Consider the following 60,948-nt stretch of genomic DNA (forward strand, 5'->3'; position numbering starts at 1 on the left):
AGATATGTCACTTGCACAGTTCACCTATTGAGATAAGGCACATTTAAAAATAAATAAATAAATAAAAAGAGGTCATTTTCTCTCCTGAATCTCCAAATTTGACAATCAAGTTTCGATTTCATATTTTTCTTGGATAGAATGATCTAAAAGTGTTAAGTTACATCCTATTTTTTTCTTTCCCTTTTTCCTGAGCCTTTTTTTTTAATCTCTGGATAAGCCCCTTTTGGACTTAAATTATTGTATTCGCACTAACATTCTTACTACATAGTGGATATATTTGTATGTTGGATATATATATGTATAATGAATGTATATGTACATCTGAATTGTGTTTTGTTTTTGTTTGCTTGGTGTCAAAGGCATTTACATTTTGATTTAGTATTTGGAAATGATATGTTTTGTTTGTAACTTTGTTTAACTATTTTAGAAGTCGAATTTGAATACAAGCATGCAAAAAACAAGAAAAAGGAAGCAAGTAAACTTTAAATGGGTATTTTGATTTGGTATTCAAATGATTTAGTATTCGGAATCGTAAACCGGCATGAACCGAATTGGAACTGGTGTGAACCAAATCGTACAGTTTTAGTAATATATTTAAGGGAAATTTTATTTGAACCCATATAACCTCTCTCTACCCGCCAACTTAAATTTTAAATGCGAATTGTCTTTTTCAACCTATTGCATAATTACCATCAAGTACAAAATGAAATTAACAATAAAAATAAAATTTATCAATAAACCCACCCAATAATCAAATTCTACCCTCATACAAGCTTTTCTGACCTAAAATCCTAAGACGCTCTTATAGAGAAAACCAAGCTTTTGTTGACCGATGGATGATGATTTTGAAGTTTTGAATCATCCAACTAAGCTATAAACCGATTTCTGTAAGTTTTGTTTTCGTAAATTTGGTACAATCAATAATTACTTGTAACATTCTAATTTTCTCCAAAACTTCAAATAGAAAATTACATCTGATGAAACAGTTTTCAACGAAACCAAATTTATCTTGTTAGAATGGTAATTATTTAAAAAGTATCTGCATATCAATCTAACAAGAACAGATGATCAATAATATGCTTCTAATAGTGTTGGGTGTGCCTCTATAGAAGCTGAAGATCATTAAGTGCCTCACTATAATGATTCACCTTTATTTTCTGTGAAACCCTCTCAAACAACTCAGCCGCATTACCTGGTTTTCCATCTACACATGCAAAGCAAGCCTGATGATCCCCTTAACAGCATATTCGAAATATATATTAGACATTCCTTTGGTAGGATGATCTCGTTAAACCAGCTCAGTCTCCCGACTAGATGCTATAAATGCATAATCTCAAAGCATGCATATATTTCTGGTGCCTGAAGGGAAAATCTTGTTTTATTTTGGTAAATTTTAACGAAAAGCTCATGGTACTGTTCATTTTAACAAAAAACCACATTTTTACACCAAAAAGTCAATCATGGTACTATTCACTTGTTGTCCTTATCGTTAAAACCCAAAAAATTCAAGTTATTTTCATTAGTTTTCTTTTTATTTTGTCTATTCTCTCCTGTTTTAGGGAAAACAAATTGTCAATGGATTAACGATAGAAAATAATGTGTTACCTTAAAGTCCTCGGCACTTCATTCACAAATCCTGATTGTACAATTGGCTAGATATCCTTCGCCTTTGCAAAAACAACATTCACTGACAGTCATTTCATCATGCACCTCTAGCTGGTATTCTACAAGTGAAGTTCCTACTTCCCTTGGATCCTTTATTATTGGAGACACAGTTTCAGAGGTTTCAACAGAACCAAACATTTTGTTATTAGACTATTACAGGTTGAACCATCATTTTCAAATAAAAAATTGTTGAACTTTACGGCATATATATGTTTTTAGGGATCTACTGCACTGAGACAAATAATCCAAAAGGCTATTTTGATTGATAATATCACTCGATGCATGAGAAATCCTTCCCAAGTACGTTACTGCATAAGAAAATATTTCAGCCCGGAAAGTTTAAAAGTTTAATGAATTTATGTGGTTTTTAATTTTTAAATGGGTATAAATATAAATTTATATATTAAATTGAGTTTGTGAGGATAGTTTAGGTAATAAATTTTGGTTTAAAAAGATATTTATAGTTTAGTAAAAAATAATATGGGTGTAGAGAGTAAGCTAGGTGTAGAAAGAGGTTATCTGGATTCAAATACAATTTCCCTAAATTTAAGCGGAATCGCACTAAACCGTTATATTTTTTAATTCCAGTTTCACTTTGAGAATGAAACCGCACCGTGCCCACTCCTAGATTTCACAGCGGTTGGTTTTTGTTTTTCTTTAATTATCAGTTTTGATTTTTTTAATTAATCTTTGGAAAGATTACCACTTAAGTTTGGCGTTAAGTTGAAGACAGATGTAAAAAAGTTGAAAATGATATACATACGAGACACTAATTTGGGGATTGTAGACCCGTGACCTCACTTGTGTAATTTTCCTTGGAAATCTCTTTTCCTTTGACTAAAAAATCCAACAAATGCAAGCATGTGTAGTGTTTCTTAAAACGGTAAGCTAATTAATCATATTTATGTCACTTAGTACTACAGTTTCGTGGTATTTTACTTTACTTGTAAGTAAGAAGTTTGAAATTCATTTTTCGTAAAAACGAATTTAAACCACAGTATTATGGCTAGTCAAGTGTGAGGTTTAGCACAGTTCTTTGTGAAAAAAAAAAAAAAAATCATATTTATCTATCCAAATTATAAAATTAACAAATTCATTTAGCCACCGGAGAATACAGTACCCCTTTCTAAGAAAACCAATGCATGCATATATACACACACACACACACACACACACACTCACAATTTAAGAAGGTCATATGCATCAAACCACAACAAATCAAAAGAAAATGGTTGGAGCATCTTGGCCTCATTACCCACCTTGTGTCAGCGAAGATTGTACAAATGCTGCATGTTGTGGTCAAGGTTTCTTCTTTCTCTTTTCCACTACTTTCATTTTTTTTATTTGTTTTACTATATATCAAATACGCACTTATAATTTTAAATGCCGTTAATTTTCACTATTTCCAGAATTCAAATATGTTTGGCCTGAACTAATTGGAAAGCCTGCGTCGGAGGCTGCAGAGATAATCAAGAAGAGCAACCCAGCGGTTACGGTTCTCATCTTAAAGCCTGGATTCATTAGATTGGAGAATTTTTGTTGCAATCGTGTATACGTTTTCAGTGATGGAAATGGCAGAGTCTCCGAGGTACCTACAGTCGGATAGAGACTAGAGAACGATCCCGTGATCTACCACTTAACCAATAATATGCCTATTATTTCTTCTTCTTTTTTTCTTTTAACAAAAAAAAAAAAAAAAAAAGGAGGTAACTGGTAGGAAGTTATTCACTCATTCCGGCCAGACCTATTATCTCATTGCATTGGATTCATAATAATTATAGAAAATTCTACTATATCCACTTACGTTTGCTCATTTTCAAGTAATAATGTATTTTTTCTGATATTCTTTCATTTTTTTAATAAAATCCTAAAACATATAAAATAGTGACTTTGAAATCTACAGTTTGAAGATTAGGTTATCTCTAACCGGGAGGCCATAGGGTTATAGGCCAAAGGATAACTTTTTCAAAACAAAACCAATCTCTAATATAGAGGTCTGGGTCAAAAAACCTTGGAACCCACCGGGCCAAAATCCAAATCCTTAGCCAGCCAGCCCGTTCAATTGGGCCCAGTTGGCTTATTATTATTTTTTTAGACGAAATTAAAAAAAAAAAAAAAAAAAAGGGTAAATCACAGTTTATTACCCTCATGTTTCGTAGTTTTCAACATTTAGCACATCAAGTTTTTTTTGTCCCAGAGTCATACCTAAAGTGTTAATTTTGGAACAGTCTCATACATCCGTTAGTCAAACCGTTAAGCCTGTCGTTAACTGATGACGTAGCATCTATGTGGATAATGACTGAGCACCACGTGTCATTAAGGCATCCACTTGGATTTTTTTTTCTTTTTTTTTGAGAAGGGGTTCAAAAAAAACAAAAAAAAAAAAAAAACTGTCTTCTACCTCCCCTAACCCCCCCCCCCCCCCCCCCCCCCCCCCCCCCCCGAGGCACCCTCTCTCCCTCATCCCCCCTGCACCCTTTCCCTCCTTTCTTTCTTCCGCACCTCTTCCATCCTTTCTATCTTCTACAACTTGCACCACCATCCCTTCTCTCATCCTTCCTCCCTTATCCCTCCATTCTCTCTTCTACAACCTACACCACCCTCCTTTCTCTCCTCCTTCCTCCCTTATCCCTCCATTCTCTCCTCTGCACCAACCCACCAAACCCTCATCTCCTTTCTGTGTTCGACTGTTCTCTGCTGTTGCTTTCTTCTCTACCTCTGTGCTGCCACAAGCATACGCCCTCTTTTTCCTCTTTCCCGCTTCGGTGCCCCTTTTCTTCATTTCGCCCCTCCCATCTTCCTCCGGCGAAATCAGACGGCGCTCCTCTCACCACGCCACCATCGTCTTTTTCATCCCCACGACGACCTCTCCTACACATTCATCTAGATTATAATTTTCATGTAAAATACCATTGAAATTATTAACGGCTTCGTCTTTTAGCTCTCTCTATATAGCCTTTTAAGGTTTCTCATCTTCCACCCAAACGCAATATCTCTCTTCTCTCTCTCTCTCTCTCTCTCTCTCTCTCTCCTCTCTTTCTCTCTCTATGAACCATTGAGTTCTCGCACCTCCGTGCTCTGCTGGTCAATTTCACCATTGAAGCTTGTCACAGGTATTCTTTCATTCGATTCTCAGTCTTTTTAATTTTTAAATTTATTGTTTTGTGATTTAGGGTAAAATTTGGTGTCAATTATGAATCTTGCTTCGAATTGTGCATTTTTTGTTTGTTTGGTAGTTGCAAATGTTGAGGATTTTTTTTTTTTTTTTTTTTTGGTTTTAAATTAGTGTTTTGATTCGGTGGAGAGAAGGGAGGGTGGTGTAGAGGAGATGAGGGTTTGGTGGGTTGGTACAGAGGAGAGAATGGAGGGATAAGGGAGGAAGGAGGAGAGACGGGAGGGTGGTGCAGGTTGTAGAAGAGAGAAGGGAGGGAAGGGGTGCGGGTTGTAGAAGAGAGAAGAAAGGGAGAGGGTGCAGGGGGTTAGGGGAGGTAGAAGACAAGGTTTATTTATTTATTTATTCACTTTTTTTTTTTTGAACCCCTTCTCCAAAAAAATAAATAAATAATTCCATGTGGATCCCTTAATGACACGTGGTGCCCAGTTATTGTCCACATAGGCGTCACATCATCAGTTAACAGCAAATTTAACAATTTGACTAACGGATGTATGAGACTATCTCAAAATTAACACTTTAGGTATGACGCTGGGACGAAAAAAAACTTGATGTACTAAATGTTGAAAATCACGAAATATGAGGGTAGTAAACTGATATTTACCCTAAAAAAAAATTAAAATTTCTAATTTTTTTCCTATAAATACCTAAGACATTTCTACACCATTTCTCACATTCTTTTCATCATTTCATACTATCTTACCTTATTTTATTTCAATTCTTTACATTATATTCATCTCAAACACTTTTTTCATACACACCCCTCTCTTATCTCTTCCAATAATTTTTCCTTTAATTTTTTCAATAATTTTCAAACGGCCACATCTTCAAGTGGCACTCAAAATGTCACATCCCGCCCCGGGGCAGACCACTTCCCGGATCCGCTCCACCACCGTAGCACGATATTGTCCGCTTTGGGCCCCGACCACGCCCTCACGGTTTTGTTTCTAGGAACTCACACGAGAACTTCCCAATGGGTCACCCATCCTAGGAGTGCTCTCGTGCGCTACTCACTTAACTTCGGAGTTCTCATGAAACCCGAAGTCAGTGAGCTCTCAAAAGGCCTCGTACTAGGTAGGGATGAGAATATACATATAAGGATCACTCACTTGGATGATGTGGGATGTCACACAAAATATGTCCGAAAATCTTATTTTAATATGGTAGTTTAATTCAATTAACCAATAAAATTAAAGAACAAACTTTAAATAATAAATTATTGAGGGGGCTATTTTTAGCCCCCCTCGATTAGAGATGGTATATAAATATAGCATGGCAATGTTTATTAAAAAATAATTTTTTGCATGAGTATAATCTGAATTGGGGCTAAGCATAGCCCCTTCGATTGAAGATGGCTTATGGACCTTTATTTATAGCCTTCCTAAGACCATCTCCAACAATGGGCTAAATGCCAAATTTCCCCTCCAAACCATCTCCAACCCATGCTAAAACATTGGGCTAAATGCCAAATGTTAAAGTTGGGCCAAATACCCCTCAGATTCCCCCCCCCCCCCGCGCGACTAGACTCGCTGGCCCAAAGGCCAGTCTCGGCCCGCTCACTCGCGAACGCGCCCCACGCGAAGCGCTTGCAGTCCGTGCCCGACAGGGTGGGCCCCGCTGTCAGCGGGTTGTCGGCCACCCAGATGAACTCCAACGACTATTTTTGCAATCCAACGGTTGCGTTTCAAGGACCGTTGGTTGATCCAACGATCTAGATTCAAATTTGATTTTTTAAAATATGTTATTTTAAAATACATTGAATCCAACGGCTGAGATCAAATATAATCAAATCTAACGGTAAAAAAAAAAAGATCTAACGGCTCAAATTTAAATCTAACGGTTAAAATAATTAAAAAAAAATTATTTAACTCAAAATTCACCCAAAAACTCTATAAATACCTATGTATCTGTTCAAACATCCACACAAAACTCAAATTTCTCTTACAATTCTTCCAATTTATCTTTCTACCATTTCTTTCCATTTCCAAATTGTTCAACATGGCAAGAGAGCATATTAGAGGTCGTAATTGGACTTGTGAGGAAGATGTTGCTCTATGCTTGGCATGAGTTTCTGTTAGCAAAGATGGTGCAGTTGGCACTAATCAAAATAAGAAGGTTTTGTGGGATAAAATCATTGCAAAGTTTCACGAAAACTGCAATGGTAGCAGGCGGGATGGTGGTGGTGTTTAAGATCGGTGGAAGACTATCAACAAAGCATGCACTTTATGGAAGGGAAGCTTGGAGAGAGCCGTGGTTGGCATGGCTAGTGGGAGGAGCGCCATAGAAATTGTGAGTTTTGTTTTTGATATTTTATTTGTCATGTACATAATATTATGTTGCAACTAATTATTTTTATGTATTTTTTGCATAGGGTGACAAAGCAATGGAAATTTACAAGACAAGAGTAACACCAAAAAATCAAGTTTTTAAGTTGCAACATGCTTGGGACATCCTCAAGGATTGTCCGAGGTGGGGAACCGATGCGGACCAACAATGGGGAAGATTATTTCAACGTGAAGCTGCACAGACAAATGCCGGAGATGAAGGTGTTGATGAAGGTGTCGATGAAATGACCCCATCTCCTTCTTTTGCAAGGCCCCCAGGAAGAGGTAAGCAAAAGGAAGCAAAGAGAAAAGGGAAGTCCCAAGATCTGATGAGTGGACACTTTGATACCGAAATGGCAAAATTGAACGAAACTCATAGCGCTCGCCAAGAAGAAGCGGCCCGAATGCGTTTGCAAATGAAGGAAATCTCGGATAGGGAGGAAAATAGGTTTGAAATTGAATTCATGATGAAGGACCTCAGCAAATACACTCCAGAGAGGAAGAAGTTCTTACGTGGTAAGCAAAAGGAAATTATGCGAAAGTCTGCCTCAAGGAGTATGTTTCAAGATGATGAATCTTCTCAACCCTATATCCCAACATTTCAACGAAGTCCATCACCAAGTGAAGATGGTGGATATGATTGTTAAGTTTATGTAGTGTATGAATTATGTGCTTTATTAATTATGTTTATTAATTATGTGCTTTATTAATTAAGTTGACGGCTTGCTTTGTGGGAAATTTAGTGATTTTTTAATATTTATCGGAATTTAAATTTTTTTAGATTCAAATGTTTATAAAATTAATTTACGACAATTTACATATTTATTTATTTTTTTTAAATTTAATTTAAGAAAAAAAAAAGCCTAAGTTCATTCTTTAATAATCCCGGGCTAAAATTTTAGGCCAGAACGGTTGGAGTAGAAAAGTTGTTTCTGGGCTAAAAGCTAAATTTTCCGGGTTAAAATATTTGGCTTTTAACCCAACCATTGGAGATGGTCTAACGGAGGCGGACCATAAACATTTGACGAGGCCATCCAAGTGAGAGCGTTTCTCTCATGTGGACCAACGGTGCGGACGAAGATCTAACGACTATGATCAGCTGAGTCTTTCAATGGAACCGGGTCCTATAGACCCGTATAATTCACAGGTCTTTTAGGACCTGGACCCACTAATGAGCTCAGTTTTGTTGTGAGCCGTTCACATCAAATCCAACGGCTAAACTTGGTTCACACCATTGGTCCACAAAAATTGGTCCGCACAAGAGAATCGGCTATCCAGGTGATCACATAAGGCTCCTCACCGGAAGGAACCAAATTGATAGTGATGACAGTGACGGGAAACAGCAATAGTTTCATATTTTGCCCAATATACCAATGGTACGGGTTGCGGTGTTTCACCAACTAATGAGACACAATTGGACAATAATCTCGACAAAATTATGAATTGCAATCTATATTCATCTCAAATTACTTTTAATTACAAGAATTAACACTAGTACAGATATAACCTCATAATTTCGATACGAAGCCGAACAGCCACTTACGAAGATAAGAATCAGGTTAGTGTCTTACACCAATGAATGAATTGGAAGGTCGCCCAGACCAGCTGGGACCAACACAATTTGTCTATGGAATTGAAGATTTCACCAGAGGGAACGCTAAAATGACAATGTGAGAATGTTTTCCCCTTATTCGAGTTTGAGGAAGTAGATGTGTCGCGAAAGAAATTTGATGTTGTAGCTTTACTTCTGGGATTGTTCCACCTTTGCTCGAATTTTTTGCTCCAATACGGATATTTCTGTCTCAAGGCTGAACATTCTGTTAAGAGCATGCATATTCTCAAGTGTCTCACTCAGAGTTCGACTATCACTCCCATCGCATCTTAAGTGCTGCATCGGACCATGAAGGAGCTTGTTCACAATACCTCGGCTAAGATCATCTACAGCTCTTCTTGTTTTCTTTGATATGTCATCACCCATTTTTGATAAACATTTGTCAAGCTCTGCAGCTCTGATTCTTTCAGCATAAGCTCTTAATTTCTTGATGGTAGGTACTGTCTCCAAAGAATCCCTCCAAGCTTCAAATTGTTTCGATTCTTCAGTAATAATTTCCTGAGCTTCCATTGCTTTCCGAAGGCGATCCTCTTTGTTAGCAGCCACAACCTCCTTAAGGTCATCAACATTGTAAAGTCGAGCACCATCAACATCAGCAACACATGAACCCACATTCCGAGGGACGGAAATATCAACAAAAAGCCTCAAACCACCAGTCTCTGGACCTACAGCAGGAAGGTCCTTCACATCATCTTTGAAAAATAATGGGGTTTCTGATGCGGTGCTGGTAAAAACCACATCTGCCTCTGCTGCACAGGTAAGCATTTCTGTAAGAGGCTTGTAAATGATCTCAATACCCTTCAGCTCCTCACGGATGGATGCCACTCTCTCCTCGGTTCTATTCACAACAACCATCTTTGTGCAACCTTTTGCTACCAAGTGTTTGATCACAAGCTTTCCCATTTTGCCCGCACCAATCACCAACATTCTTGCAGTAGCATGTGATGGTGCAGGAAGCTTCATCAAGGCAAGTTCAACAGAAGCAGAGCTTACAGAAACTGCCCCAGCAGCAATGTTTGTTTCAGTTCTAACCCGCTTTCCCACAGTGATTGCGTGCTTGAAGAGCCCACTGATGTTTCTACCAAAGCCAACAACTCCTTGGCCGACTTTAACAACTTGTTTCACCTGGGCAAGAATTTGACCTTCTCCGAGGACAAGAGAGTCAAGACCTGCTGATACTTCAAAGAGGTGCTGAGTGGCATCTTTATTATAGAGTAAAAACCGGTGTTGGCATAGCTCAGAAACAGGGACTCCACTTGTCTGCAAACAAAGCAAAGAGTGTCAGGTCATGTTTTGGAGCAAGAAATGATCATGATCAATTCAGGATACTCTTTTCATAAGCCGGAGAAAGGAAAAACCGTACAGGCTCAAACTGTAACCCACAAAGAAATTGAGTGTAATTTTTCGTTTCAAAGAAAGGAATCAAAAATAAAAAAAAAAAATATTTTCTCCAATGTCAAATAAGATGATTGACTTATCCATGTCACAATACACATGCAAAAGAGTCGGTTATTGTCATTTATACCACAAACAACACATAAAGTAACGGAAAGTACCTTTGACATCCACTCGGTAACTTCTTTGACACCACGATGCTGAGATAGAGCTACAACATATATCTCCATTCGGTTGCAAGTGCTAAGAACAGCTGCTTCTTCTATGTGATTTAAACCACACAGCTCCTCTATGGCTCGAGGCCATTCTGCTTCTGGAATGGCGAGTTTTTCACGCATTTCAACGGGTGTTGTGTGAATACTAAGTCCGATGACCACAATGCTGCTTCTTTCCTTTGTGTATCCTGAGAAGAAAAATAGTGGAACTTTAGTTAGACAACATTACAAATACAGAAAAAAAGTACGACAAACAGATTCTTATATAAAGTATGAAAACAACCTTGAATCATGAACACAACCAAACCAAATATTATCCTACGGTCATCAAAAGCATCTGAATCATAGAACCGCAGGTAAAAGAGGTGGGGGTAAAAGATAATACATTCAGAAGTACATATGAGATACGATACCAACCCCGGATTACAGACACATTGTATGGCTGTGATTTCTCTTGCATTCAAAATTCATACTGAAAAGATGCTTGGGAAAATGAGAAAAATCCCAAACTGGACTTTCTATGCAGCAATTCTAAACCCAGACAATCTCCAAAAATTTGAGCACATATATATTGGATAAAAAACCATCAACATTACACAAAACCCATCATGCATTAACATTATTCGGAACAAATACATTCACAAAACCCACAATTGCAAGAAGAAAAATCAATTCCAACACAAACCCATTAGAAGACACACAAAAAAATTAATAAATTCAATAGGAAACAAAACAAAGCAGAAGGATATTAATGGGAAAAGAGAAACGTACTGTCAGCGGCAGAGGTCTTGAGCTGCTCAAGAGCGGAGATATTGGAAGCGACGGACTGAACCGCGGCAGCAGAAGCATCAGAAGAAGCAGCCACCTCGCACCTCACTCCTCTCTGAATTTGGAGCCTTCGGCTCCTAATTGGCCTCACAGAACCCACCAAACAGGAACCGCTAGAGGCCGTGGACGACGTGGTTGCAGCCGACGATGAAGATCTCGACAGCAGAGCCTCCAACTTTGCTCCGGCGAAACTGGTCGACACCGCCATTGACCCAAACGAGAAGGCGCTTCCAAAAATCCTCAAAAATTTGAGAAGAGAAGAGATTGGAGGAGTGTGGTATTGGGATTGGAGCAGCCGAAGGAAGTAATGCTGGGCGATTGATTTGGATTTTTGGGTTCTAATTTGCGTTTTGAGAGAGAAGGGGGGAGGGTGTGGGTTTGGTGGGCGTACAAAAGAATTGACCCTCTCTCCCTCTCTGTGGGAGTCCCTTGCCAATTGGGAATTCCGGAGGGGGTTGGGGTGTTTGGGATTTCTGATTTCTCTGCGTTCTGATTGGCGGATGGAACACACGTTTTATCCACACTCCTCTTCACCGTTTGGGGACCCCCGCCTTGGGATTATGCAAATCATTTAACGGAATTGATAACTACACTTGTTTTTTTTCTTTCTTCTAACTCTTCTTTATTTTTGTTAAAAGAATAAAAATATTGAGAATTAGATGGGGAACTGCTCTTTAATAGGAACCGCTATTAGGACTTTAAAAATCATATTTTACATTTTTTATAAGTGATTTTTTTTCTAAGTATAAAAATGTAGAGTACAAAATGAGTTTTTTTAGAATGTCAATAGCAATTTTCTTCAAATTAGTCAACATTTTAATTACCTTTTGTGAGTTGAAGTTCGGTGAGAAGCGAGAGGAAAGAGAGGGAACAAAGAAGGATGAAAAGATAAAAAATAAAGTCTTAATAAATATATTATATATATTTTCCGTGAAATAACAGAAATTAAGTAAAGTCAAAATTAGAACTACACATACTTATGGATAATAAATTAGTTAATTTTGAAATTTAATTTAAATTGAATTTTCCAAATATTATGTCTTCCCTCTACTTACTTTTCTTTTGAAAATAAAATGGCAAGGTTAATAATTCTAATCATTCTAATTCCACAAAATTAGAGGTTAATAATCTAACCAATAGCTAGTATATCAACCTTGTTCGGATAAAAGATAAGATTTCCTATTAGCATTTGACCAAACTTATTTGGCTGTAAATAAGAAGATAAACATTTGACAAAAGATAAAGGATAAGCTATGGTCTTACACTAGATGAGTCTAATTCCTATATTCTTACATGCGTCTGCACTTGAAACTAACTATAGCGTTCGTTTGGAAGTGTTTTTATAATGATTAAATGCATATTTAATAAAATTAATTTTGGATTCCAAAAACATTTTAAATCAAACACCTTGAGTTTGATTTGTATAATGGTCTAACAATTGTCCAAATACTATCAATGGAGCCAAGTTCAGTACTGACAGATAACTTCTGCGAAAATCAAAAGTGGGTATCAATTATCAAACTGAAATTGTTATGATAATTCTTTCGAACTGACTCTGATGTTTTTTTCCGAAAACATTATGCGGAAATAATTTGAGGAGTAGGATTCTCTGCTTTTCTCTTTTCATCCCCTTACATTCTCTTTTCTCACATTTTCTAATTTGCCTTTCTCTTTTTATAAAAAATTAATATAAGATATTGACGTGTCTTAATCATGACCGTTCAAATAGGAGGAGAGGGAATGAGAGGGAAAAAAAGAGGAGAGATAATCCTACTCCATAATTTGAACATTGATATTGATCATGCTTGGGTCCATGTCATCCATTGAATTGCATGGTACACTCATCAGCACAGCGGAATCCAATGACCAGGAAGAAGCTAGGGCCAGAGGCTGCAGCGTGCATGTAAATAATATAACCCTAAAAAGGATATGAAACTGAGGGATAAGGTTGGAGGAGGTGGGGTGTGAAGATATGTGAAAGAGATTGCATTCTGAGATTTCAGGCCTCTGTTTGCCACAACTTTGGTTACAAAGTCGTACGTGGAGAATAAATATGCTCACACTTTTGGATATGCAAATTTGAACCTTGTGGTTTTCATAATTTAACCACTGTGTAGCAACGTGTGACTCTTCATTCCTACCATTGTGGCTATGCTGTTTATAACAAAAACATCATGCAACTATAATTAGGATATATGTTTAGGTGCAGCAGCATATAATTTTAGTTCTCTTTTTTGGACTGATATATGTTGATATTTTTTTTGACAAACAACGATAGTTTATAGGGATTTCATTAACAAGAATTAAACAGATACGAAATGTGCCAAAAGGGTACATTTTTCATGATCAATTTATTGATTTAAAGAGAAATTTGCACAAAGAATAAATGAGATAAAACCCCTATACGGCTACCACAAAAGAAATATGAGCAAACAGTATAAATTTGTCATGAAGAAGGCATCAGGCATCAAATGCACACACACAGTTAAAATAGTGAGGCCACATCACATAATCGCTGGAACCCCAAGGCCACATCACATCATCCTGTAAGTGATGAAGGACAATGGAATTAAAAAGCAATGGAATACTGTGGTCTTCTAATTTGTCACATTAACTAAGAAATTAGCATATGCATATTCATAGGGAAGAGATTAATGTGGATCAGTTTTTCAATCCATGGTGCACTAACATATGTAATATAAAAAATAGTTGCAAGATCCGTATAAGTTTGCACCTTATGTTTAATTGTATATATAGCAGATATGAAAGAAAAAAAAAATGCATCGATCATCCATTTTACGTGAACAATAATTCAAAATAAATACTTTAAATGCGTGCAAGTTATTTAACATAGTTGGTCTCGAACACATCTAATATCAGACAATCTTGCCGTAATGTTTTTGTCAGAATAATGAAGAGTTGATTAGTGTTCGATATAATACAAGCTAAAACAGATGTCCATAGGCTAATCTGACTCGTGCGCGATTTATAGTTAATTATCATGTTCTTGTCAGCATAGTGGACGCTAGGGTTTTCAAATGGGGTAATCTCTAGCTTGAATTCATCTTCTTTCTAATTTCGTACACGATATTGCGTGCATTCCAAGATAACAGCACAATATTATTATTATTATTATTATTTCTTTTGGTAAAGAGATAACCGCACAACTTGATACAACTCGGTGCCAGCAATCTAAACATGGTATAGGGTTTGTATCCATTTTTAAAGTACCAGTCCACAGGTTTCAAGAAATAAAGTGGTTTTAGTGCAAAAGGCTACATTTTTTCCCACCAATAAGGACATGGTGTTTTGTGTCTTAGAGTTATACTGTTATTATAATATGGAATTTTTTGCAATACGTAACTGAATATTATTTGTTGACTTATTCATCCTTAATACATGTCCTATATCTTAAATAGGATTCATTGACAATCTTGCATATTTTTATACTTGTTGACAATTATAACAGTTCGAATTGTACCCTAAAGGCAATTATGAGATGATATTTTATAGACATTTCACATATTAAACTAATCTATTTTAAGCAAAGACAAGGATTATTGTTTAAAGTTGTCTCATTAAATTGTTATACGCTTAAACAATAAGTCCAAGAAATATGTAATAAAGAGAATGCATGATCTAAAGATGTTAGATTCATGAGACATTTCTCTTTCATTCATATATGCTAAACATCCTGATCATAGGATTGTCAATTGGGCATTAACAATGCGGATAGATCAGTACATACTATATATGTCTTCTCCCTGGAGAGTGATTGGTCTCAAGTAATTGGTGTGATAGACACCAAGGCAAGTATATAGGTGCCCAAAAGACTGTGAGTCCACTGATCGTGATCAACCAAGAATTCTCACACTCATATCATATGATAACTCACTAGTTGGGATAATGCAAAGCAGTCTTTAGAACTGAGACACCATAGTTGCCTTATGGGCACGTCTTTGATCATTTGACAATGTAACATAGACCATGCCTCATCATGGGCCTATTCCTCGCATTATTGAGTCATTGATTTATTCATAGAGACATGTGAGTGTACAATAAGGGATCTCTAACCTTCAAACCGTTGAGGGATAATACTCTATGATGTGATTAAGAATCTCTTACTGGAGTGCATGAATAAGATTTTGGAAATATGTTCCAAATCACTTAATTTCAAAGTAATAATATAGACAAGAGAATGACATTGGATAGTAGACATGAATAAATTATCAACCAAACAATATGTTCAAGAGTATTGATGTAGAGAAGGATAGTCTTGCATTGTAATCCCAAACTTAATAAGTTCTCCACCTCTTCCACTTAGCTTAGGTAGCCGTGACATATTGTTAGATGTCACTCATAGTTTGTGGAAGTCCTAAAGATTAATATTAACTAATCTTCATTAAAGAGAGAATTGTAAAGTAATTCAATTTACAATCGATGAGTATGAGTTCTAGTCATCCACTACCTCGCTAATTAGAACCTAATAGATCGTATACCGATAAGCTTAAGTTTTGGGAAACTTGTAAAGATGTTGAGATCAATTAAATTAGTTGATTGACTAGGTTAAATTGTTTAAATTAGTTAATCAATTATACGCACTTACAATGTCATATTGGGCCTTAAAAGTGGGTTTTAGGACCCTAGGCCCATTGGGCCTTGAGGCATTGGGCTTATAACTCAAGTTTTGCATGAGAACTTAAGTGGGAAAGCCCAAAAGGTCCAAGGAACCTATATGGCCAGTTTTGGAGGGTTGAATGGCTTGGGTTTCACACTTGTCACTCCCCTATATAAGCTACTTTATAACTCCATCCAACATAGAGGTTTTGGAGAGCAAAGAGAATGATGGAGAGCCACCATTCTTCTTCTTCGCTCTAGAGAACTTGGCCATCATGGTGAGGGATTGCTAGCAAACCTCTCCCTTCATGGTTATCTCATCTTCTTCCAAATCAAGCTTGGTGAAGAGACTTGGAGGCCACCTACTTTGGTGACTCATGGAGATTCCTATTCCAACACATATCCAAGGAGCCAAAAAGCAAAGGAATGAAGGGCTCTTGGGTGATTAGCCTTTACGTATGCAAAGAGGAATATACATAGGTATAACAAATCTAACTATCTTTGTTGAATTTGAGTTGAGTCTTTGGTTCACCACACTACTAGGCCTTGAATTTCATGGGGTAGGTTTTATTTTTGAGCGCATATAAGCATATCTCCGCCATTTAATTGTTAAATGCATGTATATATTTTGCTCCATGAACTTAGTTTATCAATTTTTACTTCAATAACTATGTGGATACGTGTTTCTTTAAGATGAGACCAAGAAAAATTATATCTTATTACAATATAGAGTTTATTCTAATATATTACTCTTGGGACCGTGTTTTTTTTATGACTTTAAAGACGTTATTCTATTATAGAGTATTAATTTAGAGATGTTTTAGTATAATATGTAGGATGTCATGCTATGTATCTTAGAATGGCCCTAATTGACTGCACCTAATCAGATGACCGAAATAAATTGGGATTAGGATGAAGGAAAAAAGGGTATGTCCTTCAGTTGCAAGTGGGGAAGAATTAAAGTACATGTGGGCCCGGAATAAAGTAATGATACTTGTCCTTAGGATAACACGCAAGCACAGTCCACTTAAGTAATGAAGTCTAGTTGGAGTACACGTTGGCATATGCCACGTTTCATATTATTACATTTGTAATTTGAATTTAGGAAATATTTTTGCTCATCACCCTAATGATTACCGTTATATGAGTTTAAATTTCGAGATCTATATAGTGAATAGACACAAATCTCAAAATTCAGGCCTTTTAGCCAAATAGACTATGAGATTGGCATAACTCCTCAATTGGTCATTGAGATTTGAAATCGATAGAACTAGTCCCTAAATTTGTCCACCGTCAATTATTTTTGGTTCCATAAAAAATCTCTGTTAATTAAGTACCAAAATGATAAAAATTACCCTCAATTTAATAAACAATGAGCAAAAATGATACGACAAAATTTGAGGATTTTTTTGTTATTTTATTTAATAGAGATTTTTCACGAAATGACCAAAATGATTGACGGTGGACAAACTTAGGGACCAGTTCTATCGATTTCAAATCTCAGAGACCAAAGTAAGGAGTTATGCTAATCTCAAAGACTATTTTTGCTAAATGCGCAAAATTTAAACTCATCCAATAGTAGTAAATAGGGTAGTGAACACTACCACTACTTGAGGGTGGTGAGCAATGAGTATAGCTTCTATGAGACTCTGGTATCCAATAGGAATATTGGTGTATAAAGCCTTGTAAAGACCAGTTGTAAAGCCCAGCTATACGTGTTAATTGGTTAAAAAGCCCAAAATTTAAACTCATTCAATAGTAATAAAGAAGGTGGTGATGATTACCATCACTTAAGGGTGGTGAGCAAATAGTATAGCTTCTATAGAACTGTTGTATCCAATAGTAACATTGGTGTATAAAGCGTTGTAAAGCTCAGTTATACGTGTTAATGAGAATCACAAGCTTGACATGAAATTGGATTTCAAGGAAAGAATGAAATAAACTAAATGGTTGAAATGAATCCAATTGCATGTGTGTAGTGTAAATGTAGATTTACAACATTGTACAGAAGATGAATTTGCTGAGAGGAGAATCTTCAGGTAAAGAAACGTCCAATGCACCGCAGACAGAAGTTCGGTTGCTTACAAGGTCGAATGCATCAGGAAGAGATGGTTCGGCAGACAATGGAGACGTGCATTTCTTTAAGCCATACTTGTTTGAGGGCAAAACCTGTCATGCGTGGATGGAAGGGACCTAGTGGGAAGGAGTTAGTTTAAATCAATAGAAGGAGCTGATGATTTTTATTCTAAGTATGCAAAGGAACTTGGGTTCAGTGTTAGAAAGGAAGAACATCTAGAGATAAAACTGAGTGGGTGTCTGGGAGAAAATGGCTTTGTTTGAAGAAATGAGTACCTAAAGAAATGGAAAACAGGACATTGAGATCCTCTTGGGTTTCATGGATTATGATCTGGCAATTAGGGAGAAAGAGCCTGCAGCTCTTACCAAGGAAAGCACTGCTAAGCAAAAGGCCAAGTTTGAAAAATGGGAGAAGTCCAACATGATGGGTCTTTTAATCATGAAAAAGGCGATGACTGAGACTATAAGGGGAGGAATTCCAAAATGTGACAAGGCCAGGACTTTCTTGAATCCATTAGAGAAAAATTCAAAGAATCAGAGAAGGCTGAAACTGGAAACTTCATGACCTCACTCACCACCATGAAGTTTGATGACATTACTAGTGTTAGAGAGCATATTCTGAAGATGGTGGACACTTCTGGAAAACTCAAAGAGTTAGAGGCATTAATATCTGATCAATTTTTAGTTCATATGGCACTGAATTCTTTACCTGTCAAGTTTGGATAGCTTAAGGTCTCCTACAATACTCAAAAGGAGAAATGGGACATTAATGATTTGATATCTATTTGTGCTCAAGAGGAGGAAAGACAGAAAAATGAGAAGTCTGAAGAAGTGAATTTGGTCCATGCTACAAAGGGTAAAAAAGTTGCATCTTCCTTCTCTGGTAAGCCTATTAAAGGTTCTTCTTCTACCACTTCAAATGTGCCTTCTAAGAATGCTAACCCCCCTAGAGGAGGACATAATCATAATGTAAAGAAAACAGAACTGAAGCCATGTTTTTTTATGCAAAAAGACTGATCACTTAAGGAAATATTGTGAGGGTTTCAAAGAATAGCTTGTTAAGAAAGGTACAATAAATGTTGTTATTTGCTTAGAGTCAAATTTGATTTTAGTCCCTCAAAACTCTTGGTGGTTTGACACTAGTTGTTCTATACACATTACAAATTCTTTGCAAGGCTTCACAAAACAGGAGGGAAGAAATAAGGACTTTTACAATGTTTTCGTTGGGAATGAATCAAAACTAGCAGTCAAGTCTATTGGGATTGTCAAACTAAAGTTTTCTTTAGGTTTCGTTTTAGAACTCAATAATGTCCTTTATGAACCTTCCATGCGAAGGAATTTAGTTTTTGCTTCAAAATTAGTCAAGTCAGGTTTTACTTTTGTTGGAGACGATGAAAGTGTCAAATTTTATCATAAAAATAAATTTGAGTGTTTGCTTGGCATTGCTTTTCTTAGAGATGATTTATGGCAACCAGATTGCAGTTATATGGATGAATGCTTTAATGTTGAATGCAATGGTTCGAAGAGAATGCTCATTAACGAAAAATCTTATATGCTTTGGCATAAAAGATTAGGGCATATCTCAAAAGAAAGAATTATGCAATTGATAAAGCAGGACATGTTACCAAAAATAGAATTAAATGATTATTCTAATTGTGTGGACTGTTTTAAGGGAAAATTAACAAATGTTCGAAAAACTGGTTCTACAAGGAGTCAAAGTCTCTTAGAAATAATCCATACAGACATTTGTGGTCCATTCCTGACTAAAATAATATGTGGAAATTCTTATTTTGTCACCTTTATTGATGACTTTTCGAGATACTCTTATGTTTATTTAATATCTGAAAAATCTGCTATGTTAGAATGTTTTAAAAATTTTCAAAATGAAGTTGAAAAACAGCTTGATAAACATATTAAGATTGTGCGATCCGATAGGTGTAGTGAGTATTTTGGTAGGTACACTGAAGCTGGATTCTTCCTCCATAGCGGATTTCCACAGAATATGATTTTGGTGATGTGAGTGATCTAATTACATTTAATCAAGCTATGAACAGTGAGCAATATGCATTGTGGAAATTCGCTATGGAGGAAGAACTTAAGTTTATGCAAAAGAATTCAGTTTGGACACTAGTTGAAAGAACTTTAGACATCAAGCCCATTGGATGTAAGTAGGTCTTTAAAACCAAGCAAGATTCTCAAGGAAGAGTTGAAAGGCACAAAGCAAGACTCGTGGCAAAGGGTTTTACTCAAAGAAAAGGTATGGACTACACTAATACCTTTTCTCTAGTTTCTTCCAAGGATTTATGAGAGTCATTATGGCTCTTACTGCCTACTTTGATCTTGAACTTCACCAGATGGACATCAAGACCCCTTTTTTTTTAATGGGGATTTAGATGAAAATATCTACATGCAACAACCTCCAGGATTGTTGAAAGGGGGAAAGAATCTATGGTTTGTAAGCTCAACAAATCAATTTATGGTCTGAAACAAGCTTCCAAACAATGGTTTATCAAATTTGATCAGATCGTTACATGTTTTGGCTTTGTGGAAAACAAGCTAGATGATTGTGTTTATCTTAAAGCCAGTGGTTCTAAATTCATCTTTCTTGTACTTTATGTTGATGATATCTTATTGGCAAGTTCAGATTTGCAATTACTGATAAATACCAAGAAGATGTTGTCTAGTAGCTTTGAAATGAAGGACTTAGGGGAAGCTCATTTTGTCTTGGGAATCGAAATAACCAAAGACAGAATAAGATGGCTCCTGGGATTATTACAAAAGAATTACATTGGTAGAATTCTCAAGAGGTTTAACATGGAGAAATGTTCAAATGGTGAGTTGCCCATAGAAAAAGGAGATAAACTAAACAAGGATCAATGTCCTGCAAATGATCTGGAGAAGGAAAAGATGAAAGATAAACTGTATGTGTCATTTGTGGAAGCCTAATGTATGCTCAAGTTTGTACCTTACCGGACTTGGCATTTGCTGTTAGCGTACTTGGCAGATTTCAATCAAATCCTAGAAAGCCTCATTGGATAGCTGCTAAAAAGGTGCTCAAGTATCCGAAAAGAACAAAGGCCTACATGTTGGTGTATGGTGAAGCGGAAAATCTTGAAATGGCTGCGTACTCAGACTCGGATCTTGCTGGCTGTACAGATGATAGAAAATCAACCAATGGCTTTATTTTTCTTTTGGCTGGAGGAGTAGTTTCTTGGAAAAGTGCTAAGCAAGGATGTGTTGCTACTTTGACAATGCAAGTAGAGTTCATTGCTTGTCATGAAACATCTAAAAAAAACATTTTGGCTAAGAAGTCTTGTGACTGCTATGAAGGTTGTTGATTCAATTCAAAAGCCTTTGAAGATTTATTGTGACAACAAGGCAGCTATATTCTTTTCGAAGAACAATAAGAAAACCTCAGCTGCAAGGTTGATGGATACAAAGTATTTGTCGCTAAGAGATGAAGTGAGGAAAGGGATTGTTGAAGTTGAGCATATTGACACTCATTCAATGGTGGTCGATCCATTAACAAAGCCTTTGCCTGTGGGAGTATTCAAGAATCATATGGGAGTTGTTGAATCTTTTAATGATCTTCATTAGTGGGAGTAAGTTATTATTTTTTATTTACATCTGATAAACTTATCTTGTCCACTTCTTTGTTGATATCCTCTCAATTATGTTTCATGTTGTGATTCAATGTTTGCTCATTCTGTAAAGAGCTATATTGGTTGATACTGCAATAAACAAGTTTGGTTTTGAGTAAACTTGAAGTTTGGACCAATTATGTGGGAGTACTAAGATATGACACTTCCAATACTACATTATTTGGCATATAGCTTTGTGATTAGTTGAGTTAAGCTTCGGTGATTATAGAGTAATGATGCAGCTGATATGCATCAACATTTCTATAGTTCTGGGTTTGATTTAGTTGATTACATTTATGTTTAAGTTGATAATCTTGTTATATAAACTTAGTGATCACTGTTAACTTACTTTTATATAGTTCAATACTATGTGATTATGTATACTCAAGTGGGAGAATGTAAGAATTTGAGTAGACATAATCATTATTTTGGTATAAGTGTATTGATTAATTTAATAGAGTTTTGTAACGGTAGGTTATATGAAACATTCAAAACAATAATGTAGTGGACTTATTGGAGTTAATTAAAACAAGCCCCACGTGTCTAGTTTCAGTGCTTCTCTCAACATTTGGTAGAAGTCGGCTTTCAAGCATCAATGGCAGATTCTTCGCTATTCATTTTCTTCAATGGAACTACTGTCATTTATTTACTCATCTATGTTGATGACATTCTTGTCACAGGTAATAATCCATCTCAAGTCTCCACATTGATTCAACAATTGGGACAAAAATTTTCCATGAAGGACCTTGGGGTCTTACGTTATTTTTTGGGAATGGAAATTACGAGAACACTGATGGCCATGTATTTAACACAATCAAAATATATCCTGGACCTACTCAAACATACTCAGATGGCTAATGCCAAACCATTGGCTACTCCTGCCTTCCCTGAACGCAAGCTTAGTTTGTATGAGGGTGAACCCTTGGATGATGGAACAAATTTTCGAACACGGCATGACATTGCTTTCGCTATAAATCAAGTCTGTCAGTATATGCATTCACCCACCACTACACATTGGGCTGCAGTCAAGCGCATTCTTCGTTATTTGAAAGCCACTCATGATCGCGGTATAGTTTATAAACCCAGTTCTTTGTCCTTAACAACCTTTGCAGATGCTGACTATGCTGGTGACCCAGATGATCGTCGCTCCACTGGTGGTCATTGCATTTTTCTAGGGGATAACTTAATCTCTTGGAGTTCTAAAAAACAAAGAGGTATGTCTCGCTCAAGTACAGAGGCTGAGTATTGACAAATGGCCTATACCTCCGCCACTTTATCTTGGTTCAGACACATATTCCGTGAACTTCATCTTCCTCTCAATCCACCAAGATTGTGGTGTGATAATATCAGTGCACTGGCAGTAGCTTCCAATCCAATTTATCAGGCTTGTATGCATCATGTGGAAGTTGATTATCATTATGTTAGAGAAAAAGTAATTCGAAATGAACTTGTTGTGGGATATGTTTCATCCGCTGACCAAATTGCAGATCTCTTAACAAAGGGCTTGTCCACAGCTCGTTTCAGTTATCTCATTTCCAAGCTTCTTGTTCGTCAACACCCACTCAGCTTGCGGGGGCGTGATAAACCAAATATTAAGGAATCACAGATAGAAAGGAATCACAATCCTTCCTTATCTAAAACTCCTGTGTAACTTAGTTTTGAATTTGAAATGTAATCAGATGATATGTTTATACTGTAACCAACCTCATCTTGTAATCTCTATATAATGAAGTCCACACCTCACTCATAATTAATTGAGTTGAGTTTATGCAATCAGTATTTACAACCCTAGCTTAAATTCTTTCAGTTTTGTTTTAAGCATTTGATGATTTATTGAAAATGAAATGGAAGAGAAAGTGAATCAGATGTTGCATCCTGATAGCATGTTTATGAAAGCATGGATGCCAAAATTATATTATTGGTATTTGGATTAATCAGAGGTATTATACACGAAAGTATGTAGTTAAGTGCATTGTTTTATTTATTTATTTTTTTTTTTCCTGAAATGACCAGGTTAAGAGGGGAATGCAAGCAAATTAGTTTTACGATGATGCTGAACTTAAAGTGTGCTTCAAAAGTTAACATCTTACAACATTCAGAGGTCCAAAGGTTAGCAAAAACGTAAAAAATCTCAAGTTTATATGGTTCCTTGCGTGTTGGTAATCGCAGACAAATGAGGTTAATCCTTGAAAGTTACTGTGTTACCAGTGAATTCAAGCTATGCATAAATGACTTTCCAGTTGCAACATTGTCTTTTCATGCCTTATGGGTGCTCGGGTAAGTAGATCAAAGCATAAAGGTTATTGCTAGTTATGGTTTACTGGAGCTGGCTGACTACTCTAAGGACTATTTTTGTTTTTCGAAATGAAAAATGACTCCCGAGTACTCTGTGAGTCTGTTGTCTGCAAAGTTTCATCCTGCTTTCTCATTTATGTAGAGTTATGCACTAAGCAGATGGATGGTATGCATGATAGAACTAAGTTGTTATTGATTTTGTATCATCTTTATATTTACGAGACATAACTAATGCACCTGACGTTCAAATTTTATGGCCTCCTCTCTAGTTTTAGCGGTTCATTTTCCTTTAGAAGCAGGCTCTAAACGTACAATTAGTGATGGAACTGAAAACCTCATGCATATCATTCATGATGACACAAACACTTACAGACAGTGAAGCTTGCGGTGAAAATCACCATGCTGCTTATTAGTTTTATTACATAAACTAAATGTAGTTTTCTGATCACTAAAGTACGTATCACTCACTTGACTTTAGATGGTGCTCAAAAAAGAAATTGGATTGGGAGGGATTGGGATGTCTACAGTTCCTTCAAGCATGAGTAAAACCTTCTTCATAGAAGGACGCAACGACGGTTCATCCTGGATGCACCAAAGTCCAACTTTAAGCATCCTTTCAAATTGCCTTGTGTTGACCTCTTCTTCACCCACTAGTTTTCCAAGCTCGCCCGTCTCGAAACAATGGTAGGCTAATTCATCCAAAATAGCCTCCTCGTCGGGAAGACTCCAATCCACATTCCTTCGACAACATATGATCTCCAACAACACAACTCCGAAGCTGTAAACATCAGCTTTAACTGTTATTGGCATTTTCCTATGCCACTCTGGTGCAACATATCCCCTGGTTCCTCTGAATCCAGTTGTGGTTCTACTTTGGTCTGCCTTAAGCAGCTTTGCCAATCCAAAGTCGGATATTTTCGGGCACATGTACTCATCCATCAGAATGTTTTGGGGCTTTATGTCGCAATGAATAATCTGCGTATCACACTCTTCGTGGAGGTAAAGAAATCCTCGCGCTATGTTGCGAGCAATTCTCATTCTTTCTTCCCAAGAAGGCTTCCCATCAGGCGTGAAGAGTACATCTGCAAGTGAGCCATTGCTCATGTACTCGTATACCAAAAGCCTTTTTGGTCCATCAAGACAGTACCCAAGCAGACGGACTAAATTCTTGTGATGGGTTTTCCCAATGACTTTCAGTTCAGTCTGAAATTCTTTTTCGCCTTCAGCTGCAACTTTCTCTAGTCGTTTGACAGCAACTCGCTTTTGGCTAGCCAAGATCACTCCTTTATAAACTATTCCCGACGCGCCTCTACCAACCTCTTCTGTAAAATTGTTGGTAATCTTCTCTAACTCTTCATAAGTATACGGTCGTAGAGAGATGTCCTCATTCAATTCAGAGTCAAGAATGGGAATATCCACTCTTCCATATGACCACGAATTATGTTTGCAAAACGCAACTACAGAAATCGCCACCAAAATAGATCCGAAAACAGTAAGTGAGAGACCAATAATCAGGATGTCAGTTCTACCTTTTCTTTTGCTTCTTTTTTCTGTGTCTGGAGTAGTTGTAGATATAGCTACCTTGATGAGCTCTAAGTTTGGAGTATCAACATCTCTTCTTCCATATCTCAAAGGAAGCCTCTGCTTTCTGCAGCTTGTACCATTGAAAATCGCGGCTTCACAATTACAGTCCTCCAAACAGGCTCGTTTGCAAGCTTCTCTGTCTGATAATGGCAAATCCACATACGAACTGTCTTCCCATATTGTGCTTTGCAGTTCTTCCATGGTGTTCGGGAAAGTTTCGTTTTTGTATTCGCAAACATCTGCAACTATCCTCCTACAGCCTGAAGTCTTATTTCCCAGGTTGGCAGATACGAATCCAGGAAGACATTTACACTCCGCGCCAAGATCCATTGAGACACAATAACTATTTAATCCGCATATGCCTTTAGGGTCACACTTATCCTTGGAAGATTCCCACACAATTGACTTGCTCCCGTTGTGATTCAAATCATGCGAATACAATCGAAATATTCCATCCGCATCAATTCTCATAAGATAAATTGTTGCTTGATCAGCAGGAAGACCTCCATCTGTTATATTCTTGATATTCGAACGGGTATCATTTAGCAAGTAGAGATGGCCATCAGCACCAAAATTAAGTGTCACGTTCTTTCCTCTCCCATACGTACCAGATGCATAATAGGCATATGCAGGTGTGTCTGGAGTATTTACAGGGTATTGGACAAGGTTTCCATCGGCTTGCATTTTGAGGCGGAAAATGCCAGTTGAAGGATCAGATTCTGATTTAGCAGAGAACATCTCGTCCCCAGCAAACAGGCGCTGGCCCGGCAAAAGGGTGTCAGTTGGGTGCTCAAAACTTTGCCATACTATGTCTTGACGGGCATTGTATATCACAAAATTGCCCGAATCAAGCATGGAAGCCGAAGAACCAGAGGTATACTCTATCACGAAACTTTGGCCTTGTCTTGGTGTCAAGGAAAACCCATCACTTGTGAAGTCCAAAGTAACATTGCTGGAGAGTGAAGGGTCGTCTCGCTTCGCAGTCCACACTATAGTTGGTTGGGGGATTCCTGCAAGAAATATCCCCAAAGCATACCCATTTCCTTGCTTGTAAAATCCAAAGGCGTATACACCAGAACGTGACAACCACGAGGAGGTGGTAGTTGGCGTTAAGGAAGATCCGCGGCTGATATTCGACTGCATTTGTTGTGCTTGAGCAACAACAAATGCCATGGCAAGAACAAAGAAAACCATAACAGGCATTGAATAAGATCTGATCAACGTGAGTTGAGAAAATTGTGGTTGCAGTATGAAGTTTCCCATTTTTGAGTTGCTTTAATATTAGAAAGATCAAAGCACAACAAATGCCATGGCAAGAACAAAGAAAACCATAACAGGCATTGAATAAGATCTGATCAACATGAGTTGAGAAAATTGTGGTTGCAGTATGAAGTTTCCCATTTTTGAGTTGCTTTAATATTAGAAAGATCAATGCTTGAAATGATTGATCTGTAGAAGTCAGTTTTTACTAATGGAATTATACCCGCCAAGTCAAGTCGTTTCGTTTGGAGTACTCCCAGACTTTTCCAGGCTCCCGTCTTAGAAGGATCTTCAATTGGGGCGCTAGAGAGTAAATTTCACGGAATAAGTTCACTGCCACGTGACATACCGATCCAATAATATCATATTATGCGGAGAAAAACATACATATGGCATGACATTATCATATCAGGACGCCACGGTGGCGATGAACAATGTTGCATACAATTCTTTCTCCTAAAGGAGCCCACCACCTTATGAACTTCAAATGCGTGTGTTTTTTGATCATATGACTATTCTTATACCAGAGTTTCATTCGTCTTCATTCTAGAGAAAAGTTATTAATACATTGTTAAGCATCTTTGAAATTCTGATAGTTACCAAATCTTCGGAAGGTCTAATCGAATAAATGGCCATCATGGTGATAATGTAGTTGGAAGATAGCATATGTGGTAAAAAATTTAAATTTAAACCCTTGTGGTATAGTCTGTCTGGAAATAAACCTAAACTCAAAATTTCTGTTGTTTCTCCATTAGTCAATGACTCGAAACGAAAAATGAAAAATTAGTAGTAATACTGTAGAAAATGTGGGCAACAATCAAGATTATAAGCTATGGTGTGCTTCTTCGTGTGAATTACAAAGCGTAATTAGCGCAGATAATCAAGAATCAAGTTGAGGTACTAAGTTTTCGTTGGGAAAAAACCTTTTAAAAAGGTCTAAATTTTGATTTTTGGTTGACAAAATTTAGGCAGGTTTTCAGGTTTAATTTATGTTAATAACAAGTTCGATACCAAATTATTATACTAATGTCACAATACGTGGTTTAGCCTAATCAAACAAAAACAACAGATGTAATTAAACAAGAGTGTGCCAATGAAGAAAATTTTCAGGTGTTCAATAATTAAGTGGATACTTCACGTGTCATAAAATAAGTGAAGCAATACTAAAAATATATTATTTTCTCCAATTGCATTATTTTCCAAAAGAGATGTCAAAAATCATACCTAGACTGTTTTGACAAAAAAATGTGGTTTTTTTTATTCCAAATGAAATGCCAAAATTCTACATGAATTGCCATTCTCCACTTTGCTCCCAATTTTGAAGCCAACGTCAAAACCTTTTTGTTTTATTTTTAATGTTGAGTCCACATATTTCTTTATTTTTGTTCGCTTATTAATTATTTTATTATTAAATTATGACCCACTTAATTTAAAAATAACTAGAAAATATTTTAATTTGACATTTCTATTCGATTGTGAAACTTTACAAAATATTATTGTACAAAATTATATTATAGGCATTTGGATTAATCAGAGGTATTCAGATCTTTCTTTTTCTCTCCAATTGGTTTCCATGTAATAATTGTCCTAAAATTTCAATAGGGCATTTGCTGCGCACCTGCCGAACAAGGCTCCTTTCAAGTCAAACGGAAATTACCAGTTCCGGAGGGACCAACCATTGTACTTCTAGGGGAGGGTCTAATTTCTGCTCACCACTTTCAAATGGTGGTAGTGCTCGTCACCCTATTTATCACCGTTAGATTTGTTTGAATTTTAAGATTTGTGCATGTCCACTACACGAATCTCGAAATTCAAACTTATCTAACGGTGATAAATATGGTGGTTTGCATTACCACCACTTGAAGGTGGTGAACAAAAATGCTCCCAATTTTGAATCACTGGGTTTGTCTTTTCGTTTTTTTTTTTTTTTTTTTTTTGTTTTGAAAAATGAAAAAAAATTTAATTAATTTGAAGTTTTAACATATCCAACACAATGATAACATAAGCATTATCTATTCTAAAACTAAGGAGGGATTTGTCTAACAACCCGTCCTGAAATTTAAGGAACGAAATGGCATTTTCGTAATTTCACTGGTTGGGTTAGATATTTTGAAATGTTATGTTTTAGGTCTTAATTGGTGTGCCAAGGGGCCCACCCTTTTTGGTTGTCGCCGGGCCCACTCTTTCCTTTTTCTCTTTTCCCTCCTCCTTCTTCCTGTGGACTACATCAATCTCTTCTCTTTTCTCTTCTCTCATTTCTCTCATCACTCTCTCTAACCTCTCTCTCTAGGAAAGCACACAAACACAACAACAACAGCAGCTGCTGCACACCACCATCCCTCACCCTCTATGTGAACCCCACGAACCCAGAAATGGCGAGGGAACTCTTCCCCAGTTTTCCGGCGAGACCCGTGTGTTTGTAGGTATTTTCAAGCCATCTCCGGCCACCTTTTGGCTCCAAATATTCCTTTCATCTTAAGCTTCGTTTCACATATTATGAGTCCGATTTGGCTAAGAAATAAGGAAGTTACAACCTTTCAAAGTTTACCTAGTTTTCGGCGACCTCTGCCACTTTCGAAGCGATTTCCGACCAAACTACGGCAAGTTAGCCATCGTGCAAGGTACATTTCTCTTCATCTCATTGAGTACTACAACTTTGAAGAAGTTATAAGTGTTTAAAGTTGTGCCCAGAAACCAGCCAAACTTTGGCCTGAAACCGGGTCGACCCGACCCAAATCCTCCCAACCTAGATCCAAACCTAGGTTAGAACTCGACCCAACCTTGAACCCTAACCCAGATCCCTTGGGCCAAGCTACCAAGCCCAAACCCTAGCCCAAGCCCAATTGCCCAAGCCTAAACCTACTAAGCCTAAACCAAAACCCAAGCCCAAACCCAAGACCTAGACCCGTCCGTTGATTGTTGACCAGTCAACATTGACTTTAGGTTACCTTTTGGGGGTTTCGGTTGGGAACCCTCCTAGACTAATTTCGATGTCCTGAATCCGTTTTCAAAGTTCGTTTTCCCAAATTCAATCATTTTAGTGGTGTTTGGACAACTTAAGGTGACACACCCCGACCGAAATCACGTCATGCTGGTCGTCACGTGAGGGTGACGTAACCATGTGCACAATGCGGAAGATAAGAATAATAATAAAAGTATGAATAAATAAAAACCAAGCTATACACTAAGTAGATAACATACATGTGCAAGCGGTAGTGTGAAAAATAATATTCAGAGTACAGAAGACCTAGTGCAGTCCAGGGCAACAAACACTAACTAAACACACCCAGAGGTGGTCCTGCATTGGTGATAATCTGTCAGATATGCCGTGAATCCCTCGTGAGCCACCAAAAGAGCAATCCAAACTAGAACCTGGAGGGGCGCAAAACAGAAAGTGTGAGTGGGCAAAAGAAAAGCTTTTCAAAATCATTTCATTAATAAAAGTTCTAACCTCTCGCCATAAAACCTGTACAGTTTCCCAGAAAATAGAATATACACATATATAAAAACATGCTCAAAAATATGTCATGTCGAATGCCTCTACATGAAATGTAAGTACTCAGGTAATGTCAATCAATGTCATGTAATCTGTCAGCCGGAGTCACCTAACGTGACCTGTACGGCTGAATTTAGAGCTCAAATCTTCAACTCATTAACTATACTTGCACACGAGTTGGAACCACCTAAAGTGGTTTGTACGACATGACTGGTGTAAATAAATACGCTCAAGTGCTACAATCACATGAAGACTGGGCGAATAATCACGGGTCACCTACGAGTCGAAACCACCTAAAGTGGTCTGTACGACAGGACTGTGCACCTAACTTGGATCCAAGATGAGCGTGTGGTGTGGGAGGTAAACATCACGTGAAGGACTGTGCCCTACTTTGGGCGGGAGCACTAACACCGGGGGTGCAGGTTATGAGCTCTCTATGCATCTCAAATCACTACTAAACACAAACATAAACCATAACTTACCTGACATTTACCTGTGTGTCTATAGCACCAAACATACACATATGCAATTGCTAATGCATAATTAAATAGGCAAACGCAATGCATGGCATTTAAAACGTACATATAAACGCTCAATTTCATTTTCTGGGAAAATCACAAGTATATAGGTATATACGGAAAACCAAAAGCCCACTCACTGGTATGTAGAACGATCGTAACCCCCTTGCCTCGAGTGACTGCGCTCATCCTCGGGATAGGTCTCATCTATATGCGAAACAACTATAAAAACGTTAATTTAAAGCACATAACCAAAACTAGGTAATAACTTCTCATACAATGCTCAAATGGGGTGTGTGAATACAACAACGTGATCTACTCAACCTCACGAACATCCCCATATTTTTAAAATAATTTTTCGACGTCTCACGCGCCCCCACGGGCCAGCCAAGGCACGACCACATGTGCCGCCCACGCGCAGGCACGTGCCTGGCACACTGACAACGTCAGTTAACGCCGTCAGGAATATTCTATTAAAACTAATAGATTCCGTTAAAGTTAACCTAACACCGTTAGGAATATTCATTCCAAACTGACAGAATATTCCGTCGTCTTCTCCAGCCAACCTCCAGCGCCGTCGCTGTCATTGGAAAACTGGAAAACTTCAAACCTTCGTTTCTCACTCGTTTTTCAACCAAATTCCACGAAATTGGTACCAAAATGAAGCTTATAACAAATACAACAAAACCTTACCACTTTGGAGCCCTAAAACCAATGGAATCTCAACGGAGAAACTTCACAAAATCTGGCCAAACCTGCAACTCACGATCCCGACATCCCAATCCTTCAAATGAACCACCCCGAGCTTCCTAAGGACCTCACCAAGCTTCCTATAAACCTGAAATTCCCAAAAACGCATGATTTTACACGTGCATGAACAGTGACCAAATCGGGGATCTCGAGTTTGACGTGAAAGCAAAGGTTTCCTTACCTGAAATTGGTATGGTTGAACTCATATGAACCTCATGAACACAAATGTATAATTTTCTTCCTCGATCCGTAACGTTTTCGAGTACTTTGGTTCTTGTCCGTACGTAAATGATGAAGAAGAAGGAGAGAGAGATACAGGACAGGGAATGTGATAAGAATGAGTGTGGGTGTGTGTGTGTGGTCCAAAAGCAGCCAACCAAAACCCCAAAACAACCACACAACGAAACAAAATCACTAGGGGCAAAATTGTTATTTTACCCCTACGGTACGAATAATCCAGGACGGGCTGTCACATAAGGTCTCCTACAATACTCAAAAGGAGAAATGGGACATTAATGATTTGATATCTATTTGTGCTCAAGAGGAGGAAAGACAGAAAAATGAGAAGTCTGAAGAAGTGAATTTGGTCCATGCTACAAAGGGTAAAAAGGTTGCATCTTCCCTCTCTGGTAAGCCTATTAAAGGTTCTTCTTTTGCCACTTCAAATGTGCCTTCTAAGAATACTAACCCCCCTAGAGGAGGACATAATCATAATGTAAAGAAAACAGAACTAAAGCCATGTTTTTTAAACAAAAAGACTGATCACTTAAGGAAAAATTGTGAGGGTTTCAAAGAATGGCTTGTTAAGAAAGGTACAATAAATGTTTTTGTTTGCTTAGAGTCAAATTTGATTTTAGTCCCTCAAAACTCTTGATGGTTTGACACTAGTTGTTTTGTACACATTACAAATTCTTCGCAGGGCTGCACAAAACAATAGGGAAGAAATAAGGACTTTTAGAATGTTTTCGTTACGAATGGATCAAAGCTAGCAGTCAAGTCTATTAGGATTGTCAAACTAAAGTTTTCTTTAGGTTTCGTTTTAGAACTCAATAATGTCCTTTATGAACCTTCCATGCGAAGGAATTTAGTTTTTGCTTCAAAATTAGTCAAGTCAGGTTTTTCTTTTGTTGGAGACGATGAAAGTGTCAAATTTTATCATAAAAATAAATTTGAGTGTTTGCTTGGCACTGCTTTTCTTAGAGATGATTTACGGCAACTAGATTGCAGTTATATGGATAAGTGCTTTAATGTTGAATGCAGTGGTTCGAAGAGAATGCTCATTAACAAAAAATCTTATATGCTTTGGCATAAAAGATTAGGGCATATCTCAAAAGAAAGAATTGCGCAATTGATAAAGCAGGACATGTTTACAAAAATAGAATTAAATGATTATTCTAATTGTGTGGACTGTTTTAAGGGAAAATTAACAAATGTTCGAAAAACTGGTTCTACAAGGAGTCAAAGTCTTTTAGAAATAATCCATATAGATGTTTGTGGTCCATTCTTGACTAAAATAATATGTGGAAATTCTTATTTTGTCACCTTTATTGATGACTTTTCGAGATACTCTTATGTTTATTTAATATCTGAAAAATCTGTTGTGTTAAAATGTTTTAAAATTTTTCAAAATGAAGTTGAAAAACAACTTGATAAACATATTAAGATTGTGCGATCCGATAGGGGTGGTGAGTATTTTGGTAGGTACACTGAAGCTGGATTCTTCCTCCATAGCGGATTTCCACAGAATATGATTTTGGTGATTTGAGTGATCTAATTACATTTAATCAAGCTATGAACAGTGAGCAACATGCATTGTGGAAATCCGCTATGGAGGAAGAACTTAAGTCTATGCAAAAGAATTCAGTTTGGACACTAGTTGAAAGAACTTTAGACATCAAGCCCATTGGATGTAAGTGGGTCTTTAAAACCAAGCGAGATTCTCAAGGAAGAGTTGAAAGGCACAAAGCAAGACTCGTGGCAAATGGTTTTACTCAAAGAGAAGGTATCGACTACACTGATACCTTTTCTCTAGTTTCTTCCAAGGATTTTATGAGAGTCATTATGGCTCTTAACTACCTACTTTGATCTTGAACTTCACCAGATGGACGTCAAGACCGCTTTTTTTTAATGGGGATTTAGATGAAAATATCTACATGCAACAACCTCTAGGATTTGTTGAAAGGGGGAAAGAATCTATGGTTTGTAAGCTCAACAAATCAATTTATGGTCTGAAACAAGCTTCCAAACAATGGTTTATCAAATTTGATCAGATCGTTACATCTTTTGGCTTTGTGGAAAATAAGCTAGATGATTGTGTTTATCTCAAAGTCAGTGGTTCTAAATTAATCTTTCTTGTACTTTATGTTGATAATATCTTATTGGCAAGTTCAGATTTGCAATTACTGATAAATACCAAGAGGATGTTGTCTAGTAGCTTCGAAATGAAGGACTTTGGGGAAGCTCATTTTGTCTTGGGAATCAAAATAACCAGAGACAGAACAAGATGGCTCCTGGGATTATTTCAAAAGAATTACATTGGTAGAATTCTCAAGAGGTTTAACATGGAGAAATGTTCAAATGGTGAGTTGCCCATAGAAAAATGAGATAAACTAAAAAAGGATCAATATCCTGCAAATGATCAAGAGAAGGAAAAGATGAAAGATAAACCGCTTGTGGGAAGCCTAATGTATGCTCAAGTTTGTACCCGACCGGACTTGGCGCTTGCTGTTAGCGTACTTGGCAGATTTCAATCAAATCCTGGAGATCCTCATTGGATAGCTGCTAAAAAGGTGCTCAAGTATCTGAAAAGAATAAAGGCCTACATGTTGGTGTATAATGAAGTGGAAAATCTTGAAATGGTTGCATACACGGACTTGGATCTTGCTGGCTGTACAGATGATAGAAAATCAACCAGTGGCTTTATTTTTCTTTTGGCTGGAGGAGTAGTTTCTTGGAAAAGTGCTAAGCAAGGATGTGTTGCTACATTGACAATGCAAGTAGAGTTCATTGCTTATCATGAAACATCTAAAAAAGCATTTTGGCTCAGAAATCTTGTGACTGCTATGAAGGTTGTTGGTTCAATTCAAAAGCCTTTAAAGATTTATCGTGACAACAAGGCAGCTGTGTTCTTTTCGAAGAACAATAAGAAAACCACAGCTGCAAGGTTGATGGATACAAAGTATTTATCGCTAAGAGATGAAGTGAGGAAAGGGATTGTTGAACTTGAGCACATCGACACTCATTCAATGGTGGCCGATCCATTAACAAAGCCCTTGCCTGTGGGAGTATTCAAGAATCATGTGGGTGTTGTTGAATCTTTTAATGATCTTCATTAATGGGAGTAAGTTATTATTTTTTATTTACATCTAATAAACTTATCTTGTCCACTTCTTTGTTGATATCCTCTAAATTATGTTCCATGTTGTGATTCAATGTTTGCTCATTCTGTAAAGAGCTATATTGGTTGACATTGCAATAAACAAGTTTGTTTTTAAGTAAACTTGAAGTCTGGACCAATTATGTGGGAGTATTAAGATATGACACTTCCAATACTACATTATTTGGCATATAGCTTTGTGATTAGTTGAGTTAAGCTTCGGTGATCATAGAGTAATGATGCAGCTGATATGCATCAACATTTCTGTAGTTCTGGGTTTGATTTAGTTGATTACATTTATGTTTAAGTTGATAATCTTGTTATATAAACTCAGTGATCACTGTTAACTTAATTTTATACAGTTCAATACTATGTGATTATGTTTACTCAAGTGGGAGAATGTAAGAATTTGAGTAGACATAATCATTATTTTGATAGAAGTGTATTGATTAAGTTAATAGAGTTTTGTAACGGTAGGTTATATGAAACATTCAAAACAATAATGTAGTGGACTTATTGCAGTTAATTAAAGCAGGCCCCACATGTCTGGTTTCAGTGCTTCTCTCAACATTTGGAAGAAGTTCGGCTTTCAAGCACCAATGGCAGATTCTTCGCTGTTCATTTTCTTCAATGGAACTAATATCATTTATTTACTCATCTATGTTGATGACATTCTTGTCACAGGTAATAATCCATTTCAAATCTCCACATTGATTGAACAATTAGGACAAAAAATTTCCATGAAGGACTTAGGGGTCTTACGTTATTTTTTGGGAATGGAAATTACGAGAACACCGAGAGCCATGTATTTAACACAATCAAAATATATCCTGGACCTACTCAAACGTACTCAGATGGCTAATGCCAAACCATTGGCTACTCCGCCTTCCCTGGACGCAAGCTTAGTCTGTATGAAGGTGAACCCTTGGATGATGGAACAAATTTTCGAAGTGTTGTTGGTGCTTTCCAATACCTCTTATTCACACAGCCTGACATTGCTTTCACTGTAAATTAAGTCTGTCAGTATATGCATTCACCCACCACTACACATTGGGCTGCAGTCAAGCGCATTCTTCGCTATTTGAAAGCCACTCATGATCGTGGTATAGTTTATAAACCCAGTTCTTTGTCCCTAACAACCTTTGCAGATGCTGACTATGCTGGTGACCCAGATGATCGTCGCTCCACTGGTGGTCATTGCATTTTTCTAGGGGATAACTTAATCTCTTGGAGTTCTAAAAAACAAAGAGGTGTGTCTCGCTCAAGTATAGAGGCTGAGTATTGACAAATGGCCTATACCTCCGCCACTTTATCTTGGTTTAGACACATATTTCGTGATCTTCATCTTCCTCTCAATCCACCAAGATTGTGGTGTGATAATATCAATGCACTGGCAATAGCTTCCAATCCAGTTTATCAGGCTTGTATGCGTCATGTGGAAGTTGATTATCATTATGTTAGAGAAAAAGTAATTCGAAATGAACTTGTTGTGGGATATGTTTCATCTGCTGACCAAATCGTAGATCTCTTAACAAAGGGCTTGTCCACAGCTCATGTCAGTTATCGCCTTTCCAAGTTTCCTGTTCGTCAACGCCCACTTAGCTTGCGGGGGCGTGATAAACCAAATATTCAGGATCTTTCTCCACATCAGCAATGCATGGTAAAGGACACTCCAAGTTAGCTACACAAGTTGGATACTCTTCAAACACTTCAACAAATAGAAAGGAATCACAATCCTTCTTTATCTAAAACTCCTGTGTAACTTAGTTTTGAATTTCAAATGTAATCAGATGATATGTTTATACTGTAACCAACCCCATCTTGTAATCTCTATATAATGAAGTCCATACCTCACTCATAATTAATTGAGTTGAGTTTATGCAATCAATATTTACAACCCTAGCTTAAATTCTTTCAGTTTTGTTTTAAGCATTTGATGATTTATTGAAAATGAAATGGAAGAGAAAGTGAATCAGATGTTGCATCCTGATAGCATGTTTATGAAAGCATGGATGCCAAAATTATATTATTGGTATTTGGATTAATCAGAGGTATTATACACGAAAGTATGTAGTTAAGTGCATTGTTTTATTTATTTATTTATTTTTCCTGAAATGACCAGGTTAAGAGGGGAATACAAGCAAATTAGTTTTACGATGATGCTGAACTTAAAGTGTGCTTCAAAAGTTAACATCTTACAACATTCAGAGGTCCAAAGGTTAGCAAAAACGTAAAAAATCTCAAGTTTATATGGTTCCTTGCGTGTTGGTAATCGCAGACAAATGAGGTTAATCCTTGAAAGTTACTGTGTTACCAGTGAATTCAAGCTATGCATAAATGACTTTCCAGTTGCAACATTGTCTTTTCATGCCTTATGGGTGCTCGGATACGTAGATCAAAGCATAAAGGTTATCGCTAGTTATGGTTTACTGAAGCTGTCTGACTACTCTCAGGACTATTTTTGTTTTTCGAAATGAAAAATGACTCCCGAGCACTCTGTGAGTCTGTTGTCTGCAAATTTTCATCCTGCTTTCTCATTTATGTAGAGTTATGCACTAAGCAGATAGATGGTATGCATGATAGAACTAAGTTGTTATTGATTTTGTATCATCTTTATATTTACGAGACATAACTAATGCACCTGACGTTCAAATTTTATGGCCTCCTCTCTAGTTTTAGCGGTTCATTTTCCTTTAGAAGCAGCCTAATAACGTACAATTAGTGATGGAACTGAAAACCTCATGCATATCATTCATGATGACACAAACATGTGGAAAATATGGAAGAGAATGCTTTTTCTCATTATATTTCTCTACAAGATTACAAGGATATATATACATGATACAAGTGTGTAGGTAGGACAAGGTAGCCGTCCTAGTGTGTAGGTAGGACAAGGTAGGACGGCTGTAGGGGACAAGGTAGCCATCCTAGTGTGTAGGTAGGACAAGGTAGGACGGCTGTAGGACGGCTTGACGGCTGTAGGACGGCTAGTGTGTAGGTAGGACAAGGTAGGACGGTTGTAGGACGACTTGACAGCTGTAGGACGGCTTATTCTTCCAATACTCCCCCTCAAGCTGGATCAAGGAGGTCAATTGATCCAAGCTTGGAGAGCATACTTTGAAACTGAGGAGAAGCAAGAAAATTCGTGAAAATATCAGCAAGTTGATCTTGGCTTCGAGTGAATGTGGTTTGAATTACCTTGGACTGGACTTGTTCCCGAACGTAATGACAGTCAACTTCAATGTGTTTGGTGCGTTCATGGAACACCGGATTGGAGGCAATATGCATAGCTGCTTGATTGTCACAGAAAAGAGACATAGGTGTGTTGATTGAGAACCCCAAGTCCGAGAGAAGGCCCTTGAGCCAAATGAGTTCACATGCAGTGGAAGCCATGGCTCTATACTCAGCTTCGACACTTGAGCGAGCAATTACATTTTGTTTTTTGCTCTTCCATGTCACGAGGTTTCCTCCAACCAACGTGCAGTAGCCAGTAGTGGATTTTCTATCAATAGCATTCCCTGCCCAGTCAGCATCGGTGTAGGCAATGATTTGAGTATGACCATTGTTTTTCATGACGATTCCCCGACCAATGGAGCCTTTGAGGTATCTGAGAATTTTTTTAACAACATTTAAATGAGCTTCAGTGGGTGCATGCGTGAATTGGCTTACAAGACTGACGGCGTAAGTTATATCCGGTCTGGTGATGGTGAGATATATAAGCTTACCCACCAATCGTTGGTAGTAACTGATATCACTGAGAGGTTCTCCTGTCAAGTCCAACTTCAATTTGCTATCAAGAGGAGTACGAGTTGGTTTGCAATCCATCATCTTCACTTCTTGAAGTAAGTCAATCATATATTTCCTTTGACTCAAAAAAAGTCCCTTGGGGGAGTGGCCAGTTCAATCCCAAGGAAGTATTTTAAAACTCCTAAGTCTTTAATGGCAAATTGTTGATGAAGAGAATGTTTAAGAGTGTGAATCTCATCAATGTTATCACCTGTGATGATGATATCATCAACATAGATTAGTACAACTAATTTACCAACTGATCCTATTCGAACAAACAGGGAGGAATCAACATGACTTTTCTTGAACCCAAAATTTTCAAGTACCGAGCTCAGTTTGGCATACCAGGCACGAGGAGATTGTTTCAAGCCATAGATTGACTTATGAAGCTTGCAAGCCATACCTGAATTCTGTGCTTGTGGATGACCCGGGGGTAGTTACATGTAGACTTCCTCTTCGAGGTCTCCATGTAAAAAAGCATTTTTTACATCCATTTGGTACAATGGCCATTCATGGTTCACTGCAACAGATAACAAAACCCTTATTGTGCTCATCTTAGCCACGGGAGCAAATGTCTCCTTATAGTCCACTCCAAAAGTTTGAGTAAAACCGCGAGCCACCAATCTTGCCTTGTGTCGTTCAATTGAGCCATCAGAATTAAACTTGATTTTATAGACCCATCGACTGCCTACCACCTTCTTGCCTTTGGGAAGTTGAACTACACTCCAGGTTTTATTTTCATTCAAGGCTTTGAGTTCTTCTTCCATGGCTAGCCTCCACACAACTTGACGATTGGCTTCTTGAAAGTTCCTTGGTTCACTTTCATAGGACATTTTACTGAGGAAGACTGCATGAGAGTGAGAGACTTTGGAGTAATTTACAAACTTGTGAATAGGGTACCTGGCATGGTAAGTTTCATAGTCTTGCAGCCTTGATGGTGGATGTCGATCTCGAGTCGGATTCCTGCGGGGTTGAGCTGGGATCACAATAGGTTCAGCTCCACTCTCTTGTATAGATGTTGTGTTATGGTCATGGGGAACTACTTGTGCTTCTGAGGCTTCAGTGTCGTCTCCAATAAGCAGGTTGTCATTAAGAGTTGCATGAGAGTCCCAGTTGTGAGGTAGTGAATGGACACAGTCACTTGGTTCGACTGGATTTGGCAATGGGAAGAGATCTAGGAAATGCTCCCCCTGACGATTTTGATCTGATGATTTGTTGAAATATGATTGGTTTTCATCAAACCGTACATCTCTTGAGACAAACATCTTCCTGGAGCACGGATTGTAGCATTTGTACCCTTTTTGGGTGGAGGAGTATCCCATGAAAACACACTTGACAGCTTTGGGATCAAGCTTGTCTCGGTGATGGGATTGAATATGAACATAACAGGTACATCCAAAGATTCTCAAATGGGAAAGATTACCTTTTTTGTTTTGCATAACCTCAGATGGTGATTTTGTATCCAGAACACGACTAGGCAGTCTGTTGATAAGATAGGTGGCTGCAAGAACTCCTTGAGACCAAAACCTCTTAGGCACATTCATTAGCAACATTAGCGCCCTAGTTTTTTCAAGTAGGTCCCGATTCTTCCTTTCGGCAATTCCATTTTGCTGAGGAGTACCTACACAACTTGTTTGATGTATAATTCCATGGGTGCTCAAATAGTTAGTCATATTTTTGGATGTATATTCAGTGCCATTATCAGACCTTAGTATGTGGATTTGGGACGAAAAATGGTTTATGACAAGATTATGAAAGTCCTTGAAAGCATCCATAACTTCACTTTTGAATTTTAGGAGGTACAACCAAGTGGCTCTTGAGAAATCATCAACAAAGATAACGTAGTACCTATAACCATCAAAAGACTCTAGAGGTGCAGGTCCCCAAACATCGGAGTGCACCATCTCAAACAACTTGCTAGTCCTAGACATGGAAGAATTGAATGGGAGTCTAGTAGATTTTGACAAATGACAAATTTCACATACAAGGGAGGATTTGCATAAACTAGGGAACAACGTAGACAACACAGATTCTGAGGGATGTGCTAGGCGTTGATGCCACAATCGATGTTCTAGGTTTGAGCTGACTTGGAACCCCTTTGGAACATTGAGGTCCTCTGAAAAATAGTACAACCCATTTAGGTAATGACCCCACCAATCAGCTTCTTGGTGGCTAGATCCTGAAAAACAACATTGTGGGGGGAAAATTGCACGACAGTTTAGAGAGTTTGTAATCCTTCATACGGACAATAATTGAAAAGGAAAAGATGGAACATATAACGCTGTGGACTCAACAGTTTCTGAGATCAGTTTAACTTTCCCTCTACCTAGAACTGGCACACCTCTACCATTTGCTACAGAAACTAGTGATGGTTTAGTGTGGCTTTCAAAATCGTATAGCTTAGAATATTGATTTGTCATGTGATCTGTGGCACCTGAGTCTATAATCCAAAAATCATGAGAGTGACTAACATTTAGAGCAGTTGAAAGAGCACACATGATACCTGGAATGTCTCCTTGAGGTACATGACCAGATTCAGCTAAGAACCCTGCAAACTGTCCAAGAAGAGCAGTTTGACTTTCCCCAGTCGACGTTTCACCTGTGCTTCCTTTTCTGGTTTGAAGGTAGGTTGAGAACTCATTCAACAATTCAGCCGGATTGGCTGTAAAGTTCATCGACCCACCGATGGATGTAGCAGCAGCATGGTACTTGTTTGTATGTGGTCTGGCGTGTGAGCCCTTATGATCTCTTAAAGGCTTGTTCTCAAACCTTGGCTTCAACTCAGGGTGCAATATCCAGCATCGATCTATTAGATGTCCAACATTATTACAATGTAGACACTTCAGATCTGGCCTTTTTCCCTTGTATACTTTATCTCCAAATGACTTGTGATTTGTCACAAAAGCTCTAGCCTCAGACACACTAGGTTTTACGTCAACATTCATGACTTTTCTGCGTACTTCTTATCGCTGGATAGTAGTGCAAACACTTGCAAATGATGGAAGTTCGGGATTCATTAGAATATGGCTTCTAAGATCTTCATATTCAGAACCCAAACTTGCAAGCAAATGAAAGATTTTGTCTTCCTCGGACCTTTTTAACAGTACGGCAGCATCGATAGTGTGTGGTCGATACATTTCTAGTTCGTTCCACATGTTTTTCATGCAACCGAGATGATGAACAAAGGATTTATCACCTTGTTGAAGACTTGCAAGATTCCTCTTAAGCTGGAACACTTGAGCAGCATTGTTTTGATTTCCATACATGTCCTTGACTGCCTTCCAAAGAGCACTAGAGGATTCTGAAAAACTGAAAATTTCAGATAGCTTAGGATCCATGGAGTTGAGGAGCCACGACATGACCAGCTGGTCTTTGCACAGCCATGCTTCATACTCCGGCGATGCGACGTCAGGTGCTTCAATACTTCCATTGACGAATCCAAGTTTGGATCTTCCTCCAAGGGCAAGAGATATTGATATGGCCATGGAAGATAGTTAAACTCATTTAACAACACAGAACACAAACATTGGTTTGGGTTGACTTCAGCTTCTGGAAAACTAGGGCGAGGAGCTGTGAAGCTTTCAGCTTCTGAGTCAAAAAGATTATCTTCTGCCATTATCGAAATGAATGTGCAGAAGAAGAGAAGGGACAACAATGGAGTCAGGCCGGTTAAGGTTCCGGCTCTGATACCATGTGGAAAATATGGAAGAGAATGCTTTTTCTCATTATATTTCTCTACAAGATTACAAGGATATATATACATGATACAAGTGTGTAGGTAGGACAAGGTAGCCGTCCTAGTGTGTAGGTAGGACAAGGTAGGACGGCTGTATGACGGCTTGATGGCTGTAGGACGACTTGACGGCTGTAGGACGGCTAGTGTGTAGGTAGGACAAGTTAGGACGGCTATAGGACGACTTGACAGCTGTAGGACGGCTTATTCTTCCAATAAAACACTTACAGACAGTAAAGCTTGCGGTGAAAATCACCATGCTGCTTATTAGTTTTATTACATAAACTAAATGTAAGGTTTGATCAGTTTTCTGATCACTAAAGTACGTATCACTCACTTGACTTTAGATGGTGCTCAAAAAAGAAATTGGATTGGGAGGGATTGGGATGTCTACAGTTCCTTCAAGCATGAGTAAAACCTTCTTCATAGAAGGACGCAACGACGGTTCATCCTGGATGCACCAAAGTCCAACTTTAAGCATCCTTTCAAATTGCCTTGTGTTGACCTCTTCTTCACCCACTAGTTTTCCAAGCTCGCCCGTCTCGAAACAATGGTAGGCTAATTCATCCAAAATAGCCTACTCGTCGGGAAGACTCCAATCCACATTCCTTCGACAACATATGATCTCCAACAACACAACTCCGAAGCTGTAAACATCAGCTTTAACTGTTATTGGCATTTTCCTATGCCACTCTGGTGCAACATATCCCCTGGTTCCTCTGAATCCAGTTGTGGTTCTACTTTGGTCTGCCTTAAGCAGCTTTGCCAATCCAAAGTCGGATATTTTCGGGCACATGTACTCATCCATCAGAATGTTTTGGGGCTTTATGTCACAATGAATAATTTGTGTATCACACTCTTCGTGGAGGTAAAGAAATCCTCGCGCTATGTTGCAAGCAATTCTCATTCTTTCTTCCCAAGAAGGCTTCCCATCAGGCGTGAAGAGTACATCTGCAAGTGAGCCGTTGCTCATGTACTCGTATACCAAAAGCCTTTTTGGTCCATCAAGACAGTACCCAAGCAGACGGACTAAATTCTTGTGATGGGTTTTCCCAATGACTTTCAGTTCGGTCTGAAATTCTTTTTCGCCTTCAGCTGCAACTTTCTCTAGTCGTTTGACAGCAACTCGCTTTTGGCTAGCCAAGATCACTCCTTTATAAACTATTCCCGACGCGCCTCTACCAACCTCTTCTGTAAAATTGTTGGTAATCTTCTCTAACTCTTCATAAGTATACGGTCGTAGAGAGATGTCCTCATTCAATTCAGAGTCAAGAATGGGAATATTCACTCTTCCATATGACCACAAATTATGTTTGCAAAACGCAACTACAGAAATCGCCACCAAAATAGATCCGAAAGCAGTAAGTGAGAGACCAATAATCAGAATGTCAGTTCTTTTGCTTCGTTTTTCTGTGTCTGGAGTAGTTGTAGATATAGCTACCTTGATGAGCTCTAAGTTTGGAGTACCAACATCTCTTCTTCCATATCTCAAAGGAAGCCTCTGCTTTCTGCAGCTTGTACCATTGAAAATCGCGGCTTCACAATTACAGTCCTCCAAACAGGCTCGCTTGCAAGCTTCTCTGTCTGATAATGGCAAATCCACATACGAACTGTCTTCCCATATTGTGCTTTGCAGTTCTTCCATGGTGTTCGGGAAAGTTTCGTTTTTGTATTCGCAAACATCTGCAACTATCCTCCTACAGCCTGAAGTCTTATTTCCTAGGTTGGCAGATACGAATCCAGGAAGACATTTACACTCCACGTCAAGATCCACTGAGACACAATAACTATTTAATCCGCATATGCCTTTAGGGTCACACTTATTCTTGGAAGATACCCACACAATTGACTTGCTCCCGTTGTGATTCAAATCATGCGAATACAATCGAAATATTCTATCCGCATCAATTCTCATAAGATAAATTGTTGCTTGATCAGAGGAAGACCTCCATCTGTTATATTCTTGATATTCGAACTGGTATCATTTAGCAAGTAGAGATGGCCATCAGCACCAAAATTAAGTGTCACGTTCTTTCCTCTCCCATACGTACCAGATGCATAATAGGCATATGCACGTGTGTCTGGAGTATTTACAGGGTATTGGACAAGGTTTCCATCGGCTTGCATTTTGAGGCGGAAAATGCCAGTTGAGTGATCAGATTCTGATTTAGCGGAGAACAGCTCGTCCTCAGCAAACAGGGTCTGACCCGGCAAAAGGGTGTCAGTCGGGTGCTCAAAACTTTGCCATACTATGTCTTGACGAGCATTGTATATCACAAAATTGCCTGAATCAAGCATGGAAGCCGAAGAACCAGAGGTATACTCTATCACGAAACTTTGGCCTTGTGTTGGTTTCAAGGAAAACCCATCACTTGTGAAGTCCAAAGTAACATTGCTGGAGAGTGAAGGGTCGTCTCGCTTTGCAGTCCACACTATAGTTGGTTGGGGGATTCCTGCAAGAAATATCCCCAAAGCATACCCATTTCCTTGCTTGTAAAATCCAAAGGCGTATACACCAGAACGTGACAACCACGAGGAGTTGGTAGTTGGCGTTAAGGAAGATCCGCGGCTGATATTCGACTGCATTTGTTGTGCTTGAGCAACAACAAATGCCATGGCAAGAACAAAGAAAACCATAACAGGCATTGAATAAGATCTGATCAACGTGAGTTGAGAAAATTGTGGTTGCGGTATGAAGTTTCCCATTTTTGAGTTGCTTTAATATTAGAAAGATCAATGCTTGAAATGATTGATCTGTAGAAGTCAGTTTTTACTAATGGAATTTTACCCGCCAAGTCAAGTCGTTTCGTTTCGAGTACTCCCAGACTTTTCCAGGCTGCCGTCTTATAGAAGGATCTTCAATTGGGGCCCTAGAGAGTAAATTTCACGGAATAAATTCACTGCCACGTGACATACCGATCCAATAATATCATATTATGTGGAAAAAAAACATACATACGGCATGACATTATCATATCGGGACGCCACGATGGCGATGAACAATGTTGCATACAATTCTTTCTCCTAAAGGAGCCCACCACCTTATGAACTTCAAATGCGTGTGTTTTTCGATCATATGACTATTCTTATACCAGAGTTTCATTCATCTTCATTCTAGAGAAAAGTTATTAATACATTGTTAAGCATCTTTGAAATTCTGATAGTTACCAAATCTTCGGAAGGTCTAATCGAATAAATGGCCATCATGGTGATAATGTAGTTGGAAGATAGCATATGTGGTAAAAAATTTAAATTTAAACCCTTGTGGTATAGTCTGTCTGGAAATAAACCTAAACTCAAAATTTCTGTTGTTTCTCCATTAGTCAGTGACTCAAAACGAAAAATGAAAAATTAGTAGTAATACTCTAGAAAATGTGGGCAACAATCAAGTTGATTCTAAGCTATGGTGTGCTTCTTCGTGTGAATTACAAAGCGTAATTAGCGCAGATAATCAAGAATCAAGTTGAGGTACTAAGTTTTCGTTGGGAAAAAACCTTTTAAAAAGGTCTAAATTTTGATTTTTGGTTGACAAAATTTAGGCTTTAGCATCTATGCATGGAAGTTAGTCTAACGGTTTTCTCTGCATTTATTAGTGAGAGGTTTTCAGGTTTAATTTATGTTAATAATAAGTTTGATACCAAATTATTATACTAATGTCAGAATACGTGGTTTAGCCTAATCAAACAAAAACAACTGATGTAATTAAACAAGAGTGTGCCAATGAAGAAAATTTTCAGGTGTTCAATAATTAAGTGGATACTTCACGTGTCATAAAATAAGTGAAGCAATACTAAAAATATATTATTTTCTCCAATTGCATTATTTTCCAAAAGAGATGTCAAAAATCATACCTAGACTGTTTTGACAAAAAAATGTGGTTTTTTTTAATTCCAAATGAAATGCCAAAATTCTACATGAATTGCCATTCTCCACTTTGCTCCCAATTTTGAAGCCAACGTCAAAACCTTTTTGTTTTATTTTTAATGTTGAGTCCACATATTTCTTTATTTTTGTTCGCTTATTAATTATTTTATTATTAAATTATGACCCACTTAATTTATAAATAACTAGAAAATATTTTAATTTGACATTTCTATTCGATTGTGAAACTTTACAAAATATTATTGTACAAAATTATATTATTGGCATTTGGATTAATCAGAGGTATTCGGATCTTTCTTTCTCTCTCCAATTGGTTTCCATGTAATAATTGTCCTAAAATTTCAATATGGCATTTCTGCTCACCACTTTCAAATGGTGGTAATGCTCATCATCCTATTTATCACCGTTAGATTTGTTTGAATTTTAAGATTTGTGCATGTCCACTACACGAATCTCGAAATTCAAACTTATCTAACGGTGATAAATATGGTGGTTTGCATTACCACCACTTAAGGTGGTGAACAAAAATGCTCCCAAATATGAATCACTGGGTTTGTCTTTTCGTTTTTTTTTTTTTTTTTTTTTTGAAAAATGAAAAAAAATTAATTAATTTGAAGTTTTAACATATCCAACACAATGATAACATAAACATTATCTATTCTAAAACTAAGGAGGGATTTGTGTAACAACCCGTCCCGAAATTTATGGAACAGAATGGCATTTTCGTAATTTCACTGGTTGGGTTAGATATTTTGAAATGTTATGTTTTAGGTCTTAATTGGTGTGCCAAGGGGCCCACCCTTTTTGGTTGTCGCCGGGCCCACTCTTTCCTTTTTCTCTTTTCCCTCCTCCTTCTTCCTGTGGACCACATCAATCTCTTCTTTTTTCTCTTCTCTCATTTCTCTCATCACTCTCTCTAACCTCTCTCTCTAGGAAAGCACACAAACACAACAACAACAGCAGCAGCTGCACACCACCATCCCTCACCTTCTATGTGAACCCCACGAACCCAGAAATGGCGAGGGAACTCTTCCCCAGTTTTCCGGCGAGACCCGCATGTTTGTAGGTATTTTCTGGCCATCTCTGGCCACCTTTTGGCTCCAAATAGGTATAATACTATTCCTTTCATCTTAAGCTTCGTTTTGACATATTATGAGTTCGATTTTGCTAAGAAATAAGGAAGTTACAACCTTTCAAGGTTTACCTAGTTTCCGGCGACCTCTCCCACTTTCGAAGCGATTTCCGACCAAACCACAGCAAGCCATCGTGCAAGGTACATTCCTCTTCATCTCATTGAGTACTACAACTTTGGTTTTTGAATCACTCAATTTGGTTAAGTATTGAAGAAGTTATACGTGTTTAAAGTTGTGCCCAGAAATCGGCCAAACTTTGGCCTGAAACCGGGTCGACCCAACCCAAATCCTCCCAACCTAGATCCAAACCTAGGTTGGAACCCGACCCAACCTTGAAGCCTAACCCAGATCCCTTGGGCCAAGCTACCAAGCCCAAACCCTAACCCAGATCCCTTGGGCCAAGCTACCAAGCCCAAACCCTACCCCAAGCTCAATTGCCCAAACCCAAACCTACTAAGCCTAAACCCAAACCCAAACCTAAGCCCAAACGCAGGACCCAGACCCGTCCGTTGATTGTTGACCGGTCAACGTTGACTTTGGGTTGCCTTTTGGGGGTTTCGGTTGAGAACCCTCCTAGACTAATTTCGACGTCTTGAATCCGTTTTCAAAGTCTGTTTTCCCAAATTCAATCATTTTAGTGGTGTTTTATTAATTGGACCCTTTATGTGCTTAGGTGCATTTATTGTGGAGTTTTCGTATTCGCTAGTTGCACGGCTCTTCGACAACGAAGTATCTATGAGTGGACGCCTTCTAAAATGCATGATTTTACTATTAGAAATGGATACATGAAAGGTATGATTTAATGGTTACATTTTGTGAAACGTTTATGAGTAAATTGGATTTACAGTTATTGATATATCATGCTTTACTGAGAATATTTTGGAATACCATACTTTATTGATTTTTACGTTCTTTGTAGTATATATGATTAATGGCTATATACTATGAAGATGTTTTAAGATATGATGTTTGAGCTACTGAGCTTTGTTGAGAAATATGTACTTATGTTTGGAAATATTATGTTCAGTGAGTTTTGTGCTTATCTAGTGATCATTCTTCTGCCTACGGGCGATAATACTTATATTGGCTTCGGCTGGGGGTTGTAGTGCCTACGGGTGGAAGATATTTATATGGCTTCGGTTGGAAGAGTTCTATATGCCTTCAGGCGAGAGATGATACAACTATTTAGCACACAATATATGATATATGTTTTATGAAGTTTTATGGCATGCTAGGGTTTTCGGAAAACCTATTACTTGTTATGCTATATGAGTTTTCATAAACTTTGGGAGTTAGTACATTGTTGAATAACTATGTTAGTACTACTTATATACCAACTTGGTCCACTCATGTTTTGCTTGCACCCTCTCGGGACTTAGAATCGAGGCGTATTGTCCCTTGATTTTGCCTTATATACATTACTGCCACCAAATTTGTGGCTATGTTGGGGTTTAGGCTGCTCCTATTTTTTCCATAAGCTTCGTTGATTTCAGGTAAAAGCCCGGCCCTCAGTTGGTTAATGATAATTTTGCCCATCAAAGGTTAAAATCTGAAGCTGGGGGTGATGTGCTAGGAATGGCAATTTTGTCCTTTGCATTTTGAGCGAATTGGGGGTAGGTTTGGTTTCATTGTCATTCGATGAGGATTTCAGGGATGGAAAAGGATCCTCGCCAGATCCTTTTCATGGGGATCTCGTGTTCGTGTTCGTTCATCGTACATCGTGCAGTCAAAAATCATTTGAAATTTAAAATTATTAAATATAAATAGTATCTAACAAAAACTGACCACATGATGTACGATGAATGGATACGATCACGAGATCCCCTGAATCTCTGAGATAGAGAGAGAGACATACATAAAGATCGCAATAGGGGAGGGATTTGTGCGAGTTACAGAGAGAAAGATTGAGGTATGTTGAAGAGAGAGTGTTATGATCCAATTCTGTAAAGATGGACATGCAATGGGACAAAGTAGTTTTAGTATGGAAATATAATAAGTTGGGGTTTAATAGCATTTTAGTAAGTTGAGGGGATAATTTTAATATGCTTGCTTGTATTGCTGAGTCAGCACTCACATGCTTTGTGAGTTTGTTATAAGCCCTCGAATTTGGAAGTAACGGTTAGAAATGAAAAAGAATTGGATTCTCCCTCTCTCGCTCTATCTCTCTCTCTCTCTTTCTCTATAATCCTCCATTTCTCTGTAAATCCTACATGATTTAGCACCATCTCAACTACATGATTTGCAACTTCTTATTGCAGACTTTGAAGACTTGTTTGGAATACTCTCTCAGCTACCTCCTTCAAGGTTGCATGATCACCTTATTCCATTGGTGCCGGGTGCTAAACCTCCAAACACATGGCCTTATCCAAGAATTGCTTGCTGCAGGGTTTATTCGACCAAGTCACAACCCTTTTTCATTTCCTGTCCTTTTGGTGAAGAAGAATGAAGGAACCTAACGCATGTGCATTGATTATAGAGAACTCAATACACTGACCCTTAAGAATAAATATCCTATTCCTTTGATTGATGACTTACTTGATGAGCTTTATGGTGCTACCCATTTCTCTAAGCTTGATCTTAGGTCGGGATACCACCAGATTCTAATGCACTAGATTCTAAGCTTGTTCAAGCCTCACTTGAGAAAATTTGTCTTGGTGTTCTTTGATGAATTGCTGATCTATAGTAAAAGTTGGGAAGAACATATACAACATCTTAAAACTATTTTCCAAATTCTGCAACTCAACCAACTATTCCTCAAGAAATCTAAATGTTTTCTGGGCCAAAGAAGGGCAGAGTACTTGGGCCATATAGTCTCTAGTGATGGAGTGGAAGCTGATCCAGCTAAATTACAACAATCAAGGAATGGCCTAGACCACAGGCAATCAAGTAATTGAAGGGGTTCCTTGGATTGACATATTACTAAAAGAAGTTCCTAGCTATAGTGGTATATGTCAACTTTTGTATAATCTCACAAAGAAGGATGGATTTCAATGAAATAGTGAAGCCACTATAGCTTTTGAAAAGCTCAAGTTTACCATGGCATCTCCACAAGTGTTAACTTTACCAGACTTCACTAAAACTTTTGAGAATGAGTGTGATGCCTCAGGGGAAGGAATATGTGTTATGCTACAACAAGATAAGAGGCCAATTGCATTTGCTAGCCAGACATTGGGACCAAGGAACCAAGCCTTGTCTGCTTATGAGAGGGAATTAATTGCAATTGTTTATGCAGTTAAAAAGTGGCAGAATTATCTTTAAGGCAGGTACTTTGTGATTAGAACTGACCACCATAGTCTCAAATATTTCTTAAGTCATAGAGCTATCACTCATTTCCAACAAAAATGGGTCTCTGAGCTCTTTGGGTTCGATTATGAGATACACTATAAGGCTGGGCATGAGTATGTGGTAGCTGATGCATTGTCCAGAATGCATGGAATGTCCACAAAAAAAGACTTGGGTGCAATTTCCTTATTGGAGTGTTTCTCTATTTCTTATCCTTATGGAGGCTGGTTAGATGACATTCAGAGGTACAATGAGAAGGATGAGTGGGTTATACAGAAGACTAGAGAAGTGTTGGATAATTGAACTTTTACCAATGGTAATTCACCACTTGCTAAGCTTTCTTTTGTGAATGGTTTCCTGTGCTATAAAGGGAGAATACTGTTGAGTCCAGATTATGAATGGAAAAGTAAAATCATGGCTGAGTTCCACTCCACTCCTGCTGGTGGTCATCAAGGGGTTTTAAAAAGCTATCAAAGGTTGAAGAAGAAATTCTATTGGTAGGGTATGAAGAGAGACGTGAAGCAGTTTATCTCTAATTGTCACATTTAACAACAATAAAAGTATGAAACCATTTCTCCAACCGGTTTATTGCAGCCTCTACCCATTCCCATTAAAGTCTGGACCGATATAAGTATGGACTTCATAAGTGGATTACCTCCCTGCAAGGGTAAATCAATGATCATGGTGGTTGTTGATCGATTATCTAAGTATGCACACTTTGTAGCCCTCTCTTATCCCTATAGTGCTGCTGGTGTTGCATAGTTGTTTATGGACCATATTTTCAAGCTGCATGGTATGCCATAGACTATTATGAGTGACAGGGATCCTATCTTTTTAAGTGCTTTCTAGAAAGATTTTTTTCAACTGTAGAATTCTAAATTGTGTACGAGTTCGGGGTATCACCCCCAAAGTGACGGCCAAACTGAAGTGCTTAATAGGTGCTTGGAGACCTATCTCAGGTGCTTTGTGGGGGGACAACCTCAAAACTGCGTGAAATGGCTTGCTTGGGTAGAGAGGTGTTTCAACACCTCTTACCACATAACTATTAAGACTTCCCCTTTTGAATTGGTCTATGGCTATCCACCTCCCCATTTGGTAGCTTATGAGTTAGGCACTACTCGAGTTGACTAAGTTGAACAAAGCCTACTTGACAGGGATAAAATGCTAAATGTGCTTAAATCCAATCTGGAGCTATCTCAGAATCGTATAAAGGTTCAAGTGGACAAAAAGAGGTGTGAAATGTAGTTTGGAGTTGGGGAATTGGTCTATTGAAGTTGGTCCCTTATTAGCTACAATCATTGGCGCCACATAGCTATCATAAGCTTCAACCTAAATACTATGGTCCCTATGAAGTGATGGAGAAAATTGGAGAAATGGATTATAAACTCAAACTACCTGTGGGCAGCAAAATTCACCCGGCGTTTCATGTGAGTTGTCTTAAGAAGCAAGTGGGAACTGACATTGCAGTGCAGCCAATGTTACCTTACCCCTTGGAAGATGGATTAGCACAACATGTACCTGAAGGAATTCTAGCTCGGAGAGTTTATAAGAAGGGCAAGGCAACCGGAGTCCAATTGTTAGTGCAATGGCTTGGTAGGAAAGCAATTGAGGCTACTTGGGAGGACTTTAATGAGTTTCATTCAAAATTTCCAGATTTTCCACTTTGAGACCTTGTGGACAAGGTTCTTGCAGGAGAGGGCATTGTTATGATCCAATTCTGTAAGGATGAAAAATGCAATGGGACAAAGTAGTTTTAGTGTGGAAATATAAGAAGTTGGGGTTTAGTAGTATTTTAGTAAGTTGAGGGGATAGTTTTACTATGCTTGTTTGTATTGCCGACCCACTCACATGCTTTATGAGTTTCTTATAAGCCCTCGAATTTGGAGGCAACGGTTATAAATGAAAAAGAATTGAATACTTCCTCTCTCCCTCACGCCCTCTATCTTTCTCTGTAATCCTCCATTACTCAGGTCAAGGTCGAACCCAAATTTTGGGTGCTAACAGAGAGATAATATAGGAGGATTTCTGCAAGTGATTTTAGGGATTTGCAGAGTGAGAGATAAGACAACGGGCGATAAAGAGAGAGGTGTAGGTTGAGGTGCGGGTTTAGGGTTGGTTATTTCCGCACATAAAAAACCCTAATCCCCTTTTTAGTAAATTGAATTAGTACTAGCTGAACAAGAGTTTCTCTCTGCAACTCTTCTCCCACAGGCCTGAACCTCAACTATGGAGGGAAGCTTGCTTCTCTTCTTCTCCCCATTTGAAGCCCCATCTCTCTTTCTCCTCTTCTTCTTCTTCCTCAAAACTGAATTAGTTTTTTTTTTTTTATCCCACTTGCTCAAAACTGAATTTTTTGTTGTGTGAATATATATGTGAACATATAATATCAGCATTTGGAGTGAATCGAATTCATTTCAAATTTTCTTAAATTTATTGATTGTCAGATGACATTGTTAACAGCTTCTGTGTTTTAAAACAATTGAATGTGAGATTTACATAGTTAAATAGTTAATTGGAAAATTGAAATGAGATGTTAGTTTTACCTTACTGATTTCTTTGTTGGGTTTATTACTGCTCAATGTTAGAACCTGAAAATTGTTTTTGGGCAAGTGGTGATCGGCCCGCCTGGGTTAGGAAAGACCACTTACTACAATGGCATGTCTGAGTTCCTCCAGCTCATCAGAAAGTAGAAAATTTCACTCTGAATTCTAGGTTTTCAAGTTTTTCCATGGCTTCAATTTTGGTTTTTGAATCTGTCTGAAATATTTACAATGGCAATTTGTTGTTTTGGTATGCAAAAAAGTTGTTGTGGTAAATCTGGATCATGCCACCGATGGATTGCCGTATCCTTTTCGGGGTTTTACGTTTTTCATGTTTGTTGTTTGTAATTTGTAATGTTGCATTGCATTCCAATGCCGAATGTTGAGAGTAATAAAGTAGAGCTACTGGTCCACCTTCTTTCATTTGGTGCTTTCAACATTGAATTTTTTAACCCTACTCATTCCGCTTAGTTTTTATTTGATTTGGGTTTTGCAGTTCAAAGCCGATTTGGGGATTTTGAAATGCTGGACGCTGGGCCAGTTACGCCACAACAGGTACTTCAATTTCAATGCCAAGACTCTGCATTTCTTTTCCGTAATTTTGATCTTCTACTGATTTTGATTGAATTCCAAGAAATTTTTTATTTGCTTAGTTTAATTTGTAGTTGTTCAATTGTTATGAAGATTTGTGACTGTGTATGAATTATTGGTTTCTGATTTTTGTTGAACAATATGAAATTGCTTTGTGTTTTAAGTTCTTGATCCAAAGAAAGTTGCGATATTTCGTAATGGCATTGCTGTTTGTAGTGGTTGTTCTGATTACCGTGTCATTTTATTTATGAACACCAATTATTTCATAATTTGCTTCTGAAATGAAATATTTGTTTATGCACACCAAGTGTTTGATGATTTGCTTCTGTTATGAAAATGAATCAGAACCATGGAGGATGATATCATAGTGGATCCAGTGGAGTCTCCAGAGATTGTTGATGATCCATTCCAAACTATGTGAGTTTTCAAGGTAAATAATCACTCACCATATCCTTTTCCACTTACTAGGATTTTTTTAATTTGAACTTTTTTCTTCAGTTTGATTCAAATTAATTTTTTTTATTTTCCTTTAAATAATTTGGACTTAGGCCTTTTATTTTGTGCGTTTTCTCTGTTACTTCATCCTCAGTTGAAAAGTGGAAGTCCGAACTTTTAGCTCAGAGAAAAACCCTTGGTTGAATCAAATACTGGTATGGTCCCTCACATGAGAAAAAAACTTCCAAATTTTTTTTCCTTAAAATTTTTGTTTTTGTTAATTTTTTTCTTTCCACAAATTGTAGTTTTTCTTTCTTGCATTTGTCTGCTACCCTCCACAATGAAACGACCTGCTAAAGCTAATGTATTTGGTTTGAAAAGAACAAGACTAATTTTGTCATTAGTATCTGCATGCATTTTCACATCAATGTAAACTGACTGATGCAGAAGAGCTAGCCAATTTAACATCAGCGGATATGAGGGAATCTGATTTCAGTGGTTCAACTTTCAATGGTGCGTACATGGAGAAAGCTGTCACATATAAGGCAAACTTTGACGTAAGAACTTCACACTGTACAAATAGATACTAAAAGGTGAATGAAGCATAAATAGCTTTAGCTACCTATCCTCCAGTATATATCATGGGATCACCCAAAAGACAAAAACCCACCTTCATTGTCAGTTCATTTCCATACAAGTTATCCCGGATTGTTAAGCATTTAGGCCATGCTTAATATGAAGGATTAGATTACACTTGAAGGATTAAGAAGGGGTTGATGTCTAAAGTGTATCCCTAATCTTATCCCCACTAATCCCTTTAAAAATTGTAAGCAGACATATTGAAATTTATGTATATAAACTTTTTTATAAGAACAAATGCAAATTAGAATCATACCTGGGTCAACATACTGGTAGTATATAATTGAACGACGCTAAAGGTTAATTATGAACTTAGACTATGTGCTGAAAGAAAGTTGCTCATTACTTGCGTTTAATTTATTTTGTTTGTTCAGGGAAGAGCACGGTGGCGTGTGCTTTGGGTGGGAGTTTGTACCGCAGGGGAAGCTGTCGTACATTCTTGATGGGGACAATGTCAGGCATGGCTTGAATTGCGACCTTAGTTTTAAAGCAGAACATCGTGCAGAGAACATTGGTAGGATTGGTATGTATGTGTATGCCTCTATTTAGATTAACCAAACCCTCTTTTTAGATTAACTATGGCTTTCTGCTTCATTATGTATTCATGAAACTAATCTCTGTAGTTCTTCAATTCATCTGGGGTATTTGTGATTTTGAACAACACTAAAATTATTTATGGGTTATAGGAACCACGGGTTAAGAAAATGGGTCCAAATTCAAAGCTGCATTTTCTTCCTTCAAAATAAGAAGAAAACACTTCCTCAGCTCCATATTTCAACACCTCAGGTATATTTGTGTTCTAAAGCCTTCTATTTCTTTCTGTTTCTTCAGAGCTATTATTTTACCCATATGTTATTTGTAAAGTGAACGATTGGATTTCATATGCCTGAGTACGTATGGTTTTGTACAATACAAACTTGAGCTTATTGATCCAAGTGGCTAGAACAGTATACTCAACCAATTTCATATCCTCTTGGCCGAATGAGAGTATAATTCTTGCCACTAAGAAAATTACTTCATATAATAGCAATGTGTTGGTGTGTGGCATGCTCTAATTAGGGATACTTTTGGGTTATAAGAAAGCCAGAGAGAGAGAGAGCGTCACATATTTGTTTTTTTGGATTTGGTTAATGTTTCAATCGTAAACGTGATTACGGAATGAAAGCTGAGGATACACTGACACGCCCCAACCCCGATATCCCCAAATATCAAGGTAGGCACATGTTGGCCGACACTTAATGGTGACGAAGTCATTAAAAACATGCGTACAGATAAAATATGTAATTAGAAGGAGATACACTAGCGTAGAATCGTGTTCAGAGCATACAATTAGTGAAGAATAATATGAAGGAATTATAATAAAAAGGGTACGAACCAAGGAATGGAACCTACACAGAGGAGTTTCGAAGATGCCTAAGCGAAAATGCCCTGATTTTGGGATCGAGTGTCTCGAATCTAACTCCTATGGGGGCGCAAAAACCGAAAAGGTGAGTGGACCAAAGTTTATAATAATAATAATAATAAAACCATTTTCTTTATGAACATACTAACCTCTTGTTTTGAAAACATATATAATACTATATAATAGGTTTTTCTGAAAACCCTAGCATGCCATGAAATCATTCATAAAATAAATATGAGTAAAATCATGCTTAATAACGGTGCAATCATCACCCGAAGGCAAATCCATAAATCTCATCAATATTGTACTCTCTAAGAGTATCATAGTCGTCCAAAGGTAGTACTTGTCCCTCACCAAAGGTGAAGCTGTACGACACTGAGTTAAGCCAGTGAAGAAACATGGGAGGCCCCATCACCCGAAGGTGAAGTTGTACGACTCTGGTTACGTTGGAGAAGAAATATATGACATCACACACCAAGACTAGCCGTGGCTAGTGAAGCTGTCCGACACTACTTTTGCCAAGTGAAGCTGGGGTTATATCATATATCATATCTCACTCCTCATCAACTGTGTCCTATGGCCTGAGACGTCATAATACCCATGTTGTGTGAATATGTTGTATGATAGCCTAATAGATAGCACTGAATACATATCTCAAAAACTCTCATCAAATCCGGAGCTCAAAAGCTCAAAGCCTCAACACATAAATCCATGATAATTCACATTTGTAAATTCATAGAATTCCATATATGAAAATCCCATAATTCATAACTCATATTCGGAAATCGTAATATAAATCATATTCATAATCCATAGAGTTTCATATATTAAAATCTAATAATTCATAACCTTTCGTAAAACTCAAGTGTGATAAATCATAAATATCTCATAAACTGTAAATATAGAAATCTGGAAAATAATATATAAAACATTTCAAATCATGAAGTGTGAAATGCATGCTAGGCTAATATTTTATAAAAATATGTACGTTTAGAAGGGGTTCACTCACATATATTTTGTTGCCCATGAATCGAGGATTGAGTCATTTTCCACAGATGCACCTAACCACAATTAGGGACCATTTAGTAAAACTCTACATAAACGTTAGAATTTGGGAAAACAGACGGCGGATTTGGATTCGGCACGTTGAAAAACCTGAGGTGGGACCTCGGGTTTCCCCCCATGTGCCGCCACGAGGTGGTGGCCTGGAAGGCCACGCACCGCTGCACATAGCGGCCGACAGCCCCGACTCGTCTGAAAATTCAACAACTCCAAACATTCCCAAATTTTACAAGAATGAAGATCTCAATGAGAGGAACAACTTTCATACACGGGCCGAAGTCCAATTCGGCCAAGAAGTGGCTTGAAAATGCCTCGAAAAGGCAGGGTGGTCGGAGATTGAGAACCTCGTCGATCCTTTGTCAGAGGTCCGATGATTGTGATTCCGGTCAAGTTTTACTCCTTAAAGGGAGGGCTGCCAACCCTAGGTGGTGCGCCACATTGATTGATGCTGGAAAGATTGATCTCCATTTTAGAGTTTGCGGGGAGTTCCGAGTTTCTCGTGCTCAAATCTTCATAAATGGTGATCAAAAGGTGGAATTAAAGGTAATGGTTTGACTGGGTTCATGGTACCAGTCTCGTTGTCAACGGTGGCCAAAATAGGGAGATAAGGTCAGGTCGGGTTAGCGGGTCGAAGGGAGGTCCGGATTCCCTCATTCTCTCATCCCTTTATTTCCATTCCTTGCTCTTTCATCTGATTGGTCAGTCTTTCTTCTCCTATTTCCCGATTAGGCAGCACTCCCTTCCTTTCTCTCCTCATCTTTCCATCACAACCACACACATGGCTCCATCTCCTTGCTCTAGCAAAATCTGGAGCCTTCCAGATTTATGGTCAAATGACCATTTTGCCCATAACTTTGTTCGCCTATAACTTTTTTGTTATAACTCCAAATTACGTTCCGCTTGCACCCACACGTCCGTAATGCTGAGTACTATAAGAATATTCCAAGGAAATGGATCTTACGTGACATGACAAGATGGTCAACAAAAGTCAACACATTAGCCTCGAAGGGCTAATTTCACATTTTAAAATTATAAAAACCATAATAATTGAGGACGGTCGTTACGTACACAAAGGATACATGTAATTTGGAATTTGTAAGTTACAAGCTTTGGGAAAGTAAGCATTTGTAGTTGTCTAATGACATAGTCAAAGAGTTGTCCACCTAATGTTTACTCTACAATGGCTGTCAACGGATATTGTAGTCTCATTCCGTGGGAGAAATTTCAAAGTAAGATGTTAATGTCTGAAACAAGCCTATGTTGAAATTTATTTCACTGTTTTGTTTTTCGTATGAAATATTTATTGTTGAAATTTTGTTGGTGCTTTGTTTTATAAAAGATTCAGGATGGGGATTATTTAACTTTCATTGATTGGCATCGTTTAAAGATTTGTCTGTGCTTTTGTTTATAGGATCAACTTGGGAAAGAACAAAAGAGAGCACAAGCATTATCAATTTATTTGCTATAGTATTGCAGGCTTGCAGCTATCTGCACAACTCCAACAAGCCACACCAAGCTTATAATGGGCTTGCACACATGTAAAGCTCCCTCTTCCTCTTTCCCTCTTTCCCATTTTTTTCTTACAAGTTTCGAGTTAACATCAATTTGTACATCAATGAAATAGGAGTAGCTAGATTTTGAGCAACTCCTTATATGTATGTAGAGTTGTCAACAACTATTATATACTTTATATAAAAACTTTGTACATGTTTTTTATAAATAATTTTTGGGTAAATTACACTTTCATACCTCAGGTTTGGGGTCTATTTCAATTCATTACAACATCTTCAAAACATTTCACTTTCATACGTTAACTACTATTTTATTTCAAAATAATACCTCTGTTACATTTTTCATCCATTGATCCGTTAAGTGCTGACGTTGCTGCCACATATATGCCAAGTGGTTGCCAAATGTCTGCCACGTGGCAAAAAAAAATGATTTTTTAGTTTCTTTTTAAAAAACCTGAATTTTCTCAAAAAAAAAAAAAAAAAAAAAAAAAAAAAAGCAAAAATTTGAAACCCATCCCTAAACCTGCAAGAAGAGGAAGAAGAAGAAGAAGAAGAAGAAGGAGGGGAAAAGAAATAGTGCTTGAACCTGCCTTCCCCCCCCCCCCCCCATCCCCTGCGCGGCGCACCTGCTTACCATCCTCCCCCCGCCCCCCCCCCCCCCAACGCGAATCCACCCAAACCATGACCTCCATATTTTTGAGATTTTCAGTGTGGGTAAGTTTCGAAAATACTTTGAGATGGGGAGTTTGAGTTTGAGATGATTGTTGGACTGATTTTGTGGTAGATCCGCCTAATCTTGGGTGGGATTTTTGGGGGTGGGTGATGGGGGATTTTTGGGAGGGGTGATGGGGGATGGAAGAAAGGGGTGGCTCGGGTGGGATTTTGGGGTGGGTGATGATGGATGGGAGAAGGGGGGGTCGAGGAAGACGATTTTTGGTTTTTTTTTTTTTTTAAGTTTTCCCTCATCTTCTTCTTTTTCTTTTCTTCTTCTTCTAGGTTGTAGGTTTTTGGGGGTGGGGACGGGGGAGGGGGGGACGAACTGGGTTTGGCCTTTTTTTTTCTTTCCTTTTTCTTCTTCTTCTTCTTCTTCTTCGTCTTGTTGTTGTTGCTGCAGGTTCAGGGATGTGGGGGTGGTTGCGGGGAGATGGGATGGGATGGGTTTCATTTTTTTTTTTTCCTCCCTCTTCTTCTTCTTCTTCTTCTTCTTCTTCTTGTTGCAAGTTTAGGGATGTAAGGGGTGCAAGTTTAGTGATGGGTTTCAAATAATTTTTTTTTTTTTAAAGAAAATTCAGGCTTTTTTAAAAGAAATTAATTTTTTTTTTTGGCCACGTGGCAAACATTTGGCAGCCACGTGGCATATATGTGGCAACTGATAGGAGCATATTCATGTGACTTAAATGACTTGTTCTCGTGCATTTACGTTATGTTTCTTTAGTTATTTTAGTCCTTTATGCTTCTTTTGTGTGTTTTCAGGTTCTAAGGGCAAAGTATGCAAAAGGATGCCTTTTGGAGCCTTTTGGAGCAAATTAGAGATTGGAATGGATATCATATGCTTGGAGCCAAGAGGATGGACGAAATTGAAGGATTCCTAATCCATTGCAGCCACATGCACATTCAATCATTCACACCAAAACCTTGCACATGCTTTCCCATTTCATTATTCATTCACTTTGCAGCCATCATTCACTCTTTAATCCACATGCATTCATCATCATTCACCCTAGCTTTAATTCACATGCAAATACATTCATTTTCAGCACCAAACACCATCATTGACATGCACTCCCATTTTCTCCCAAAACATTGCACATGCATTCATAATCATTCACACCTTGCAGCCACTCCACATGCATTTCCAGCTTTCCACCAACCTCCTAGCTGTCATATTCCCTCTTTTTCACCTATAAATAAACATCCATTGCAGCCACATGCATTCCCCCTTTAATCCACATGCTCTCCCATTTCAGATTGCATTCCCACTCACCACAAATCAGCCACATGCATTTTGCCTTTCATCATTGCATCACAAATCAGCCACATGCACTTTTCCTTTCATCATTGCACCACAAATCAGCCACATGCACATTCACCCCTTTCTCCACCTATAAATAAGCATCCATTGCAGCCA

General features: G+C 38.0%; 4 protein-coding genes, 1 long non-coding RNA gene and 3 pseudogenes across 9 annotated transcripts; 3 read left to right on the plus strand and 5 right to left on the minus strand.

Moving 5' to 3' along the window:
* The first annotated feature begins 5,085 nt into the window (after positions 1-5,085).
* LOC148690385 (uncharacterized) lies at positions 5,086-7,941 on the plus strand. The gene is made up of 2 exons (XM_088685484.1): positions 5,086-7,126; positions 7,209-7,941. The coding sequence occupies exons 1-2, from the start codon at positions 7,097-7,099 to the stop codon at positions 7,806-7,808; spliced, it is 630 nt and encodes a 209-aa protein (XP_088541610.1). The 5' UTR covers positions 5,086-7,096; the 3' UTR covers positions 7,809-7,941.
* A 656-nt stretch (positions 7,942-8,597) lies between these two features.
* Positions 8,598-11,750, minus strand: LOC137736011 (glutamyl-tRNA reductase 1, chloroplastic). Its single transcript, XM_068475361.2, has 3 exons — positions 11,155-11,750; positions 10,330-10,571; positions 8,598-10,033 (listed from the first exon to the last, which is right to left on the minus strand). The coding sequence occupies exons 1-3, from the start codon at positions 11,417-11,419 to the stop codon at positions 8,903-8,905; spliced, it is 1,638 nt and encodes a 545-aa protein (XP_068331462.1). The 5' UTR covers positions 11,420-11,750; the 3' UTR covers positions 8,598-8,902.
* A 12,520-nt stretch (positions 11,751-24,270) lies between these two features.
* On the minus strand, positions 24,271-26,954 carry LOC148690386 (G-type lectin S-receptor-like serine/threonine-protein kinase LECRK3). The gene has a single exon (XM_088685421.1). The coding sequence runs from the start codon at positions 26,685-26,687 to the stop codon at positions 24,315-24,317; it is 2,373 nt and encodes a 790-aa protein (XP_088541547.1). The 5' UTR covers positions 26,688-26,954; the 3' UTR covers positions 24,271-24,314.
* Positions 26,955-34,102: 7,148 nt separating this feature from the next.
* LOC148690387 (secreted RxLR effector protein 161 pseudogene) lies at positions 34,103-34,783 on the plus strand (annotated as a pseudogene).
* A 1,350-nt stretch (positions 34,784-36,133) lies between these two features.
* Positions 36,134-38,652, minus strand: LOC148690388 (secreted RxLR effector protein 161 pseudogene; annotated as a pseudogene).
* A 2,921-nt stretch (positions 38,653-41,573) lies between these two features.
* Positions 41,574-42,095, minus strand: LOC148690389 (uncharacterized). The gene has a single exon (XM_088686617.1). It carries the CDS (start codon positions 42,093-42,095, stop codon positions 41,574-41,576), a length of 522 nt encoding a protein of 173 aa, XP_088542743.1.
* Positions 42,096-42,567: 472 nt separating this feature from the next.
* On the minus strand, positions 42,568-45,225 carry LOC148690390 (G-type lectin S-receptor-like serine/threonine-protein kinase LECRK3; annotated as a pseudogene).
* A 7,374-nt stretch (positions 45,226-52,599) lies between these two features.
* Positions 52,600-59,029, plus strand: LOC148690391 (uncharacterized). Of its 5 annotated transcripts, none has more exons than XR_015957225.1 (7): positions 52,600-52,738; positions 53,677-53,735; positions 54,117-54,201; positions 54,361-54,421; positions 54,654-54,763; positions 55,220-55,368; positions 55,532-55,806. It is a non-coding gene; the product is annotated as an uncharacterized LOC148690391 (long non-coding RNA). The 5 variants fall into 5 exon arrangements; XR_015957224.1 differs by having other exon boundaries at positions 52,711-52,851; XR_015957223.1 differs by lacking the exon at positions 52,600-52,738 and adding an exon at positions 58,721-59,029 and having other exon boundaries at positions 53,595-53,735; positions 55,532-55,631.
* Positions 59,030-60,948: the final 1,919 nt, after the last annotated feature.

Source organism: Pyrus communis, chromosome 15, assembly GCF_041283825.1.
Source record: "Pyrus communis isolate YQ-2024b chromosome 15, ASM4128382v1, whole genome shotgun sequence".
Lineage (NCBI taxonomy): Eukaryota > Viridiplantae > Streptophyta > Magnoliopsida > Rosales > Rosaceae > Pyrus > Pyrus communis.

Bases quoted from the DNA above. Each gene is read 5' to 3' on its own strand.
- LOC148690385 (XM_088685484.1), top strand. From the start codon at position 7,097: ATGGCTAGTGGGAGGAGCGCCATAGAAATT. The intron at 7,127-7,208 runs GTGAGTTTTGTT...TTTTTTGCATAG, and splicing joins GGAGGAGCGCCATAGAAATT to GGTGACAAAGCAATGGAAAT.
- LOC148690386 (XM_088685421.1), bottom strand. From the start codon at position 26,687: ATGGGAAACTTCATACTGCAACCACAATTTTCTCAACTCACGTTGATC.
- LOC137736011 (XM_068475361.2), bottom strand. From the start codon at position 11,419: ATGGCGGTGTCGACCAGTTTCGCCGGAGCAAAGTTGGAGGCTCTGCTG. The intron at 10,572-11,154 runs GTACGTTTCTCT...TTTTCTTCTCAG, and splicing joins CAAGACCTCTGCCGCTGACA to GATACACAAAGGAAAGAAGC. The intron at 10,034-10,329 runs GTACTTTCCGTT...CTTTGTTTGCAG, and splicing joins TTACCGAGTGGATGTCAAAG to ACAAGTGGAGTCCCTGTTTC.
- LOC148690389 (XM_088686617.1), bottom strand. From the start codon at position 42,095: ATGGCCATATCAATATCTCTTGCCCTTGGAGGAAGATCCAAACTTGGA.